The sequence below is a fragment of the Cucurbita pepo genome, chromosome LG17, assembly GCF_002806865.2.
Source record: "Cucurbita pepo subsp. pepo cultivar mu-cu-16 chromosome LG17, ASM280686v2, whole genome shotgun sequence".
NCBI classification, from domain to species: Eukaryota; Viridiplantae; Streptophyta; class Magnoliopsida; order Cucurbitales; family Cucurbitaceae; genus Cucurbita; species Cucurbita pepo.
Genome location: NC_036654.1, coordinates 775798 through 844144, shown reverse-complemented (window position 1 = coordinate 844144; position 68347 = coordinate 775798). Strand labels below are relative to the sequence as shown.

Here is a 68347-nt window from a genome sequence, read left to right as displayed (position 1 = left end):
GCATCACAAAGAGATACTACCCTCTCCCTCTTTAGTGGATCAGATAGAATTGTGGCGACCTTCTCCGGAAGAATCCTAGAAGTTAAAATATTTGACGATTAGTACAGTAGCAAGTACAAGCCCACCACACAATTAGTACAGGAAACTACAACGATCTTCAAATGATTGAACACAGTTATTCTCATGTCAAAGTCAAACAAGACAGAAGCTCAAATTGCAAATGTCGACATACTGTCGATCAAACTCAAATTCCAGAAAACTTTAACAGATACATATACTTCGGTGACTCGTCAATTTTATATCTCCATACAATGCACCCTAGGCATAACCAGTCGGAGAACAATTTAAAAATGGTTCATCACGCTTTCTATCAAATACATTACAAACGTCGTACTGAAGTTTCTGCAAGTTTTTGTGGTATATAAATGCCAAATATCTTCATGTTTCTTTTAGGTTCATTCGGAAAGTAATAATAATAAGCAGAAACACTGAAGTTAAAAACAGATACTAACTCGCTAGCAGATTTGGCAGCCCCTACTCCACTATGCCCATCGCAGATACCAAAGAGTCCAAACTGCCAGATAAACATCCATGCAAAGTAAGCTGTTTTGGCATGCATGATGTTATTAATAAAAAGAAAAATACACAAATTGCCAGGNATCCATGCAAAGTAAGCTGTTTTGGCATGCATGATGTTATTAACAAAAAGAAAAATACACAAATTGCCAGCACCAAAACCTGATCAACCCCAGGAAGAGGCCATTGATAATAGCAAACATCTTCCATGGCAAATTTCTTTCCACCTCGACGTAACGCCATTGGATCTGAAGCCATCCCAACTCCAAAAGGAATATGGCTCTCAATCTCAGATGTAATTTGAACCTGCCAAAGAGGGAAAATATGAAATATATATATATATATATATATATATAAACCCAGGTTCTTAATAAAAAAAAGCTCTAATCCCGAACCTTACTGTAACTTTCAGAAAAAATGGAATGGCTTTTTAAGTTAAGGGTATAGCCACACAAACAAAGATCACTTCTGAATATCCACACAAACATAAAAATGATAATTTATGTTTCAAGTAAATCAAGGTTAAAAGGTCGGAATTAAATCTCCTCACAACTCAAAAGCAATGAACTCAATTTAAGGAATCAATAAGGCAAGCCAAGGAAATTACAAAATCAGTTGGGATCAATCAAGGAAGAATTATCATTACAAAAACAAAATAATAATAAAAATCATATAATTAGAGAGAGCTATAAAGGTAGGCTATTAAGTCTAAGATGTCCAAATCTCGATACATTTCCTAGAAGTATCGTTAAACACCTACAAGAAATAGCTCGTGAGCTGAAAAAATTGTTCTTGGAAAGCACCAAGTCATATTAAAATCTTGCAAGAGAGAAACCCAATGCATACAGAAACACTGAAGCAAATATAACATATGTAGTCTGCTAGAGGAAATGTNACCCAATGCATACAGAAACACTGAAGCAAATATAACATATGTATGTCTGCTAGAGGAAATGCTGTAGAGAGATGCCTTTCTTAGTAATGATGTAATCATAATATATCATAGTGTAGAAGTTCCTGGAAAGGAACTTCATACGATGGATGAAAGCATATTAATCTCTTCAGAGTTGTGGTAGAAACAGATAAGATCATTTCCAGAAATAATCAACCATTTCATACTCGAGGATAAATACTACCATAATGGAATTTTCCTTCTATAACCTGGATTGTGTTCTACCATGTGCAACTCAACTAATGTTATGTAACAACTACACTTGAAAACAATTGGTGTTGTTGAACTTGTAAGATTTTAAATATCTTAATAAGTGGTTCCACAGTTCGAACCCATGACCTCGAAAACATATGCCCTTACAGTTTTCCACTTCTACTACTAAGTCAAACCATGATAGTTCCTACTATAAAAGAAAATTAACACATTAAGTAACAAAAACAGGGGCAAGTCAACTTACATACACAGTGGAGCTTGTACCAAGAGTTATAACATCTCCACTAGCAAGCTCAACTGGGTCACTCAACTGTCTAATTCCAGAATCGGGATTGCTGATTGGTTGAGAATTTAATAAGGTCCCATTTAAGCTACCCAGGTCCACAAGCTCCCATTTCATATTCTGCAGACAAATTAATAGTTTTAGTAATAAGCAGAACACACGTTGGTAGAAAAAACTTAAATGTAGATTGTAATTAGGTGATGAACCCCTATATGAATAATTACATTTAGATTCCATTTTATTGAGGCATGCTTCCCTGAAACTTCTGAATCCTTTAGCTGTATATCACTAGGAGGTGCTCTTCCAAGGGTCAACTGGAGCCTAGATGTGTCCGCAGAATGTATGGAATAGCGCACTCCACGAGAAGGACCGGAGGTAACCTCCAAAGTGAGGTAACTTCCTGCACTTCTAACAGAAAGATATGAAGGTATGTTTTACGTACTCGCATACATTACATGTGATAATAGCCTCACGGAATAAATGAATGAGATGATAAATTACTTCCATGTGAGATAACTTGACTTGCAGACTCGTGGGGTTGATCACTTCCTATGCTTGGTTTCGCATGCTTTCGAACTTCTGGAATCTGGCTTGTGAAATATGAACGTTTAAGTGTTTGACCAACAGAAATATCGTCTAAAGGATCAGCAACTACATCTGGAACCAATCTATCACCTGAGAGAAATGAATAAATAACCCATGAAAAATTGAGCATTAATTAACCTTATACAATGAGAAAGGTGCTTAAGAAACATTGACAAAACAGAAGCAAATACCCTGACATAAATGGGGAGACGCAGCAGGTAGTCTTTGCTTGTGGATCAATCCGTGTAAACTTGGGGACCGAAAATGCCCATCAGTTTGAAGTGCACCCTCCAAATCATAATCTCTCGGAAGTTCATTGATTTGGTTTTGAGTGACAACCGCAGCATCAGAGACAAGGGGTCTCTCAAGGTCATGAACCTGAAAGAAAACATGGGAGGTAGCGATATGTAAAGATACTTAAGAAGACGGTGGCGTCATATATATCATAAAACTACAAATATATGATTCTACCAACCATGATCACAGGACATTCCTTTTATCAATGTTTCCTTTAAGGAGATAAAGAGATCACAGGGCATTCTACATGAAAAAATAGAATAAAATAATCACATAACAAAGGATTTTAATCAATATAATAGAAACTAACATATTTCATCAATTTCTTTTATNCAGGACATTCCTTTTATCAATGTTTCCTTTAAGGAGATAAAGAGATCACAGGGCATTCTACATGAAAAAATAGAATAAAATAATCACATAACAAAGGATTTTAATCAATATAATAGAAACTAACATATTTCATCAATTTCTTTTATAAAAAAAAGTGCAGTGGAATCTAAATCACACCGGATTAATGTCAAACAAAGGAGAAATCAAGTCAATCAAAAAATGTTATCGGTAATCATTATATCATGCAGACAGGCTGGTGAATGATAACTAAAGTTAAAAAGTCATATTTTACAGAGCCGAATCTCGTAAGAGCTTAATCCAGCTATTAGGAAGCGAAGAAAGAAGCTCGTTAAGGGAAGCTGTAAACATAAAGCCATTAGCTACACAACATAAGAATCATAAATTGTTTCACATAATGGATTCCAGTTGTTCGCTCCAACATTTCCATATAAAGATCACCGCTCAAACAGAAAACCAACGCCAACTTCGAGCAAAACTACCAACACCCATCAATTTAAAATTCACCCCCATCATAAGAAGTGAACTGATCGAGCCAAAAACAGATGAACGAGAAGCATCCAACCAACCCCCAACAGCTTGATCGCGAATTTATATGATTGTACAAACTATCCGCAATCAACCGGCGCCAGAAAACGAATAATGCGAGGGGAAAAGGAACAGCAGAAACATAGAAAAACGAAAAGATGAAAAGAAAAAGAAAACCTTGATGGTGCGAGAAAGGGAATAGGAAAAGAAGCGCCATGGTTTGCAGGCAACGAGGAGGATGAATAATAGGAGGAGGAGGAGGAGAAGCAGCATAAGGAGAAGAACAGCGACAATGCGCCCTGGTATCTCCATCGTCATCGCTCTCTCTCCCCTGTGAGGAAACAGATTCGCCTGGGCCTGTGGTTATGGCGAGAAGGTCGCTTTGAAATGGTCGCACTCCCATCGCCCAAAATGGGTCCGTGCCCCTTGGCCGCCCAAGCCCCAACCTAACTCCACCCAAGTTTGGCATATACCAATACGTTCACAAGTAAAAGTAAATAAAACACCTAAATTTAAAAATAAATAAATAATTCAATAAATTTATAACCTTTCGTTAAAAAATTAAAAATATATATAATTTTTTTTAAAATTTATTAAATAATCAATCCGCTTTGACCCATCACGTCCTCGTTAGCGTATGTCTGGCTGGCTCTTAAACCATTTATAACATCCTAAGCCCACCGCTAGCAAAATATTGTTTGTTTTTGTCCGTTATATATCATCGTCAATCTCACAGTTTTAAAAAGCATCTACTAAAAAGAGGTTTCCACACCCTATGNTGTAAGCGTAGGCTCTGATACCAAACTGATAAGGCAACCCTAATCCCCAGCCCAACGATCCAAGCTTTTGTTTAACANAAGAAAAGAAAAAGAAAACCTTGATGGTGCGAGAAAGGGAATAGGAAAAGAAGCGCCATGGTNACCCTTTAATCAAAGTAATTAACACCTCCTTATACGAAATTTGAATCGACCAAGAGATAGACGAGNAGGAGGAGGAGGAGGAGAAGCAGCATAAGGAGAAGAACAGCGACAATGCGCCCTGGTATCTCCATCGTCATCGCTCTCTCTCCCCTGTGAGGAAACAGATTTGCCTGGGCCTGTGGTTATGGCGAGAAGGTCGCTTTGAAATGGTCGCACTCCCATCGCCCAAAATGGGTCCGTGCCCCTTGGCCGCCCAAGCCCCAACCTAACTCCACCCAAGTTTGGCATATACCAATACGTTCACAAGTAAAAGTAAATAAAACACCTAAATTTAAAAATAAATAAATAATTCAATAAATTTATAACCTTTCGTTAAAAAATTAAAAATATATATAATTTTTTTTAAAATTTATTAAATAATCAATCCGCTTTGACCCATCACGTCCTCGTTAGCGTATGTCTGGCTGGCTCTTAAACCATTTATAACATCCTAAGCCCACCGCTAGCAAAATATTGTTTGTTTTTGTCCGTTATATATCATCGTCAATCTCACAGTTTTAAAAAGCATCTACTAAAAAGAGGTTTCCACACCCTATGTATATATATAATAAACACGTGTTTAACACAAATATTTGAAGAATAAATAATTATAATTTTGATTTTATAATTTAATGAAGGAAATGAAACTAAATAATAAATTAGGTTGTTGAAAGGTCGTTTTTATGAAATCTAATCCCATCGTGACACGTGGGCCCCACAAATCATAATATGCCGATTCGTGATTTGCGGATGTTAAAGTGGGCCGCTAAGTCAGGCCAGCGCTTGCATATTGTTTTGGGCCTTTCTTTAATAACTCATGGGCCTTTTAAATTCGGCCCATCTTAAATGACCAAGAATGAATTTTAAGTATTTTAGGCCTGTGCTAGCGAGTACGTTAGGACCCCTATATTACAAATGGTATCATAACCAAACTTCGGGTGGTGTGCCAGCAAGGACGCTGGTCTCTCTCTATTACAAAAGGTAAGGTGGCGTGCTGATAAGGCAACCCTAATCCCCAGCCCAACGATCCAAGCTTTTGTTTAACAAAGAACCCTTTAATCAAAGTAATTAACACCTCCTTATACGAAATTTGAATCGACCAAGAGATAGACGAGAATTAGATTACCTCTTACGATCCGAAGATCTAGAAGTAAGATTTGGAAACCTTGTTCTAAATTGAGTCACTTCACAATCTAACTTGATCAATGTTTGATTGAATGGCTCGAGTGCAATTCTACTACAAGAATTGCTTGAAACTTAGAAATGGCAAATATGATGCTCGAATTTCTAAGAGAAACGTCTCAATTTGAGATTTGAATTTTACATAACATATTGTGGGTATTTATAGTCTCTCGACAAAAGACGTTTGTGGATGGGATTTATTCCCGATCCCCTTTAATCTCCACAAAAGAATAAGTCAAATTGACCATTTCGTGTAGGTTTGAATCGACATTTTTTTTTAATCTTCTTGTCATCGACATTTTTTTAATCTTCTTGGCAATAGGTCCATTTGGAACACCGTGATTCTTATCACGTGCCAGCGAGGACATTAGAACCTCTCAATTACAAATGATATCAGAGCCAGGCATCAGACGATGTGCTAGCGAGGACGTTGGACTCTGTACTACAAATGGTATCATAATCAGAGACCGAGCGGTGTGTCAGTAAAAAACGCTAATCCTAAAGGGAAGGATTGCGAGATCCCGAGGAAAACAAAGTAAAAAGATATAATATTGGCTTTTTGAGTAGTCTTTTTGTTTGGCTATGAATTGGAATCTCTAGTCTTTCCCCATAAAGTCTAGATTTCTATAAATAAATTTGAATGGTCAATAAAAAAAAAATAAAAAAATTTATTCCAAAGTTTAAACTTTATAAACCTTTTATTAAATTTGATAGAGGAACATGACGCATAACCCTTCATTATTATTTTAATTATATTTTTTTTAATTTTAATTTTACGACCCAATCTATTGTAGATATTGTCCTCTTTTTGGGTTTTTCCTTTCGGGTTTCCCCTCAAGGCTTTAAAACGCATCTACTACGGGAAGGTTTCCATACCCTTATAAAGGGTGTTTGGTTCTCCTCCCCGACCAATGTGGGACACAAAAATTGTAATTTAACATTTAAAAAAATTAAAATCAGGGGTGAAATTGTAAAATTATGTAATTTGAAGACCGAATTAGAATTCAATATTATTCTTATCGTTCATAATATTACAATTCATTATATTTGGTTTGAGATATACGAACATTTGGACTACAAACAATGTTCTGCACTGGAGCAGTAATGAAATAACTTATTTCCTAACGAAGCTAGCAAAATCGGGAGAGAATCGGTGAAGAACGATGGAGCATGATCTCACCTTCACATATGAGCATACTCGACAAAAAATGCAATAAATAAATAAAAAAAATCACGATTTTTCCATGAATGACAAATGGGTGGAATGCCTTCTTTCCTAACAAAGCTAGCGGAATCGGGAGATAACTGATGAAGTAACACCGANCCTCATAGAAAAAACGGATACTAATCCTCACCTATTCATTCATCAAAATATTTATAATCAAGCTGTTAAATTTAATCAGAGATGTTCATTTTTCTCATCGGTTGGATAGGGGAACCAAACATTTGGTGTGGAATCCTCTCCTTAACAGACACATTTTAAAACATTTGGGACAAAGTTTAAGCCCAAACACGACAATATCTACTAGCAATGGGTTTCAGCTCTTACACGACCTTGTTCCTCGCCCTCAAGTGTCACATTAATCGACTAAACTATACCGACCAGTTACAGCTCCTCATCCTATTCTCCGACCTTATTCCTTTCCCTCGAGTGTCACACTTATGTACTAAACTATACCGACCAATTACAGCTCCTCGTCTCATTCTCCGACGTTGTTCCTCACCCTCGGGTGTCACAATTATCTACTAAATGATACCGACCACGAAGAAAAATGTTGTAGGTTGGATATTTTTCCATTGGGATAAACTCTCCATTATTTTATTCCATATTTTTGTTTTATAGTGTAAAAAATAAGCAAAACTAATTATTATTTATTTATTTTATTTTCCAAAAACAAAAATGTCACGAAATTCAAGTGGTGGCAAAAAGAAGCACCAAAAAACCCACCCCCCCTGTCTTCTCTTCCTCCTCTCTCACTTTTTGAAGCCCTACAAATTCCCCCCTTCCCCTTCACTCTTCCTCCACACCCTTCTCTCTCTAGTCCCCCCCTTTCTCTCTCCTCCCCTGTTTCAAACAGAGCTTCATTTTAATGGCGACCATGGTCTGCAGAGGCTTACAGTCATGTCTCGACCCTCATCTTTCCGACCAAAGAACCTTCATTTTCCCCCCTTTTGAGCTCCCTTTAAAACACCCTTCTATTTCCTTAATCGATTCCGATCAAACCCACATTCTAAATCCTTCTCCCCCCGCCGGAATTCCCAATTCCGGCGCCGGCGATGGCGGATGGTCTCTACTTCAATCGCTCGCCCCACCGGCGAGTAAACAAGAATCGGTCTATGTTCATCCCCTGACCAAACGCTTCAACCCGACCGGCTTGAGCGAGAAGAGCCTGAACCTCTGTACTGAAAATTTGGGCAATGAAACCGGCAGCGATATAATCGAGAACACTATTTTCTCGCCGGAGATTGACGGCGAGGATTTTCACCGGAAATGGGAAAAGAAACCCCATTTCAATTCGAATTTGCATTCGGGTTCTCATTGGCTTCCGCCGCCGTTGACGACCATTAGAGAAACAGAGTCGTTTAGGGTGACACCTCACCGGGAAGAGGGGAGGCTGATAATTGCGGCGGTGAAAAGTCCGTCGAGGGCGCCGTGTTTTCTGGCGGAGAGAAGCGGCGGGCGGCTGAGGCTCTGTTTTGCAAAAACAGAGGAAAGTGAAGAGGCTGACGGCGGCGATATGGAGGTCGGCGATGAAATGGAGACCGGAAACGACCATGGAAAACTAAACGTGGAGAAAATTTAATTGCTTTTATTGTCTTTTAATATCGACACAGTTATGTGAATAAAATATCTATTATCTTTTTAAATCATTTTTTTTTAAAAAAATTATAACGATTAATAATTATATTAAATTAATTTTTACGAATTTGCCCTCATAAAAAAAAAATTATCATCATCAATAAAAATAACACTAATTTCTATGGTTTTTTTTTAAATTAATTCAAAATAATAACAATATTATTTCTTATTTATTTAATAATAATTATGTAAAATACTTTATATATAATTTATTATGATGTTTTTCTTTTTGTCTATTTTCAGAATGAGTAGATAATGAAAAGGAAATTTAGACCTATTTTTTTTCTACAAGTGGCAATATTATAATAACATATTTTTTGTTTCAAATTTTTCGATATAATAAATTAATATTTTATTTATTGATTTACGCTCGAATTGGCTACAATTTACATATTATATAGTTCGTGATTTTTTATTTGTATTTTTAAGTATGAAAAAGACGGTAAATTTATATTTTTGTTGTAAATGTAATTTTGTTTTTATTTAATTTAAAATAAGAAAATTATAATTTTCCACGTATTTATTTTTATAAAAAATAAAAATAAAAATAAAAAGTCAACCTCACATAAGGTATTGACTATTGAGATGAAAGGAAATCTAATGTCAAATCAAAATTCATTCTTCTTTTGTAATTTTGAATATAAATACAAAAATTCAAACAGTACCTTAAAAAAAACAAAATTTAATTACAATTTCCTCAAATATATGAAATAATAATAAATTCAAACAGTACCTTGGATCATTCGAGAATTCCGAGACTAGGCTAGAGCTCTTATAAGGTGATTCAGATTACCTTGTTGATCAAATATCTCAAGGCAAGAACATTGTTTGAGATTCGAATAACTCCACAAGCAAGATCGATCGTGTCTAGCTTGAATGATTCTTGTTGATCAAATATCTAAAGGCAAAAAACTTGTTTGAGATTCGAATCACTCCACAAGCAAGATTGATCATGTCGAGCTTGAATGATTTTACATACAATCTAAACTACATAGAATTGCAAAGAAATTGCACAAATGCTTCTTTTACTGTATTTTTCAAGTCTACTTACAAATACAACATACATAGCTTTATATAGTCTCAAAATGAAACTGAAACTACTAAAAGCATTCCATGTAACATTCGTACTTTAATGCCTATAATTAACCATTATGTAATTATAAACTAAAGTAAATAAAAAAATCTTAAAATACATTAATGAAATAAACTCTAAATTGTAATCCGCCCAAAATTTATAACATGAAACTTCATTCTTGTTCAATGTGGCAGGAATTGAAATATCTTTTGATAATTTCAACAATATTTTCTTCACATTGAAGCATATTGTATGATTGATGTCTCTTGGTTCATATCATAAGACCAATGAATAAGGTTTGAAAGTCCACCNCTTATACGAACTTTCTTGATTATTTTGCGAACCCAGGTTTTGTTTAACTCATTCAATAACCGTCATCTCTAATCTTACACAATTGTTTCATGTTGGATAATACGTTTAATCAACCATGTTTCGACCAATAATTTAAAAATATATTTTTTATAAAAAAAAAATATCTTAAAGATAATGATTTTTTTTTAATAATTAAAAAATAGGTAAATGGTAGAGAAAATTAGAAGGAAGGTTTAAATCGTGGAATTAGGGCATCCATTCATTCACATTTGTAAGAGATAGGGTGATGCATATCTGCCAGCCAACTCTTTTTTTTAATAATAATAAATAAATAAATAAATAACAAAAAAACAAATATTGGGTTTTAGAGAAAATTCCAAAAATTTATCGTTTTTTTAATATATTACTCGATACCCCTCATCCTTCTCGAGATCACTAAAGATACGACTGGAAGACTTTTTATTCTTTTTTGTAATTATTCATCGAGAACTTGTTGATAACAGAAGTAGCGGAATAAGCTGAAAAATTGATGTTTTTTTTTTTTTTTGCTTCTTCTTGTATTTATTCCCGACCGATATAGAGGAATAAACTGATTAAATGATGATCGTGACATCTTACAAATCTCTTGTACTGTATGTTATTTTCATATATTGATTATATGTCGAGATATGAGCGATGGTAGTACGATTTTTCTCGGGTATTTTGAATTATTGATTTTTTTTTTCAAGTTAACGAAGAATGAACACGTGGGTCGAGAAAGATAGAGGTCGGGACCCATAAAAGTATAGAGAAAATGTTGATGATGTGAAAGTGGAAGACAAAGTTGGTGATGTAATGGAAAAAAAAAAACTTTAGGGGAAAAGGGATTGTTTTATTTTTTGAAATTTTGAAATTTATTATTTTTTTAAAAATCTTTTCAATTATTTGTTTCCATCCATACGCCAACCTCCACGTGTTATTTATTATATTATTTTTTTTTATAATGGCTGCCCATACTATTTGGATATTTTGCTCTCGAGAATAAAAACTAATGATTGAATCGAAATATAATATACTAATATGAATAAGTTAATTTGAACACGTTTTTCTTTTAGTTTAAGAATTGCAGGTGCAGAAGATCGAGTCGTTTGGGGACGGAATAGTAATAGCGAAAATCGGTAACCTAATAATAGATTTTGCCATTGACACGGTTGGAACATCATAAGGGGATGTTCGTTGTGATGGGTTTTTTTTATTTTTTTTTTCAGATATTAGACTCACGTGACTCTCACAAATGATTGATCATTGGGTATAAACTCTATTGAGCAACCCTCAGATCGTTAGAGTTAAGTAGTTCTGTTCCTCGAAGTTTATTCTAGTTATCATGTGAGATCCCACATTGATTTAAGAGTGTAAAAATTTCTCTCTAGCAGACATAGTTTAAAACTATGAGGCTGACGACGATAAGTAACAGGTTAAAACGGACAATATTTGCTAATGGTGAGATTCGGTGGATTTAGACGGTTACCCATCAAACTCGTAATAATTAAGTTTAAAATTCATGTGTTATTTTAATTGTAATAATAATAATAATAATAGAAAGAAACAATTATTTAAAACATTTTTAATAATTTTTTGAATTCTTAATTTTATGTTTAATAAATTTTTAACTTCTTTAAAAAAATTAATTAATTAGTTAGATATAAAATTAAATGATATATTAAAAATAAAATTGAAAGTGTAAAGTTGATAAATATGAAATTTTATGGATTAATTAAATATTTTAAAAAATTTTAAGACCAAATAAACACAAATCTAGAAACTTAACGACTAAGCTTGCAATTAAAAAAAAAACATTTATTAATATAAAATAAATTAAAATTTTGTAGTTATAAAATATTACAATTATTGTTGTTTGCTTGTCCCAAATTGGAAATATATATATTTTGATGAATGGTGAATGTTGACATAAAATAGACCTTTCTAAAGCACAAAAAAGAAGGGTTTGAAAACTTTTAGAATTAAATAGCACCAATATATATATATATATTATATGTTTTTTTTTCTAGCTTTAAAATTTAAAAACATTATCTATTCGGGTCGATACATTTAGACATAATTCAATTGTTTTGATTGTAAATTTTTGACAAGTCAACCAACCCTCGTTAATAATAAACTTAACCCAACTCAATCAAATGTAATTTTTTTGAGTTAGTAATTGGTTTGGTTGTTTGAATAGTGACGTGTGAGACCAAAATTCAAAAGGTGGGTCGTGAGGATCTTGTTAAAGGGATTAGATGGCCCTATAAACGGTCCATTTTGCCGTCTAACACAAAACACAACAAGAATTTTTTAAATATTCGACTTTAGATTCAATTATAATTCCATGTCTAATCAAAATCATTCAACTTTGGATTCCAATGGACCATTCAAAGGGAAATTTTAAAGCATTGTTTTTTAGTTTTCTTCACAATGAAGTGAGAATATGGGTGTGCCCTCACAGTCATACCAACCATAGTTACCTTTTCTATCATCCAATCCGACCCTCGTATAGGGCCCATGGACTAGAGGTCGGTCAAAGCTTAGCTCAAAAGTTGAAGTTTGATCAACTTGGTTTAGTTCACCCTTTCATTCATCGGATATAATGGATAATCTTTTCAGAGATTGAGCTAGCTCACAAACCAACTTGTTTAAAACATGTATCGACTCGTCAAACTCAGCTTGAAGTCAAAGTTTGATCGACTTGGCTTGACCCAACCCTCTCATTTATTTCATTCATTTTTTGAGATTGGACTATCCCATAGATGAACTCAATTGAAACATACTTGAATAGTCAAGTCCATCCCAAGCTCAAAGTTTGATCGGTTTGGCTCGACTCAACTTCTTTACTTATTTTGTTCATTAGATAGGATATGGATCACCCTTTTCAGAGACTGGGTGCAAGATGCGTCCAAGATGCGATAGAATATTTTCCATCGAATTTCTCAAATCACGGGATTGTGGTCAGCTATAGAGTCTCAACTAATCCGATCGAGTTCCCTAGAACATTTTGTCTCTCCTTAAAAGAAGTGTTAGAGATGAGGGGATCCCAAAGTTCTTTCTATTTTCATAAATGAGCAGAAAAATTAGTTCAAACGTATAAAATATAGAAAGAAAGATCAAATGATTTGAAGTATAGATCCAAGCAAGACAAGACAAGAAAATCCTCTCATGGTCTACAGCAATAAGACAAAAGACAGCATCAAGAACAGCAACTGAGAGAACATACCAATCTTAGAGACCAGAGTGGCTGTGTTTTTTGATGCTGGCACAAAACTTCCATCTGCTGTGCTCGTGGTAAGAACAACGACAACCCAGTCATCTTCGGTACCAATGCCGATTCCTGTGTACTTGGTATCGTTAAGTTTTCCCGAGTACTGAGATTTCGTAAAGTTAGTGAGAACAAGATCGGGAACACGGTTTGGAACACAAGCAGGCATTATGGTTCCATCCCTTGTGTTGGAGATATTCAAATTGCACTTGGCTAGCAGGTTTGGATAGTCATCGAACTGAGGTTCGGTTCCAGATATCGTGTTGGAACCTGTGGTGTTTGTACAAGGTTGATTCTTGAATTTGTCAGCAATTTTTTCAGCAAGGCACTCTGCATTGTCGTTCTCGACCAGCGCTGTCAAGTTCAACGATGCACGATAACTGTTGATGCCTCTATGAAGATCATCATCTGTAGGAATTTCATGGCATCAAAATATGTCCGAAGTAAGATTGAAAATTAAACTTATTGCAGTTCATGGAGCAACCCTCTCTTCTATTTTATGAACACTTCCAGAGAGAGCCACTCCCACAATTCTATCTAAGAAAGCAACCAAATCATGAACAAGCTGAGCTCTTTACAGTTCTAAGCAAGGAGAAACATGAATAGACTACCAGCTTCCTTCAAGGGTGCACTAATAGCAAAAATTGAAAACTAAGGCTATGTTCGACAACCATTTGAATTTTGAAAATAGAGCCAATAAATACCACTTCCACCTATGGGTTTCTGTGCTTTTTATCTACTTTTTACATATATTTTCAAAAATCAAGCAATAATTTGTTTTATTTTTTAAATTTGGGTTAGAAGTCAAATGTTTTCTCGACGAAGAACAAACCTATTATAGATAAAAGATGAGAAAACAAGTAAAATTTTCAAAAACAAAAACTATGTAACAGCTCAAGCCCAAGCCCACCGCTAGTAGATATTGTCCTCTTTGGGTATTCCCTTTCGGGCTTCCCCTCAAGGTCTTTAAAACGTGTTCGATAGGGAGAGGTTTCCACACCCTTATAAAGAATGCTTTGTTCCCCTTTCCAACGATGTGGGATCTTACAGTACACCCCCCTTCAGGGCCCAGCGTTCTCACTAACACTCATTCCTCTCTTCAATCGATGTGATATCTCACAATCCACCCCCCTTCGGGGCTCAGCCTCCTCGCTGGCACACCACGCAGACGGGCAAGCTTGTTCAAGACAAAAGGGGATGGGCAAGCTTGGTGTCTCTAAAGCTAGAATTGGGACGGGCAAGCTTGTTCAAGACTAAAGGGGATGGGCCACGAGCATAATGCTAGGATACTAGGAGTAGCCCCATGTAAAAGAACCTGCTGTTCCAGGGATACACAATGAAGCAGGTTGTTTTGCCAACAATCCCAACCTAATGCTAAACTGGATAAATGAAAAGCTAACACAGATCAATAGCTTGGCACCATGGGATCCTTACTGATTTCGTATACAAGATTAACAATCCTAAAGAAGCCATCTAAACCCGAGGTGATCTCCAACAGAAAAGAAAACCTCTTCCATTACCATTTCAGCTCTTCAGCTCAAATTGTAAAGAGTTTGTTCTGTAATTTAGCTAATCAGTCTGTTTAGTTTATGGTGATTAGGTAATTCAATTGTTCAGATCTCCGATGAAGGCTTATATCTGTCAATCTCTCTACCATTAGGTCATAAGAAGAACAAATCTAAAAGATTACTTATCACATACGAATCATCTAATCCAAGAAGAAGTGAACAGAGAAAGAAAACTAATAAAACGACTGATGCCGAATTCAAAACACAACTTGACCAAACAAAATCCACCAAAGAACACTCAATCGCAGCATCTACAGAAGATTGCACGAACCCAGATCTCAAATGACAGTGCATGAAAAATCAAGATCTACATTCAAATAAACAATTAAAGAATGTATTAGAGAGAGCGAGAGAGAAAGAGAGCATTACCGTCGCATTTGACAGGGTGATTGAACAGGAGGATGCAAGCAAGAAGCAAAGGGAGAAGAAAACAGAGATGGGTGTTCGCCATTGTTGCAAGAAGAGGAAGAAAAGGGATCGAAATGGGTCCTGGGAAAGGCACAAGGAGCTGGTAATAAAGATTAAGATGGAAGTTTGTAGCTCTCAGTAAGTTGTTGGATGGGCCTTCTGGGTAGAGTGGATGGGAAGCTTCTTAAATGGCTACTGGGACCGACTGAAATCTACGCTCGCTGTACAGCGCCTGAACTCTAGATTGGTTTAAATTATATTATTTTATTTCTTTTGAGTTTTATTTTTTTCTATTCTTAAATGATGTTAACTTGAAATAAATAAATTATATTCTTTAAATGAATATTAAAATTTGTTGACAATATATTTTTCAATTTTCATAAAAGTAATATCATATATAGAACATTAAGTGCACTAAGATTTAAGTGCCGCCAAAAACTAAACGCAAAAAAAACTCCCGCATAACATATCTCAATACATTTTATAAGATTTTATTCGGTTAGGTTTTGTTTAAATCTATTCGGGTTCTCACAGATTTACCCAATGCTAATCTAACCCAACCCAACCCAACTCCTATAATTTGGGTTAGGTCGGTTCGGGTTGTTGAATTCATTATACGACCCTAATTACAGCTATCACTCCCGACCTCAGAATGGAGAATGGAGAATTAAAGGTGTCTGCCATTTGCAAATAGATAGAAAACTAAGGAAGGGAGAATTCTCATTTCCATATTCGCCAGTTTCTGAATCCAAGTCAAAAACATTTTATATACGAAGAACAATTACTGAAATCCAAGCGTCCAAGCTATCATCACCTGGGATTAACTTAAGAAAACCAACCAAAAAAAGAAAGCCTCTGGGATACATTACTCATGTACAGGCATGATCTTATTTGGAATCCAAGAGATTGTGCTGGTTCCATGAAACTGACTCTAAATTTGATCCAAAATGACCTCTGCCCCGGTAACCTTAAAGTCAGATGGAGCTTCCTCTATGTTAAGAGCCTTAACCGTCCCATCTACAACATAGGCTGACCATCTACAAAGAAGAAGAACATCAAAGAGTGTAGAATTGTCTACCTACTTGGACTCCATCTAAAACTAGAACAGCCCTACACAATCCAAACACTTTTGGCATGTCGAGAACAAGATTGATCGATCGTACCTTTGAGAACGAGGGCCGAGCAAAGCAACAGAAAGATCTTTATCCAGTTCCAGGCTCTTGTGAAAGCTCCCATCGAAGTCACCGTAAAATTGTATCTATATAGAAGCAAGAGGATTATGTCAGGATTGTATTATCATGAAAATTATGCAGCTTTCTATGTTAGAAGTCTGGACAAGGAAGCTTACAGCATCTTTCGCTTCAAGTTTCTCAGCCCAGCCATTGAGAGTATATGGGTCATTTACAGACACGCAAATAACAGAATCAATTCCCTTAGCCTTGAACTCATCCATTTTATTCTTGTAGCTAGGAACGTGCTGCTGGGAACAAACTCCTGTATATGCACCCTGGAAATTGGAAATGCAACTTTGAAATGTGCATCATAGTATAAACGAATTTAACACTGGAAAACACAGAGAAAGAGCAATTTTATATCTACTCCACATTCATCAACGATTGAATATTTATGACTTACAATGTACAAGCAAGCTTCAACAAAATGCCATGATTACCCACTTAAACAGGACAAAAACATTGAATAGTATGTTAAATGCTAAATGTTGTTTGATGATAAGTAGCAGCTTCTTTTCATTTTTTAATTTTCAAGATCGAAAGAAGAGGTTGTACTTGATTTTCTCAATTATTCACTCCTTGCCAAGGGAAGAAATAAAAGCAGTGTTGTTCTCGATCTTATATAATCTAATATCTATCACACCAAGTCCCATGGAGTTGATCTGTAATAGTCCAAGCCCACCGCTAGCAAATATTGTCCTTTTTTAACTTTCCCTTTTGAGCCTCCCATCAAGGTTTTAATACGTGTCTACTATGGAGAGGGTCTAGCCCTACTCTGGCCAGTGTCTCGCACTGTCTAGTGACTGGCTCTGATACCACTCAAGGTTTTAATATGTGTCTACTATGGAGAGGGTCTAGCCCTACTCCGATCAGTGCCTCACACTATCCAGTGACTGGCTTTGATACCATTTGTAACAACTCAAATCCACTACTAGCAGAGATATTAGTCCTATTTGGGCTTTCCCTTCCAGGTTTCCCCTCAAAGTTTTAAAACGCGTCTACTAGGGAGAGGTTTCCACAACCGTATAAGGATTGTTTCGTTTTCCACTCCAACCCCTGTGGGATCTCACATGATCAAACCGATAAAAACTAGTTTGGAATAAATNTTTTCATTTTTTAATTTTCAAGATCGAAAGAAGAGGTTGTACTTGATTTTCTCAATTATTCACTCCTTGCCAAGGGAAGAAATAAAAGCAGTGTTGTTCTCGATCTTATATAATCTAATATCTATCACACCAAGTCCCATGGAGTTGATCTGTAATAGTCCAAGCCCACCGCTAGCAAATATTGTCCTTTTTGAACTTTCCCTTTTGAGCCTCCCATCAAGGTTTTAATACGTGTCTACTATGGAGAGGGTCTAGCCCTACTCTGGCCAGTGTCTCACACTGTCTAGTGACTAGCTCTGATATCACTCAAGGTTTTAATATGTGTCTACTATGGAGAGGGTCTAGCCCTACTCCGATCAGTGCCTCACACATCAAGTGACTGGCTTTGATACCATTTGTAACAACTCAAATCCACTACTAGCAGAGATATTAGTCCTATTTGGGCTTTCCCTTCCAGGTTTCCCCTCAAAGTTTTAAAACGCGTCTACTAGGGAGAGGTTTCCACAATCTTATAAGGATTGTTTCGTTTTCCACTCCAACCCCTGTGGGATCTCACATGATCAAACTGATAAAAACTAGTTTGGAATAAAGAACTCACCAGCTAACAATTCATTGAATCATAAGGTTTTATATATCAAATATTTATCAGCTACGAGTACAAAATAAAGTTCATATATTCTCAGTACAAATCTAACAATTTTTTTCACAATATCCAATCAATCCTTTAGAGGTCAGAAATGAATGATGAACCACGAAGCATGTTTCTGATCCCTAAAATAAATCTTCATTTTACCAATGGATGAAAGCATCGATCATGAAAGTGAGCATATAAAAGTTCTTGTCCCAATCAAAGAGGCACACCGCGTTGAAAAGGAGATGAAGACTTATACGTAGGCAACTATTTCGGACAGAATTCATCATTTACATAGCATGTATACAACTGTAAAATACTGAATAGATTGACTTACAGGAAGCCCAAAGATGACGACCTTCTTGCCCTGAAATACCACGACCAATGGATTAATAAGATAAAGACTGAATACACTCAAATTATCATTCCATATAAAGCGTCAAACATAAACATTAAGCTCAAATCTGACCTTGAAAGCCCACAATTTCATAAACAATCAACATTTTTGTCTTATCTAAAATGCACAAGGATACTTCAAAAACTAAAACAATTAACCTCAAAACAAAATGCGAGTTAGNACGAACAATCTAAGAACGGACCTTGAAAATGTCTTTAAGCGGAGTCGTTGAGAACTTGGAGGAGACACCTTCGTCCCAGCTCCGAGCCTTCTGGAGAGCAGCATCCGGTGCGGCGGATACGATATCAGTCCCGACCGCCACCGCCGCAAAGGCTCGTGATGAAGCTCGGATTCGCATAGATTCAACCAGCGAGCTCATTGCGGAGGCGTTGACACGCTTCAGAATTGCGGAAGCCATGGATAACCCTAGCTGATACAAGATCCTCGACTATCAAATTGAAGAATACCACTTGGTGGCCGTGAATTAGTTGATGATAGACAGATTTCGCCGGAAAATTGGAAGGAAATGGGCGATTAGGCACAGTGGCTTATGAAGAAGAAGCTCTCATCGAACTCTAAATTTACACCTGGGCTTGAAGAACACGCGATTTTGGGTATGGGCTTTATTGACCTACATATTAGGCCCAAAACTAATTGGGCCATGTGGAAGCCCAAATAGATGTAGTGGGCTTAGGAGGTAAGTTTTGCAAATTTATAATTAAATCAATTAAACTCCTAATTCTTTTATAAGTGAAGTTATTTATTTATTTATTTATTTATTTATAATTATATATTAAAACATAATAAAAATCCTGCATAACTTTATTTCATAAGGGACATAACCAGCATATCACTATCTCACATGAACTAATATAATAAATAATTAAATGTTAATACACAAATAAAACTTAGAAATATTTAGAAACGATAAAGAAAATGTCTAAGCTCAACTCTTTTTGGGCTTAAAATAATAGGTCGAGGACGGTTGAGAATTGAGTCTCTTATTTTCCGACTTGATTCTGTAGCCCACGACATTTCTATGCTTCCTCTTTGGTGATGGCAACCGTGTCGGGATGAAAACTCCAGTACCTTTGCTCTCCCTTGCAAAGCCATTCTCGTAATCCACCATTAATGGCAATTGCCCAGGTCGGACTCGGTGAATTGTCCGACTCAAATCCTGCAAAAACGTTAATAATTAATATGTTTAATGACATGTTTAGTCCCTAAATTTTTTTAAGGTATTTGAGCTTTGTACTTTATATCCCGACTAAACACCGGAGATCGAGCCTATAGATACCATACCCATTTAAAAATACTTCAAAGTAACAAGTCGATCAATTACCATATTAACCAACCCTGGAAGCATTTTAAACATTAAACAAATATAAGACTAATTGTTCGTGAAGGGAGATGAAACGAACCGTATGAACGCTCGGAAACTCGTCGTCGTCCATAATGAGAAGCGAAATCCGCCTCGTGAGCTCGGCAAACAACAAATCATCATCGTCGACTTCGGTTTCCATCTCGAATCCTCGAAAACAAAGCAAAAAGTGAAAAGGGAAGGAAGAAAAAGAGTGGTTGGTTTGCTTGATTTGAAGTTTGAAGTAAGGTTTAAATAGGTTGAAAGTGAAATTTAATATATTATATAATATATTATCCATTTGGAAAAGACAGAAGAAAAAGACATAATTTTAACTGCAAATTATCTAATCCAAAGCCCTATCTCTGCTTCCCAATTGGCTGGGAGAGATCCACATGTTCTTGAGGAGAATCTTTTTTTTTTTTTTTTTTTTAATTTTCAAAAAAATTCTCTCCACAAATAATATATTTTTTAGTTTATTCGTACGACGGACCTAACAAGAATTAAGAACGTTATCAAAGATGCAAGACTCGGGTATGATCTCTCTTAGAAAATGCTCAAGGAATAGCAACATAGATGCTTATTGTCTTATGCTCGGCTATTGATTAGGGGCCAGCGTCCTCGTCGATACACCACCCAGTCGTTTTGGGCTTTCCCTTCTGGACTTATCTAGTGTTTCGTTTTTCTCTCCAACCAATGTGGGATCTCACATCTTTACTCGTTCACCTCTAATGTGATATGTTCCCTTTAAGTCATACGATCAACGGGAGTCCCCTCTACAGATCGAACTCCCTTTCACCAATTCCCGACCATCACGGGTCACCTAGGAAAGTTTGAATAGAAGCCATTAAATTACCTTGGAAAGACCTTTTACATTGTAATGTTACAAATTTAGCACTAAATATGTACAAAAATGGAAAAACTATGCTGTTTATTCCAAGTATGCCCCTGGCTGTCCAAAAATTTTGGCTGCTTCCAAAACTAATGAAGAATGTTGATTTGGCTTCTGGTTGCATTTCTGTAAGCTGATTCAATCACTTCTCGGTAAAGCTTCAGTAATCATCGACGTTCTTCGTAAATTCAAAACGGTTCTTGCAGGAAGACGCCCGACCGACCGACCGACTCGATATGTCCATAAGTTACAGATACCTGTTTGGCATCAAGAGTTCCATTCATGCTTCAAGAACAGTGCATAAAGAAGTTCATTCCACACATCAGGGACCCCAGGCAAACACCAATGACTACAATCCTGTCGATGAAGAGGCGCAGGACCGACGTCACGACTGAGGTAGTAAAGTGACGAATGCCCATCCTTTCTCCGAGCAGTCATTCGAGTTACATTTAGTATCTCTAATTTCGTTGTGTTTTGCATGGTCTGATAACTTGAAAGGATAGCATTAGCTAGCCTGAAATGTGACCATGTTTCAGGAGGAACGAGCGAAGAACCGAGCTCAGGTAGAGCTTCCAAGTGACAATTCCCACCATTCCTCCAATTTCCACCTCTGCAGGATTCGCAAATCTAATTATACACACAAAACTCCGAAAAAACTCCGAAAAACGAAACATAAATCTCCGAAAACTTACCTAAAATGAACCGGGGCGAACATTCGAAAGAAAACCTTCGTTTTTTTCGAGTCTAGTTCGTTGTTGATCCAGTTCATCACGGTCTTGAGCGACCGCTGATATGCATCATCGATCTTCATTCCAATCTTTACCTCATTTCCTTCTTGGAAGTAACAGCCTCTGTTCATATCATACAAGAACACAAATCATTGATTGAGAGAAGCTTGGAAATGGAACTCATAAAAGGTTTAAAACGTTACCCTCTTATGGTCTTCTCATAGTTCCACCAATGCCCTGTGTTAAACACCAAAACATCAGCATTTTTCCACTTGGCTGAGGACCAATCCATTTGATCTAGCTTAAGGGTAGTCTTGATGGCTTGAGAGGCCCCAGAAGGAGGCCGGCTCTGCAGGATGAGAAAGGGAGCTCTGTAATACTCAACAGTGCAGTTGAAATCCTTGAATTTGAACACTAAGGATCCCTTGTGCTTTGTAATGGGGCTGCCATTCACTTCATATATGGACTCTTTGTTTGGAACTACAGATGATAGCATACATAGAAGAGATTCCCATTGGTTTCGTCCGATCGAGTCGCCGACGAACACCACACGTTTGTTTCGTAGTTTCTCTAGCATGAGCGTCGCGTTGAATCTGATGAACGTTAATCCAAATATGTTTAAGAGATGATTCGAAAAACACCCATCAAAAGTTGATCATTCAATGTCAAACTTATGAACACTAAGTAGTAGCTTCAGAGTTACACAAACTAGAAGAATAATTACAGTTCAACCCCAAAAGACTGGTGTCACAAATTCGTAAAGTTTAGAAGTGGTTTTGCAAAATTTCTATGACTAATAGTGTGAGATCCCACGTCGGTTGGAGAGGAGAAAGAAGCATTCTTTATAAGGGCGTGGAAACCTCTCTCCCTAGCAGACCGTTATAAAAACCTTGAGGAGAAGTCCGAAAGGGAAAGCCCAAAGAGAACAATATATGATGTGGGCTTGGGCGGTTACTAATGATATTAAAGCTAGATACAGGTGGTGTGCTAGCGAGAACGGTGACTCCGAAAGGGGGTGGATTGTGAGATCCCACGTCAATTGGAGAGAGAAACGAGTGCTAACGAGGACGCTGGTCCCCGGAGGGAGAGATGGATTGTGAGACCCCACATCGATTGGAGACCAACGATAAAGCAAGTGACAGCGAGGACACTAAGCCCTAAAGAGGGTGGATTTGTGAGATCCCACATCGATATAGGAACCCGTGCTAACGAGGACGCTGGACCCCGGAGGTGGGGTGGATTGTGAGATCCCACATCAATTGGAGACTAATGAGGAAGCAAGTGAAAGCGAGGACGCTAAGCCCTAAAGAGGGCGGATTGTGAGATCCCACATTGGTTAGAGAGAGAACGAGTGCTAACGAGGAAGCTGGACCTAGGAGGGGGTGGATTGTGAGATCCCACATCGATCGAAGAGGGGAACAAGTGACAGCAAGCACGCTGGACCTAAAGGGGGTGGATTGTGAGATTTCACATCGATTAGAGAGGGGAACGACATCGATTGGAGAGGGAAACCAGTGCTAGAAAGGACACTCGGTCCCCAAAGGGGTGGATTGTGAGATCCCACATCGGTTGTAGAGGAGAACGAAGCATTCTCATTCTTTACAAGAGTGTGGAAACCTCTTCCAGCACAAACACGACAAAACATTGTTTTCACAAGCAAACTAACTAGAACAATAATTAACTAACAAAATTCCATTGATAATTACAAGAAACGCAACAATTTCAATGATTACTACATAAACAGAAGCTCATCTATACTACACAGAGAGGTCCCTATCTCACAACCATCCAACGATTCACGGGTGAAATCAATCAATGAACAGAAAGAACAAAATGACAAATATCACAAACGAGTGAAGAACATAAAACAAGAAATTCAAACTAAGCAGAATCCAGACCTCGTAATAATCATCAACACAATTCAAACTAAGAAATCCGCCACAATCAGATTAATCTAACAAAGAACATGAAGAACAGAGAAGAAAATGAACCTGGGCAAGTTACAAAGCTTAGGTTGCCATCTCCATTTAGTGTATAACAAATCAGGGCGGCCATTTTCAGAGCAGCGAAAGCCTTGATCCACAAATGGGCAGTTCATAGACTCATACAAAGGATAAGAATCATCCCAAACCCAATCTCCATCAAACACATCACATCCATTTCCCTCTTCAGAAAGAAACTCAACCTTACGAATCTGACTCAAATTTTCATTTCTCAACCAATTAAATCTCTCTGATCGAAGCGCAAACACAAACCCTTTCGAAGCAGTTCTAAAATCCAAGTAAAAGAATCCACAAATCAAACAAACCGATACAAAAAAGAAGCCCAAAACCGCAATCGACGGCTCAAACAGCCTCAATCGCTTCAGTTTATTGCAGACTTCAGTGAACGCCATGGCTTCAAGAAGAATCAGAGAAGGGTTATTAGACATTGAAGGGTAAACAGAGAGGGAATAATCATGAAATCGAAGTTGTTTTGCTTGGTAGGTCAGTTTAGAGAAGTAATGAATGGAGGGATTTGAAAAGAAAAAAAGAGGGGAAAGAGAGATATGGGTGTTAAGGAAGCAAGGAAGCATTCATGGCGGAAGAATAAACAACAAAAATCTTCTTCCCCACTTTACTTCTTTTTGGATTTCACTTCATGAACAGATTATAATCAAATGAAGAAGATGATTAAGAACAACAACTTCAAAATGGAGAAGAAAGTGGGTTGGGATTAGAAAGTGGTGCGGTTGCTTACTGTAATTTGTTAAATGGGAAGAGAGAGAAACAGAGGAAGAGAGAGAAACAGAGGAAGAGAGAGAAAAGGGTTTGATTGGCAAACTCGTGGGTAACGGATAGCCGGAGGTGGAACACTAAGTCCACCATCACTTCCAATTCCGGTGCGTGAAATTACTATTTAGTCCTTAAACTTATTATTAAATAAATATATTTTAAATTTTATAAACTTATTAAATTAGATTAAAAAATAAGTATTTTAATTCTTATAAACTTGTAATTATATTTAATTTTATGTTAATTTTTTAAAAAATAAATTAACTAAATTTTAGAGTAATAAATATTTTACCTATTAAAACAAATTACCTAATCCGAAATAATGTGGATGGTAGGTAGATAAAAAAATCAATTGACATTAATTTAGGTTTGTGTAGTGCACGATTTGAAAGGCGCGTGGGGGATGTTCTTGCCGTAAACGGGATTTCGGACACTGCTTTGGCTGTAAAGCCGTTCCCTTGTTTTGCTTTTCTTTTTGTTGTTGATCAAAACCAGATGCATCGACGCGCGTGAACAACCAACGGCGACGAATCTAAGCCCATATTTATTTTAATCATGGAAAAAATGTATTATATTTGGTAAATTCATTTATTTTTATTGGAAAATATTTTAAATTGTACATTTCTAAATTTATTTATATTAAAAATATTGGTAAAAATACTTTTTAATAATTTAAATTTCATATCGGTAATAAATACCTTTCTTTTTATTGTTGTAATAAAAAGTAGAAAATGGAAAAAGAATATTTAAATAAATAGAAAACAAATATTGTCCACTTTATAAAATGTATCCAAACTTATTTTTCAAGTCATTATTTAATAATTATTCTGAAAAATAAAAAAGTCATAACTCAATGACTTTTTTAATGTTTTTTTTTTTTGGGCTTAAATTAAAAAAAAAAGTGAAATTCAACTAGTTTTTTTATTTTAAAATTAAAATATAAATTGGGAATATTTTTTAATATAGAAAAACGCATGAATAAATAATTGCCGTCACTCTATATAATAATTTAAAATAAAAATAAAAAGTCAAAATTTGTCATAAAAAATTTATGATATTAATTAAACCATTAATTAATTAACAAATTTGAAAATACGTACATTCATTTGGTACATATAATTATATCAAAATATTTATTTTTCGATATATTAAAAATGTTTAATTAAATTAATAATTTAATGAGTAAATAAATGTGAATTCTTTTTTAAAAGTGAGAATTAAAAAATGAGAAAAATAAAATTAAAAAATAATAATAACAATTCGCCCAAGGTGTCATATTCTTGACGTAACAACAAGGCATTGATTAATTAAAATTATAATATATAAATATATATTTCATAAGATCTATGGTAATCAAAATTATTAATTAAATCTTCGACACATCACAATCTGTCTAACAGACCTTTTAATCAAACATATTATTTAAATTAAAATATTATTCTGATATTTGTAGTAGGACAATTCTATAATAATTATTAGACATAAATTAAAAAAATATATTTCATAATTATTGTCTTAAATATTCAAGAATAATAAATGGTTAAGATATATATAATTTAAATAAGCAATAAATGTACATCAATATGAAAATGAAAGAAGAAGAATTAAATTGTAATTAAAATCATACACGTAAATCAACGCCAAACTTTAGGCTTTCTTTTTATACATATTATTATTTAATTTAATGCACATTGCCAAATAATCACGCCAGATCATCGTTTCCAATTATCCAATAGAATTCCACAATTCTGACACGTACCCAAATGGTGTCCCACAAACCATTTATTTCGGATCTCTGTTTCGCGTGTTTCTTCCCAACTTTATAACAAATTAAATTTATTTATTTATTTATTTGCGTCTATTTTATTAATCTTTAAAAAATATTTAATCGATTATTTAACTATTATGGAAGATGCATGAACTTATTAGATATCCCAAAATCAAATCTATAATATTGACATATATATATATTAAAATGATTAAATAATAATAATATTTTGAAAATATAAAACAATGAAGGGTAATAAATATTAATATTTAAAAAGATAATTATTATAAATAAATGAGATGTAAGAATATTTTGGATTCGGCGTGTGAAAACTGCATGGCGTACACATCGCGTCTCGCATCAATGGCGGAATCCATGCCTTATTTGAATTTAAAGCTAAGGCGGGTCCCACATATTTAATAATTACATTAAAAATCTGAGTTATTTAATGTTTTAGGCCCACATGTTGTTGGGCTGGACCAAGATGAGGAAGCCCATATGAGGCCCACTGAAATGAGATCAGAGAGGTTTCTCTGTTCAGAATTGAAATAATGGGACCAAATTTCATGAGTCCTAATGATTTGAGGACTCATATTGAAGACACCACTTTGATTAAACAAAAGCAGAGGCAGAACAGTTGGTGGCTGTATGTACATTGAAGACTCATATTTACATTGCGCTTAAAACCAGACCATTCACTACAACAATTAAGAACCCTCACCTTCCTCCAACATGATTCATGAAATCTCCATTGGGAAATTGAGGTAACCCAACCCAGTGCCCGCTGCAGCCTTTGGCCCCTCCACCTGAAAGCTCAAACATCAAAGATACGCCATAAGGATTCCTTTATGAGCAAATATTAACTTAAATGCTTTCGGTTTACATCCTATTTTAACCCTTTTTCAACTCTCCCGGCTTCTTTTTCTAACGCTGGTTGGGCTCACCGGACAACGAACCATTCCTTATAAGGGTGTGGAAACCTCTCTTTAATAAACGCGAGATCCCACATCCGTTGGAGAGGAGATCGAAGCATTTCTCATAAGGGTGTGGAAACCTCTCCTTTATAAACGCGAGATCCCACATCCATTGGAGAGGAGATCGAAGCATTTCTCATAAGGGTGTGGAAACCTCTCCCTAATAAACGCGTTTTAAAATCGTGAGGCTGATGGTGATATGTTACAAGCTAAAGCGGACAATATCTGCTAGCGGTGTACTTGGGCTGTTGCAACTACCTAACCTCGTTACATTTGGTGAGTACCCACACGGTACAATGGTTTGAACCCCATTTCCTCTAAACCCTTTACTTCTCTTATTACCCGTCATTAATTTCTTGTAGAATGATTAATGAAGACCCAAATAGATTTGAATACACAACATTTAACCTACTATGTTCAAGCAAGCCTTTATTGTTGATTGGGTAAATGAACATAATATGTGACTATGAGGTTTCCCATATGACCTAGTACTAAACTTGTTCCAGCTTCCATTGATATATCAAATTTTTTCATCCAAAGTTCAGAAGAACATCATATTGATCCAGATAGAACAGGGAAGAAAGCTTTAAACTATGTTTAGATATAGTTTTGTCATTACCAAATCCAAGCTGAAGGAAGGATTGTTCAATGGGTGGGGACACAGAAAGTGAATGTCTCATTGAAAAGTATATCCTTGAAATTCTTTTTATAGTCGTTGAAAAGGAAGGGAGGGGCTCACCAGTCACCACTACCTTATGAATATGATATCCAGTCTAAAAGAAAGTGAATTCTTTGTTTTGTGGCGAAACTACTTTCCAGTTCCATTGAGATAAGATCATAATCTTTGACTCTTCAACAGTGACCATCACTCACAGAAAAATGTTGAAATTCAGTGAACCAATGATGATTTCAGACTTTCAGTGAATTCCAATCCTAATTTTGTATCCATTCTCCTAAATCCAGATTTGAAAAAAGAGCTTGATAATCACATACCTTGAATTTCGCACCCCAGATCTCTTCCTCAGGAGCAGGCTCAGCAGTAATCTTGTTCTTCGGATTCTCATAGCATCTCAATTCACCCTCCGCCGTGGAGAAGAAACAGCCTGAAATCGAAATAAACAATCCAACATAACTCCATTTGCCCTAATTTTAAAATCTAACAAAATCGAGCCCTAAATTTTCAAAATACCTTGAGGAAACGAAGCGAGGGATTTTCCACAAGCACTTTTGAGGAGACCTGCATCATCGGCGAACGCAATGTATCCATCGGCAGTGATTCCCCAAAACAAAGGCACTTTCCCGAACTGATCCTGCAAAATCCAAAATCAATCGAAAGCGAAATCAGAAATGGATGCTCTGTTCATCGATTTTGAAGACTAGAAGTTGAAATTTGAGTTACAGAGGCGACAAAGAGAGTGGAGGAGGAATTGTCGAAGAGGACGAAAGCGAAACTGCCGCTAAGATGGCTGACGACATGGTTGGCCGGATATGGAGCTCGATCACGAAGAGCTTTGTAAGCTTCGATGATTAAGAGACCTTCATTGGTGGATTTAGGAAGACCGTATTGGTTCCTTAAGCTTCCCAAATTGTCTAGGGCTCCTTCGAACAAGCAGAAGATCTCCTCCTTCACTGCAAACGATCTGCCATGGCCTCAGTACTCAAATTTTCATTTAAATAATAATAATAATAAATAAATAAATAAATATATATATATATATATATATATATATATATATATATATATATATAACGAAAATTAAAAAATAATATTAAAAAGCCTTTTTATTTAGTTTTTCAATTTTGTTGAATAGGTATCTCAATTTTAATTTAAAATTAAAAAATATTCCTATTAAATATTAAATGTAGTATAAATTCTAATAAATTAGAAGCAGGCATTTAGAAATTTTATTATTTTCAAAATTTAAAAATAAAAACTCAACAACTTTTGTTTTTAGATACTACTAGAATTCTCGAGATGACGGTTTGCTACAAAGTGTGAAATGACAACAGTACCCCTATAATATCATTAGTCTCGACATTTTATAAACATTTCAAAAATATTTTATAATAAAAATTTAGGGTAATAAAATTTTAAGTAATTTTAAAAGATTTAAAAGAGGGTAAAACGTTATTATAACATCTATATTATTTAGACACAAAATTAATTAATTAATTAATTAAAAAGGAAAAAAAACTTAAAAACTTATAATTTACGTTTTTCTTGGTTCATATTCGTATTGCTTAGTAAAAAGGGTTTAATTCCGAGCGCCACCGTACGACGGCGTTTTAACGGAGAATCTCCGGTACCTGGGGCGCAGAGGAGATTCGTTGTGGTGAGTGAAGGCGAGATGAACATGGTCGCCGATCTGAACAGAGATGGCGGCGGCGTTGGTATCCACGAACCGCTTCGCCAGCGCCGTCGAAGAAATCTTCGGCGATGGAGTCCGGCAGCCGGCGGCCACCAGCTCGTCCGGCGGCGACATGATCGAACTGCTGAATATTCCCAACATAATTTTGGAGTGAAAAAATAAAATAAAATAAAAACAGAAAAATAAATCGAAGCAACGAAGAATGAACGGTTAGTGCAGTGAGAGAGTTAAAGATCCGGCTATCTATTTATAGGGCTGTTTCGGGAGTGGAGGGTATTTTAGTAATTTTGCTTGGATTACAATTATCTTCTATGATGTCTTCACTACTGGGTCCACGTCAGAATATTTTCTTCATGATCACCGAAAATTGCTATTTTACATTTGTCGTTTTTCTTTTTAAAAGGATATTAACGTCCTTTTAATATATATTTATATATATATTCACGCTTCATAAATTATCTCTAAATTTTTTAATGTAAATAATATTTTAAAAATTAAAATATATTTTTAAAAAAATTAAAAATATTAATAAAACTTTTTAAAATTCAAATATAATTTTGAAAACATTTTAATATATTTTAAGATAATTATTGAATTAATTTTAAATTAAAAATGAAGTAGGTAGATTTATGGGATGAATTTAAAATATATTATAAAGGTGGAAGCAGCCTAGAAGAATGAAATGTATGCAGCAAATGGAATATATGCTTTTTATTGTCAATTTACTGAAAAGACCCCACCAGCTTGACGTAGATGAGGTTGTGCGGCCCACGAGTAAAATAATAATAAATAATAATTAAAATTGTGAGGCTAACGACAATCCGTATTGAATAACGATGGGCAATATCTACTAGCGGTGGGCTTGAGATGTTACAAATGGTATCAAAGTTAGATACTGGGCGGTGTGTCAACGAAGACCTTGGGCTTCCGAGGGAGTGGATTGTAAGATACCACATCAATTGGAGAGGAGAACGAAACATTATTTAATAAAGGTGTGGAAATATCTCTCTAATAGACACATTTCAAAATCGTGAGGCAGACGGTGATAGATAGTGGGCCAAAACGAACAGTATATGTTAGCTTATGATTGAATAATATATGCTCGAGTGAGTGAGTTAACATGTGATTAACTTTTAGGTTTTGAGAGTGAAATTAAAGTTTGATTTACGTTGACGTTTACGTAATCTATTAATATATCGATTTCAATCGGGTGTTTAGCAATTCTTTGGCCCTTTATCTAAGTTTTGCCATTTTGCTAAAAGGTCCTTTAAGTTTTGAAATTTTCATTTAAGAAAAAAAAGGGGGTTAAAGTAGGAAGATTAGAAAAAGGTGGGGTTTCTTTTAATAAAGGAAAAAAGAGTAATTCTAGTAAACTATGAGCGCCCATAGTTTTTTTTTTTGCTCTAAACTTATGGTTTCTAACTCCAAATTTAATTTTAATAAAAAAAAACAATTTAATTTTTAACTCTATTTTAAATATTAAATCTAGGAAAGTATTATCTATTTTATTATTATTTTGGTGAAAATTTTCATTTATTTTTGTAAGATGAATCTATAATATCTAAAATAAAATAAAATAAAATTATTAATATTAATATTACAACATAATATTTAGTTAAATTTTACGATTAGTTTTAATATGTGTTGAATATATTTTTATTAAGTGGGCACAAAATTATGCAGGGAATATAATTTCATCTCGAGCGGAAAAAATGTTATGCACTCTCTCTCCGTTTGACACTGGTCCCCATAGCACCTAACATCGTGAATAAAATGAAACAAGAGAAAAATGAGAAATAATTAGGAGCGTTTTACAAGTAAGTTTAAATTTTATTATTATTATTATTATTTTGGTTAAATAACACTTTATTTCAAGTATTCTATTTTAATTTCAATTAAAAATAGAGACGAGATAGACAAATATTTAATTTAGTACAACATTTCAAAAATAACATTAAAAATCCATAAATGATTTTTGTTTATATATTAATAATAATAATAAATAATATTTTTTTTTATATAAAAAATATATTAAAAATTCAAAGATATTGGTTCCAACCCAAGCGATTGAGAGAGTGGCAATGGACTCGGAATATAAAATGGGCTTTAGCTTTAGGCCCATGGGCTTTCCACTTGGACTTAACGGCCCACAAGATTTATAAAATAATTTGGGAAATAAATGATATATAATTCAACTAAAAATAAAATGTTTTTTTATAATAAAAGAAAAAATAATTTAAATTTTTTTAAGAAAGGAGTATCAATAATTGGAGAGAGGGTTTAAGAAGAGATGTGACGCTAGGACTTGGCCGGGCTTTTAATATCGATAAGCGCTGAGTCACTTATATCACTACACTTTCCTGGTGCCACGTCCATTCTTATCCTTTCAACTTATTTTTGTAAATTCCCAAACTTACCCTTCCCAATTTATAATTCCGTGGATGGAGGAAGGGTGTCGCCTTGTCATTTTCAACTTTTCTCTCACCAACCAATAAATAAAAGCATCTAAATATTCTAATCAACCACAAAAATTCCACTTCCCACCCTCCACTTAACCATGGTTACTATTTTCCATGCCTCTACCTACCTATGGTTACAATTACTCTAAACCATCTCCCGTCTATTACCTATTCAAAACGTCACCGAATATAGAATTACTCTAAACAAAACACGCTTAATTTTGAAGTTTTAATGATCGAGCTACTGTAACGGCCCAAGTTTAGCAGATAATTTCCTCTTTCGATTTTCTCTTAAGGCTTTAAAACGCGTCTGCCAGTGAAAGGTTTNACTCTAAACAAAACACGCTTAATTTTGAAGTTTTAATGATCGAACTACTGTAACGGCCCAAGTTTAGCAAATATTTTCCTCTTTCGGTTCTCTCTTAAGGCTTTAAAACGCGTCTGCCAGTGAAAGGTTTCTACACTATTATAAAGGGCGTTTCGTTCTCCTCTCGAACCAAATGTGGGATATCACAGTTACCGAAAATGAAGGTGCATCTTGTTGGTATAGACAATAATAACTTTCAATTGCTTTAAATCNATGTGGGATATCACAGTTACCGAAAATGAAGGTGCATATTGTTGGTATAGATAGTGATAACTTTCAATCGCTTTAAATTTTTCTTAACCATCCTATCCTCATGATCGTTCTTATTCATGTACCCCTTATTTACTTAGGTTTTACGAGACCATCGACCTTATTTTCCGCAAATTGATTGATTTTGTAGGTCAATTTTTTATGCTTAGAAGTCAAGGGACCGAGCACCAATTATATTTGATAATAATGTCAACTTGTACGGATTTAAATCCAATAACAGACGACTAAAGTGAACATAACTCCATCTTCTCTCGAAGATCAAAATCAAGACATTTCAAGTTTTTANATGCTTAGAAGTCAAGGGACCGAGCACCAATTATATTTGATAACAATGTCAACTTGTACGGATTTAAATTCAATAACAGATGACTAAAGTGAACATAACTTCGCCTTCTCTCGAAGATCAAAATCGAGACATTTCACGTTTTTAATTTAAAATAAATACAATAATACCCAAATTTATAAACCATTGATATTCATGATTGAAGAACAACAAAAATTAGATCTCAATTACAAACATTTGGAGTTAATTGTCACAAGTCATAACCCAAAAAACATTATCTCAAAATTTTTTAAAGAAAAAAAAAAAAAGTATCATCAACAAAGCACAACAAAATCCTAATTTCCCCCTCAAAATTATTCCNTTGTCACAAGTCATAACCCAAAAAACATTATCTCAAAATTTTTGAAAGAAAAAAAAAGTATCATCAACAAAGCACAACAAAATCCTAATTTCCCCCTCAAAATTATTCTGTTGATTTCAGTAAATTTTCCGGCGAGAATTCCGAGCAAGATCTCTTCCTCTGCAGCAAAGAGGAACTAAATCCAAGCATAGAAGAACCCATGTCGAAATCAAGCACGATATCCTCCATTTGATAGCCTCCCAATACGACGGCGTTTTTCGGCTTCAATCCGCCGTCGACGATCGCTAAACAGAACGTTTCATCGTTAACTTTCACCATCGAATTTCTCCCATCGATTTTCCATCTAACCATCTCGCTCTGCAGAATCAGTTCAATCATCGGAACTTTCGGCCCTGCCGCCGTCATCTCCATGTTTTCCGATGCAAAACACGCCTCANACTTTCACCATCGAATTTCTCCCATCGATTTTCCATCTAACCAACTCGCTCTGCAGAATCAGTTCAATCATCGGAACTTTCGGCCCTGCCGCCGTCATCTCCATGTTTTCCGATGCAAAACACGCCTCAAACGATGCCACCGGAGCCACTTCTTTCATGTTCATTGCTCTGGCCGCCTCTCTGAATGCCGCCGTCAGAGATTTGAAAATCGAGCTCTCCAGTGCGGTGTATGGAACCACCGTGCTCAATCTCGTCCCTCCGCCGTCCTCGCCGTCCAAATCGAGTTGCGATTTGTTCAGATCGAGGCGGTTTCCGTCGACTTTGATGGCCTTCACATTAATGAAATACTCCGCTGACTGAGAGCCGTCGATTATCTTAGTCAAAATCGGCGTATAAGTCAAAGAATTCGAAATCTCTGATCCATAAACAGAGTCTTGACTTCCACTATCGGGAAAAACGACGCCGTTCGTCGACGAAAGACAAACGGAAAATCGCCGGTGAAAACCGAGCTCCGTTGCAATCTGAGCAGGAAGCGAGATCTGATTCCGGCCAAGCCCCAAAATACCTTTAGCAGATTTCGCCAAACCTTGCAAAAGAAACCTCGGAGCACAAGAATGAACAGCGACAATCACCGCCGCCGTCGACCGTTCCAAAGCCCTCACCGCCACCGTATCCTCAACCAGCAACGCCTTCCCTACCAAAGCCCCAAACGAATTCCCCGCAACTACCTCACACGCGCCGCCTCCAGACCCAGATCTACTACCACCGCCTGTCGCCGCAACGCACTGAATCGACCGGCTCTGAATCGTGCGACTGGAGGTAGAACTTCCACAGGCCATCCAGAGAGAAGGACCGCCAAGATCGACGGCGAGACGGATCGGCTTAATCGGAGAGCCATGGTAGACGGAGGCCAAATACTGATTCGTTACGGAATCTTTAGTAACTGGAATGACGAGAGAGAAAGTTCGGCCATGAAAGAAGGAAAAGAAACAGATAAGAAGAAGAAGAGAGTGAGATTGGGGAACAGCCATGGAAATTTTTGGTACAGTCGGCGGCGATTCGCCGCGAATTGGTAATAAGGTTAGAGACAGAGAGAGAAAATGGAACGTGTCAAACCGCGCGTGGTAATTGGATAAGGCCCAAGTAGAGCAGTTCGTTTGAGGGAATATATTTATACAAATTTGATATAAATTTTAAAAATAAATGTGAAAAATGATGGGAGGCTGACGTGGAAATGATTGTGTCTATCTTCTTTTGCCAAATAATTTTATCCTTATAATTTTAGAAATTAAATATTTCCTATTTATGACAATTTTACACGTCCATAAAAACTACGTTNTTTTTTTTTTTTTTTTTTTTTTTTTTTTTTTTTTTTTTTTTTTTTTTTTTTTTTTTTGTAAATTTAAGGATATTTTTGAAACAAAGTATTAACCGTTTTCATGAAAATAAAAAAAAATGGTAGTTTATTTGTATATTATTTGAATTTTTTAATTAAAAAAAATGGATGATATGCAAATCAAAGCTAAAGAATTTTATCACGTAATTCCAAATAGACTTTATAAGCCAATCATAATATAAAACCTAAATTGTATCATTTTTTAAAATTAAAAATAAAATTCATTAAAAAAAATAAAAGAATATATATTTATTTAATCAAGAAAATACAAAAAAATTATTTTCTACGTTTTCGAACTTTGCCGCTGATTCGGTGACTGAGGTTCGCGGTTTATACAAGTATTTTGTTCGTAAAAGAAGCAGAATCAATGAAGGCTGAGTCCATATAAACGGTTTAAGAAATTTTTGAGCGGGGATTTCCAATCGATCCATTTCCGCTGGTCACTCGAGAATTTCCTGGTGAGTATTTTGATTCTTCTTTTCTTCGATTATTTTTCTATTAGGTATTTGATTCTAGCTCAAATCCCCTAATTGAAAAATCGTGGTGTTTATCGAAGCTACCGACAGTTACTACGCTGGTTAATTAATTCGTTATTTCAAATTGATACTGCAAATTTCATGAGTTATGATCGATTCGTTTGATTGAGTGCTCTGATTAGAAACTTCTTTTCAGCAGTCGAATCCATAGAGAAGGAAAAAAACGTCATTCGCTATTCATTGATAAGAGGAGAATCTGAAAAATCTTGTATGAATGGCTGGACATCCGTTTTTTTTTTTCCTTCTTTTAATTAGAACCTGTTTCTGCGGGTCAGCGAAGGGGTAGATTTGGGGATGTGATATTGACATGAATTGGCGTTTCGAAATTGTTTGTTTAAAACAGTCGGCGTTTGGCTCCTCGGCCTTTGGTTGAGGCACTACCTCTGTGCAATTAATTCAGTTCATCGATCCTCCAATTTTCTTTGAATCTAATACAATCTTCATCACCTTGTATTATTGAGTACTGTTGAATTTCAGGTCATGGACTTATGATATCATGTATATAATTTGAATCCGCGATAATCTCCATTTGTTTGTCTGGATCCGCGTGCATTTCAATTTCCAACTTCAAATGATGTTTAAACCATGTAAATTGGGATGTTTATAAGAATTTGCCGTGCATTTTTTGAAGGGGAAGGAAAAGAAAGAACATATAGGAGTTGGTTTTGGTTTTCAACTATGGAAATGGATCAAGCTGATTTGAGTGTTCGATTATCTGCGCTTTGGAATATCATTGGTGCAAGAAGAAGCCTAAAAGACGACGGAATTCCTTGCCAAATTGAAGAGGTAATCCTAATTAGAATGAGTCTAGAATGACTTTTGAGAGTAGTGCTTTTACGTGAAATACTCTTTAAAAACACTACATAATCTTTGTCTCTCGAATTCACTTAATTACTTTGTCTATGTAACTAAACACCTCGAAAATTTTGAAAAATACTTTGGCTAATAGCAATTTTCATCCTTTCAAAAGTCATCCTAATTCACCCTTTTAAACTTTTTGGCTGGTTGATTGTGTTTACTATTGTAGTAAGTGATTCAGACTTCTGCTTAAACTGCATTCTGAAGCTGCTGTTCTTTGTTGTTTCTCAGGGTGTGTTCTTAGGTTCTATTGGAGCTGCCCATAACAAGGATGAACTGAAGAAATTGAATATCACTCACATTTTAACCATTGCTTGTTCCATGCCACCTGCTAATCCAAATGATTTTGTATATAAAGTAGTTGGAGGTATGTATAAAGTTCCAACTTCAATTTGGTGCAACAATTTTTTTGTACATGTCCCATAACTTAATACTTTTACCCAATGTTTATTAGAAATCTAGCTACTTCCCTTCCTATCCCATCGTATATTGGTTGGAGAGGGAAGCTTCTCTTTAACACATGCTTTTTAAAACCGTGAGACTGATGGCAATGCGTAATGGGTCAAAGCGGACAATATCTGTTAGCAGTAGGTTTTGGTTGTTACAAATGGTATCAGAGCCAGACATTGGGTGGTGTGCTAGCGAGGACGTTGGGCCCCAATGGGGGTGGATTGTGAGATCCCACGTCAGTTGGAAAGGGGAAAAAAGCATTCCATTTTAAAACTGTGAGATTGACGGTGATACGTAACGGGCCAAAGCGGACAATATTTGCTAGCGGTGAGCTTGGGTTGTTACACCTACGGGGAATGATTCAGTCTACATTTCTCAACCAACGAGGATTTTACTTGATTATTTCATTTCTAGTTGCATCTTCTTAAAGACAAATTTTTTCCCCACATCCTACTATTCATGTGGGATATTCATTATGCATCTTAATAATTCCGTGAACGATTTACAGTATCATTGCTGTTTAGGCTTCATGTTCTGAATTTAAGTTATCAGTGCTTATCATAGTTTTTCTATCAAATGTATATCCTACTGCTGACATCAAATGTCATTTCCTGTTGTGTGCAAATCGAGGTAGTCGTGGACACTAGAGACGCCGATATTAAACAGCACTTCGATGATTGTTTCAACTTTATTGAAGAAGGAAGACAATCTGGAGGGGTCTTGATTCATTGCTTTGCTGGAGTATCCAGAAGGTGATTTTGCATTCTGATTCAGTCGTTGGCTTTGGCACCAATTCTGCAAAGACTTTCCTCTCTCTTTTTAATCTCAATATATATTGTTTTCCTCCTTCCCAACTCATAGAATTTGTCGAGCATTCTGATTCATTCAACTGTTTAATCTTCTGCATATTGACATAATTCTTCTGTGTTAGATGTAAACTTCTCTTCATTTACCTTGCAGTGTAACCATTACACTTGCCTATCTGATGAAAAAACGTGGTATGAATCTAACTGAAGCATTGGAACATGTCAAGAGCAGACGACCACAGGCTTCTCCGAACGTCGGTTTCATGTTTCAACTCAAGGACTTCGAAACAACCCTTCAAGGTTGGTTTTGTTCTGCTTAAACTGCCCCTTTTTGTTTTTCATTTTCAACTTTCCTCAACTGAATCTGGGTTTGATTTCACCGNAACTCAAGGACTTCGAAACAACCCTTCAAGGTTGGTTTTGTTCAGCTTAAACTGCCCCTTTTTGTTTTTCATTTTCAACTTTCCTCAACTGAATCTGGGTTTGATTTCACCGTATGTAGCTAGCAAAGAGGATGGGATGAAATTGTCAAATGTTTGAGCTCTCCACAGCTGCAGATAACTTCCATTTACAACCGAATCAGGTAAGCTCTCGAAACACTACGAGTATAGCTCAACAATAATTGGATTGTACTTCTGTTTTCAAGGTCTGCTAAATTAGACGTTCACAATTTCCACCTCGAATTGGACAACAAATGATAACAACAGGCTGGGAGTAGGGCCGTAGTGTAAACAAGTAGGCCCATAACCAAATGGGCTTTGTTCTGAGCCCCATAGTAATCCACCCGTGAGCCAAAATCCACTTTTGTCGGCCCATTAACACACATAAGAGAGATATTCTGGCCTTTTAATTGGAATAATGGATTTGCTTCGGAATAATTCACGTAATTATTGGATAAGATGATGCTAACCATACCATTAAAGTTGATTTCCCCAACAGCCGCCAAAAATAAACACAATTGTTCAAATAGCTCACACTATATCTAGGTTGAGTAAATTAATTTACTTATGTCAGAGGTAGAGTTTTATTTATTTTGGTTTTTTTTTTTTTTGGGGGGAATAAATATTAAAAGTATGATTTAAAATTTTGAAGTGAGAATTATATAGGTAGAAATAAAATAATAGTGGAAAAAGGAGAGGAACCCACAAGCAAAGGAATGTCTCTATCAAACCAAGTGTGGGAAATTTCAAAAAATTAAATAAATAAAAAAAGGAAGCGCGTTAATGATGGGAGTGTAATAATGAGGCGTGGTTGGTTGTATTTGCTAGTTTGTTCACTTCCATGGGCCCCATCTCTTCCCTTATTGGGCCTTTCTCTCGGCCCAATTTCCCAAAAACTCACTACCGACATGGAAATTTAAAACCATGGATTTTAGGAAAAAGAATAAATATCTAAATTATTTTCGTGGCATTTAAAAAAAAAAAAAAAAAAGAAATAATCTCCCTCCCCGAAAAAAAAAGAAAAAACAAAAAGATTCCGCGTCTTCAGAGGGCAGGAGAGAGAGAGAAACAGAAAGAGTGGGGCCCACCAGAGTCAGGCTAACTGACAACTTTCGCCGTTACTAAAGCTTCCGTCAGCGTTTCTCCACTCCCTTCTCTTCTTCTGAGTTTTTTTTCCCTTTTTGCCCCTTTTGGACTTTTCTCTCTTTCTTCCTCCCCGTCTTTCCGCTCCACCGTCCAAACTCCCGCTCNTTTTTTTTTTTTTTTTTTTTTTTTTTTTTTTTTTTTTAACTTATAAATATTTGTTTTAATTTAATTTCTTTGTTAGTAATTTCATTTTTAGTTTTTACATGGTTTGCATAAATTTTACCTGTTTCATATAGATTAGGGTAAATTTATCCATTTTTTTCCAGAGTTTAACGCGTCATAATTACGCATAAAGTTACAAAAATAGAATTTTACGTTATGATAGTTCGCTAGATTTCCACAAAATCTAAGGACTTCTTTCTATTCGTGCTTACCGAATCAAACTCGGCTTCCAATTGGTCTATATAGCCTTCTATATATATCCATATCAACATGCTAGTTAGTTAATAACGGAAAAGGCTATAATCGTCATGCCAAAACATAACTTTAAAAAGTTAGTCTCAGTTTCATAAATATTAATTCTATCCATGAATTTCTTTCTTTTGAAATCGATAAGTAATGAACATTTTTTTTTTCAAAATCTAAGCTAAGATTTGACAACAAAGAAAATGTTAAATAATTATCTAACGAGTTTGTAAATTTCAATGTTCATACTATTAGATGAACATACTCTCCACAATGGTACTATAACGATATTGTCTACTTTAAGTATAAACTCTCGTGGCAATCCCAAATGCCTCAAGTTGGGCTTCAAACCAATCCTCCAGAGAGAAAAATAAGGAGAAATGGCAGAAAAAAAGAAATGACAAAAAGATTTAAATTTATTATTGGGGGAAGAGAGCAGGCTAATAAATCCAATAACCTCTTCCACGTCACAACCTTTCCTTCTCTACTCTACTTTCCCCCTTTTCTTTCATTTTCCTTTTTATTTTTTTTAATTTTAAAATTAAAAAAATTAAAAAATCTCACTTCCCATTCCAGTAACCAATCANGGTTTAGCTCGACCGTTATGTTTAGTAAGATGAGCTTTTATGAAATCAGCTCGAGCTCAGTAACGGTCATGTTTTCATCCAATTTTGCTAGCACGAGTCTAATCATCGTAATTGCTTCGAAAAGAGAAATAGAATCTTTTTAGAATTCAGGATTACACTAATANAAAAAAAAAAAAAAAAAAAATTGCATTGTCAAAATGACACAAATACCCCTCTGGATAATCCAATATAGGTGCCTTTTGAAGACCCCACAAGGGTATTATGGTAATTTCCATAACCTATTTGAAAAAAATAAACCCATAAATAAAATTCCTTTTATAGGTCCCAACAATATTAAATAAATTTCGAGTTTGACATTTTTACAGGTGTTTGATGCATGAAAAAAGGTATTGACTCATAAATTGGATTTTTGTTACATTTGAGTTGTTTGGTTCTTTGAATTTGTTTATTTACCCTGCATATATTACACGTGTTAAAATTACGTTCAACTTACGAGCCATGAAATGCACGAATTTTAAAACACGTTAAACTCCAAGGACTTATTCGACATTTTTTTAAAAATTATAAGAACGTTGACAAAAAAAAATTGAAAACCCGAGATGTAATTTTACCTTTTATCTTTCTTGTACGAACGCTCGGAATTTCATAAACTCGAACTTATTAAATATTTCATTAATTATATAAGATTTTTGGAGATTTCAAAAGGGTGGGGATTCCTTGAAACAAAATCAGATTCTCTGTGCATATAAATTAAAATTGGTATTTATTGTTTTAAATGAACCAAAAAAAATGTGGGTTTTTATTACATTCAATCCTATCTTTTGCAATATTGCAGTTAGGTCCCCCAACTTCATCACATGTCATGAATTAATAGTTTGATAGAGATAGCTATCTAAAATTTCCAAATATTCAAATTTTCTTCATACCCTTCAAGTTTAATGTAATTGTGTTTGTGGGAGTTTGGGCAATAAATTGAAATTTGATAAATGAAGAACACCCATGTGGGAAAAGCCGAATCGAGTAGCTTTCTAGAACATTGTTTCTCTTTTTGGNAAATTGAAATTTGATAAATGAAGAACACCCATGTGGTTTACGCCGAATCGAGTAGCTTTCTAGAACATTGTTTCTCTTTTTGGATAAAGTTCGGCTAAGATTACAGCGAGAGATGTAAGTATATACCGACATGTTTAATTCCTTGAAAAGAGGAATAGAATCATACTAATTAACTGGTTTAGCTCGACCGTTATGTTTAGTAAGATGAGCTTTTATGAGATCAGCTCGAGCTCATTAACGGTCATGTTTTCATCCAATGTTGCTAGCACGAGTCTAATCATCTTAATTACTTCGAAAAGAGAAATAGAATCTTTTTAGACTTTAGGGTTAATAAATGCAAACTTTTATAACGGGTTTAGCTCGACCGTTATGTTTATTGAGACGAGCTCCTATAAGATCAGCTTGAGCTCAATAACCATCATGTTTTCATCCAATGTTGCTAGCACAATCATCGTAGTTACTTTGGAAAGAGAAATAGAATCTTTTTAGAATTTAGGGTTACACTAATTAATGTAAACTTTTATAACGGGTTTAGCTCAACCGTTATGTTTATTGAGACGAGCTCCTATAAGATCAGCTCGAGCTCAATAAGGGTCATGTTTTCATCCAACATTGATAGCACGAGTCTAATCATCGTAATTACTTTGGAAAGAGAACTCGAATCTTTTTAGAATTTAGGGTTACATTAATAAATGTAAACTTTTATAACGGTTTAGCTCGACCGTTATGTTTATTGAGACGAGCTCCTATAAGATCAGCTCGAGCTCAATAACGGTCATGTTTTCATCCAATGTTGCTAGCACGAGTCTAATCATCGTAATTACTTTGGAAAGAGAAATAGAATGTTTTTAGAATTTAGGGTTACACTAATTAATGTAAACTTTTATAACGGTTTATTGAGACGAGCTCCTATAACACATTCATTGAGACGAGCTCCTATAAGATCAGCTCGAACTCAAAGTTCTTTATCTCAATAACGGTTATACTTTCATGATATCATCAAACGTTACTAGAGATATCACAAATAATCATCGTAATTACTTTGGAAGAAGGAATAGAATCTTTTTAGAATTTAGGGTTACGACAGTTAAATGTAAGATTCTATATCTGGTTTAGTGAGACGAGACTATATAAGATCAACCCGAGCTCAAAATTCAACAGTCATACTTCTAGCCAAGAGCTGTCTCGAGATAATTGTGGGACAGATGAGTATAATCATCGTAGAACCCGAACGAAAAGGGAAAGAAAATCGGAGTTGAAGATATCTCGGGAAATCGAGAGCAAGGAAACAAAACATGGGAATAGAGGGAATTGATACCAAACTTGGAGAAGGAGAGAATTAAGGGTTTGGTTTATAGGGTATAGTAAAGGTCTTAGAACATGGCCTCCATGTGACCTCACTGCCCTTCATATTCCTTGATTTTTGAGCTTTCGGTCCCTTCAAATTCTTTATTTTGACTTCGACCCCTCTTCTTCAATTTTATTCTTTTTTTTACTATTATTTTCATTTAATTAAAAAACATTAGGGATTTTTGAGAAACTAAAAACCCATTTTTTAATTTTTAAAAAAGGGTTTATTCTTATTGCATATTTTGCAGACAAATTGGTCTGAACTTTTATGGTTTCCATGAGCCGACCGACATGTCGGAAATGGGAGAGAGAGAAAAAGCATCCTTCTCTCTCTTGTTTCAATGGATATCCATTGGTTGACCACAAAATATTCCAAATCAAAATTATCATTCCGAAATAATAATTTAATGATAATATTATTCATTTTAGTTCGTTACGTATCGATATCAGCCTCACGATTTTAAAACACGTTTACGAGGTAGCGATTTTCACACTCATATAAGGAATAAAAACTATTCTCACAAATCAACACGAGTGTTTCTAACATGTTTTATTCTCACTCATCATATCCTCGAGATCGCTCTCATTTAAATGTGGTCCCGATTCATTCACGTATATTTCTTTTTACTCGAGTATTATAGAATTTATCAGTATCACGTATTTAGTAATACAAGATTTGATTTCAACATAACTAAAAATAATAATAATATTAATAATAAAAAAAACAAGAAAAACACATGTGCATGGAAATGAATGTGTTACAAGCATGTGACTCTCTCACTTTATCAATAATAATAATAAATAATAATATAAACACAAAATTACACGACTTTGAATATTATTTCTGTTATGTCGATGTCGAGAGCATAATTCAACTGGTTACAAGGAGTAGCACAATATCGATGTTAGCGGAAATCGGGGTTGTATTGGACAAAAGAGATATTTGAGTTTTTGGGTCTGCGAACAAAGGTGAGAATCGAACAAACGAACCCTAATCCAGGTCGAACTAACAAAAAAAACATAACTCACGAGCTAAGCTGAAATTTTAATTCTTTAAAACTACAACCTAACCGTAACCGAGAAAAAAAAGTTAACCTACTTCAGTTGGATAAATAGTCGAAAATTTATGATTATCAAATGATTCGAGCGTAAAAAAAATGTAAAAGAAAGTCAAATGTGTGTTAAGTGATTGACATTGAAAGGAGGTATCCTTAAGCATTAATATTATAGCACCAAGTTGTTGAAATAGTGGCCACCATTTTCTACTTCAATTGCTACCCTTCTTTATATATTAATACACCTAACAATCTCCACTTTAATGTGATTCATATTCGCCTAACTTTTCACTAAAAAAAACGTACCTAACTATAACATAAAAGAGCTCAAGCCCACTACTAGTAGATATTGTCCGCTTTGGCTCGTTATGTATCGTCATCAACCTCATGATTTTTAAAAGTGAAAAGATATTGTCCGCTTTGGGTCGTTACGTATCACTGTCAGCCTCACGATTTTTGAAACGCGTCTATTTGGGAGAGGTTTTCACACGTTTATAAGAAACGTTACGTTCCCTTCTCCAATCATCGTGGGATCTCACAGTGCACTCCCTTGGGAGCCCACGCATCCTCAAGGGCACACTGTCCAGTGTTTGGCTCTGATACCGTTTGTAACAATTCAAGCCCATCACTAGAAAATATTGTCCGCTTTTACTCGTCATGTATCGCCGTCAACCTCACGATTTTTAAAACGCATTTGTTAGGGAGAGGTTTTCACACCCTAATAAAAATGGTTTCATTCCCTTCTCCAACCATCGTGGGATCTCACAGTCCACCCCCTCGGAAGTCCACGCATCCTCAAGGGCACACGGCACAGTGTTTGCCTCTGATACCATTTGTAACAACTCAAGCCCATAGCTAGAAAATATTGTCCGCTTTTACTCGTCATGTACCGCCGTCAACCTCACATTTTTTAAAACGCATTTGTTAGGTAGAGGTTTTCACACCCTTATAAGAAATGTTTCGTTCCCTTATCCTACCATCATGGGATATCACAGTCCACCCCCTCGGGAGCCCACGCATCCTCAAGTGCACACCACCCAGTGTCTGGCTCTGATACCATTTGTAACAATCCAAGCCCATCGCTAGAAGATATCGTCCGCTTTTGCTCGTCATGTACCGCTGTCAACCTCACGATTTTTAAAACGCATATGTTACGGAGAGGTTTTCACACCCTTATAAGAAATGTTTCGTTCCCTTCTCCAACTATCGTGGGATCTCACAGTCCACCCCCTTGGAAGTCCACGCATCCTCAAGGGCACACGGCACAGTGTTTGCCTCTGATACCATTTGTAACAACTCAAGCCCATCGCTAGAAAATATTGTCCGCTTTTACTCGTCATGCACTGCCATCAACCTCACAGTTTTTAAAACCCATCAGTTCAGGAGAGGTTTCCACACCCTTATAAGAAATGCTTTGTTCGAGATCTCACATAAATAGAGTTACGGGACAATGTGAAATGTCCAAACGACCCTTTACTCGATGGTTTGAGATTTTTTTTATTTTTTAAGAAAAAGGGAAATGTGTGTTAAAGTAATGGAATAAAGGGGTGTTATGATCTCTCTCATGTTTAAAAGTTTTGTTGGGATCTTAATCTTAGCTTTCTTTAATTGTCAAAGTTAGGAACATAATCATTTGTCCCATTCTTTCTATATCTTTGCAAATCCTTTGACATGTGAAAAAACATAAAAGAAAACAAATTAATTAGTAAAAAAATATTCAAGTTCGTGTTAGTCAAACTTCGATTCGATATTCAAACAGGTCTATCCTTGATCGAGGAAAAAGACGACCCCTAGAAATCTTTAAACCCTTAAAAAAATCAAAAGAGACTATATGTTTCCTACTTTTCAAGTTCTCGACCACTGTTCCGACAGCTATAAGGTATAGTAGTGAGTAATGACAACTAAAGTACAACCCAACCCGACACTCTAGTGACCTCGGGAATCAATTGCTGCTTACATGCTATAAATAATCAACATTAAATCACTGTTAAAATATTCAAACGTTTCTTCTATCAACCCTAAGATATTTATCGAAATTATATTAAAAAAAAAAACTTTAGAGATCAATGTAAGAGTTGAAAGTTTTTGAAACAATCATTTCAATCTGCACAAAAGAGTTAGCACATTGAAAAGTCAAACGTTTGACCAATCCTCCACTTTACAAAGTAAAAACCACTATCTATCTTGACCCATCAAGAACATCAAGAACGTCAAGAACGTCAAGAACGTCGGGAACATCGAGAACATGAACAATTCAAGTCAGATTTCATCGATAAACGAGAAAACACAAAAACTTCCCCTTTTTCTATTAAAAATTTAGACTTCTATTCATTTTCCCTTAATTCGAGCCAACAAATTTGATGTCGAGAACGGTGGAATTGTACTACGCTAATCGTGTAGCAAACAAAATGGTTGGGGACGAGGCATTGTCTTGTAGTGGTGGATAGAATTAGAGTTTAGGGAAATTAGGGTTTTCTTCCTTCCTCATAGTGGAAGATAGTGGAACTTCCACTTTTACTAGCAATACCAAAAATTAGGTATACTTCAACGTCCCGAACAACCGGGATCTAATCTTTTAGTTTCAGCCGAACGAGCAAGTATTTAAGTATTGAATTATGCCCATGTTGGTAAGATATTATTTAATAGCTCGTTTCAAATACAGTTAATATCTCAATCATCTTTAATTTCAGTCACGAACAAGTATTTAGCTATTGAGTTATGCTCATGTTGAAGAGATATTATTCAATAGTCTGGATAATATCTCAAAATACAGAAATACCCTTCTCGTAATTTTAAAATAATATATTACAGTCCGTTCAAATATATTTTAGTGAATAGGACATCTATAACCATTTCAAAGTACGACAGTTCAATTTTTTTTTTCTTTCTATTATTAAAGTCAATTATTGTTGATTTTTGTCGAGGAATGCATGATAACGATAGTATGGAATATAATATTTTTTTTAAATTCTCGACCTAATAAAATAAACGATTGAAAAAGTGATAAATAAAATTTGATATTAAAAATATAAATTGGGTCTTTATTAATAAAGATTTGATTAAAAAAGTTATGCATAAAGATAAAGAATTTAAATTAATAAAAAAGAAATAATAAAGTATTGATTTATAAAATGAAAGGGAAGTTCAAGGATAAAAGCGCGTGTGGCGCGTGTAAACACCTTCTCGGGGTTCGATGGAATGGGTAGTTTCTGTAATTATTGAATTCTTGGGGGGTCTTGTTTCCATTCTTCTATGGTACGAACTTGCCATTTCATGTTTTCCTTTTCCCAACTCGTAATTATTAACTTTGAATTTCTAAGCCTTAAAATAAAATTTAAAAAAAAAAAAAAAAAGCAAAAAGAAAAATCGTAATTATTAATCGCATTTGACGGCGTTTGGTACCCGTCAACTTTTGTCCCAAATGTGGGACCCACCGAGTGGAGGCCGAATAGATAATATTGTCCAAAGTGGGGTTAATATATAATAATACCTTTGATTTCCCACTTATTTACAATCTTATAGAAATGACCCATTATTTTCATTATTTCTATTTTTGACCCATTTCTTTTTTCTCACATTTAACGTTTAATGCGTGGGAGTTTAGCTTGATCGGGTCTCGGCCACTCTTCAAGATGAAACAGATCGAGGTAGAGATTCTTAAACGAAGAAAATGATCCAATAATTTTGAAAGAATTGTGAGCTGAAAATTTCAGGTACGGTTTTATCGAGTTGCAATCATGGTAACTTATCTCTGTCAACTTTTTCATTATCACCTCTGAAAAAACCAAACGTTTATGAAATTAGTGTAGTAATTATGAAGATAAGAGTTTTAATCTTAATTAGTAATTATAATCGATTAATCGTTACACTAATTTGTTTCATTAGTGGTGGAATTTCGTCTCGTAAATTATCCAACAATATATTACATCAAATTGTCAACATGGGTGTCGTTTTATAATTATTATAGGTGGGCCTTATTACATTATGATTTGATAACACTCGTTTTATAATGTAATAAGAGTCTTATGATGATTTCACGTCACGTTCATGCTTATCCAAGATGTGTTGTGTGTAGCTGTGTGTCAAATGTCTCATTTGTGCTTCTTTAGTATGTGTTGTTTTATTGTTCAATCGTGCTTGTTCAGTAGGATAACGGATAGCGGACAGTTAATGCCTTCTACTTATTGAACAGGGTTCTATGGTCGGTCTACGACCCCTGGATACCGAAAGCGTCCTTGGGGTGATCTTGTAGTTCGTACGAGGTGCAGACGATGGGGTCAGTCCATGGATTTTCCTTCCTTTTGCCGCATTTCGCTCAAAGAGTCAAGGGAGATTGTGCCTATTTCAAACCTCATTTACTTACTTTCAATATTTTTTAAAATTAAAATGTCTTAAAATATTTTCCACGTATATATTTACCATTAAATGTTTTAGAAACTAATATATAAATAATTGAAATGAAAAAAAATAGATATTGAAACGACGAGGAAAAGAAAAAGGGAAAGAATCGGCGGCGAGTAGAGTATAGAGCAATAGTGGATTAGATGACGTGGCAAAGATGGAGTGGATATTCGAAAAGTGACACATTTCATTACAGCCAATAGGGAAACACTGGGCCCCACCTCAACCTTCATTTTAAAATGCCCCTCAAATAAATATCCTTTTTTTTTTTTTTTTTAATAATAATAATAATTATTATTATTATTATAAATTTAATCTTTTTCAACTTCGATTTTGACGTAGTAGTGCTTTACTTAATTTACAAACTACGTTCTTTACTTTTGACTAATAACCCCTTCTCAATTAATCTTTCCATGCGTATTATATAATGGATGATCCATTATGATTCGGGATATTAATTCAACGATACATGAGTATTGTGGATCGGAAGAGACGTGTTCAGTATCACGATCATACTTTTCAAATCGCACAACGTCATGACTCCGACACGATCATGACCTACTCTCTCACTTGAACTAGTCATTATTCTCGATAAATTTCTCGAGAGAACAATTGTACAGTAGTGATTAAATTGGCTTGACACTAATGATCGAATAGTGTGCCCGAATGGTTCATCAAAATTAAGCAAACAGTAATTTAATATTACAAAAATCACGAGAAAATGGATAGTAAAAAGAAAATGGAATGGTGTAAAAGAAGAAACCTACGTAACAAGTAACCTAGATGAAAAAACGAAAAGCGAAAGGAAAAAATATTCGAAATAGTATATTTTGAATCTCTCTTTTTACTTTTATTGTGCGGAACTTGCAATCCTTTGTTCCTATTTTCGCAATTTGGTTTCGAATTTTTTTTTTCCGACTCGTTTTAAGATTAAGATTGACCTAATTTATATATTTTTTTGTTTATGAAATTTAAAAATATTTATAATTTTATGTTAATAGAATCATAAATTTTGTATTTTTGCATATATGAATAATTTATTAGAATGGATTTGAAATTTTAAATATTTACTAAATATAAAATTCAAACTTACCATATAAAAATAAAAAATAGATAAATATTAAAAAAAAAATGAAGAGGATTTAAATAATTTATTTATTGGAAATGAAATATTTTAATTAAATTAATAGTTGTTTTTTTGTGTGAGATTCATTTCATTCAAGTTGACACCCGTGCAAACCATGCAGCATGACCTGAAACTCATCTATCTGACACCTTTGACCTTCTCGAAATATTCTATCAATCCAACGGATCAGAACATAAGTCTACATTAGATCTGGTCGACCCGGCGCAGAGAATCAAATCTCTGAGCGACGATCAGGTGTTGGCGACCTCACATAGGGCTCCACATCAGTAACCCTCTGATTGGACAGATGGGATAAAGGTTCAATCTTGATGTTGATGATCAACAGATGGAAGGCTTCTGATTGGTGGGCTCCTTTGACAAGACTAGACTCCTTGCATCAATGAAATCTCAGCCGTTGGATCTTCCAAAATTTTGATTCAAAGTATTAAGATAGTTTAGTTAGGTGGTCAATGTCAAAGGTGTACTAAGGTTTGTTTTTTTTAGAACTTGTGACTGAACAAGATAGATAGGTTTCTAGCATCTATACTACACTACCATTTCGTTGAATCCCCCGAATCCCGGCTCGAGATCGGAGGTTTTGCCGACCTCCTCTCCTAATCATAAATCGAGTTGTCACTCTTATAATTGTCTAATGTATTATTAAAGATTCTTATCTTTTTTTTCTCTACTGTACGTAGATTTAGTGAATTTCTCGTCAATTATCTGTACCCAACTCTTAAAACGACATTTGTATCATAAGAGTCTCGATTCTTAGCAAAACAGGTAAACTCATCGTAAGGGTCTCAATTTTTTGTTACTCAAAAGTCAAGGGAGAGTTTAACGTATATACCCTTTTAATTAGATTGAACTGATGTGAACGTTACCTAACTCAAAACATTACAAAAAAGAAAAAAGGTAATTAAATTTAGCATTAGTCAAATTAAACTTTTATGAGATAAATCTCGAGCGTTTGTTTAACTAAATAAAACTTTTACGGATTCATTCGTGACGTCACAAAATTTATCGATAAAAGACAAAAATCTTAAATTTTTTTACTTTTTTTTTCTACTTTTATAAAAATAGAATATTGAAGTAAGAGAATATATTCTTCACACTTAAAAGAGTTTGAAAATGAAGGTAAGATAAAAGGTTGTTCCACTTAGAAAATCCTTTTTGAGAAATTTAGGTCATCAATTTATTAATTTCAATGAAAATAATTACACTAAATAATTCAAAATGAAAATTGACAACCATTATATTCCATTATAAATCAACTCAAATCACTCTATAGTTTAATTACTTTTTCCGCTTCATAATAATAAATTCGAACTATTTCTACTATAGAATCTAATTCAAATCACAAGAATTCAATCTTATTCTCATTAATATTCATTCTCTTCACCAATATTTTTAAATAAAGTGAAATTACAAATTTAACCTTTCAAATTTTAAAATCATGTCAAATACGTCTTTGAAAGGGATAAAACTAAAAGATCCATTAAACAGTTTTTAACGTTTCTTAACGTATTTGAAGCAATTCTAGACATTAAAGAATTAGATGTTTAGTTCCAGTCTCGAGTCTCTAATCTTTGCATCCGTCTACAGGAAAGAGGGCATAACTCGAGCAACTAAAGTAATATTTCTCCAACCAAAAAAGTCAAAAGTTCGAACCTTACCGTCTCCTTTGTTAAACTAAAAAAAAAAAAAACGACCCAAACAAAAAAGAGAAGGAGACAAACTGAAAGGGACCCCAGCTCATAGGGTGAGGTCCACTTCACAAACATTCATGTCATACCATAGCCATGGAAGGGAAGCAAACCACATGAGGCTTCTCAAATAATAAATAAATTAATAATAATAATAATAATCATTGTAAATCCCAATTTGGAACACATCAAGCAATTGGAATTGGGGAAAGATGTAGGGGCAAAGTTGTAATTTTACAATGAACTGATTTATTTTTTTATTAAATGAAAAGAATTCTTATTATATTTCATTATTTATATAGCAAAGACCACAACCCCATAATAATTAAGAGAAACTCCCACTAAACTATAATTTAGAACCTAATTAGGATAAGAACAGTTAAATGGAGAGAGATTACTGACAATTAAAAACCATTAATTCCCAAAGTATAAGATAAGAGCATAATCGAAATTCCAAGTTTCTTTTTTTTTTTTTTTTTGGTGTGGATTTCTTGAGCTTCTGAAGAAAAAACAACTATAAACTGAACATTTTTATCTGTCATGAACACCAGAATTTCATCGGCATAATTGAGAGCTGGAACCATGGTGGCAAGGCTCTGCAAATTCTGGGTTTCTTGTTTCTTTTGATTTTTTTCACATTACATGGCAGCTTGAGGTGTTTTCGTCGCTGAAATAGTGGCTGTAATTGTCGCCGCCTGGCGGTGGTGGCGGATATGGGTACGGCGGAAGGTAGTTCACCGCTGGCGGTTGCCGTGCGTACATCATTGGTTGGTTGGCCATGGCGGCGCGTTGTTGGTTCATCATGGCTGCCATGTATTGTTGCTGTTGGTATGGATTTCCACCCATTGCTTCCGATGCTCCGCCTGGTCCTTGGAAATACCCACCGCCGTGTCCGACGCCGTTCATGGCAGTCGCTGGTAGTCCTTGGACTGCCGGGATCGAGCCCATTTGGCTCATTTGCATGTTGCCCATTTGTGCCATTGGCATGTTCATGTTTCCCATCGGGCGGACGGCCCCGCCTGCAGCAGCGGCGGACATTCCTCCTGCCGGTAGTCCGTGAGGACCACCCATGGTTGGAAACCCACGAGGACCACCACCGTTCATTACATGACCCATTTCACCACCGACCCTATTCCCGCCGTTGCCAGTATTAATTGGGCCGCCACCGCCACCGCCGCCGCTATTGTTGCCGTTCTTGTGAGCCCCACCATTATTATTCCCATTCTTAGCTTCGCCGCTTTTGCCTCCATTTTTGCCACCACCGCCGCCGCCATGACTCTGGTTCCCGCCGCCGGAAGCACCACCTTTCTTTCCTCCATTTCCACCTCCACCGCCCATTCCATTCATTGGCATTGGCATTGGCATAGCTCCGCCACCGCCGGGCATTTTATCAGCTCCCATAGCAGCCTTCTGAGCGTTCATTAGTTGCTGCATATTCATCATATTCGCATTCATCATCATCATGTTCGGCATCTGACCAACACCGCCACCAACAGCGCCGGCGCCGGCGCCTATACCGCCACCGACACCGCCCATCGGAGGCTTCATTTTATTCGGAGGAAGAGGAATATCATCCAAATCATCTTCAAAATCATCATCAAAATCATCTTCAAGATCATCATCTTCAAAATCATCATCATCATCAGTCAGATCATCCTCCTCCTCCGGCAAATCGAACTTCACCGCCTTCTGATTCGCCGACATCGGATCATTAAACGGCGGCATTCTCAAACCCTTCAGCTGCGTTGGCATCATCTTCGGATCTTGTAGCTGAAACCCATTCATCTGCTGCTGTAATTGCTGCAGCTGTTGAAGCTGCTGCGGCGAAAACTGCGGCAGGCCACCACCGCCACCGCCGCCGCTCGGTTTCGGCTGATTATTTGCCCCCTTTTGAGCCCCCTGTTTATTATTGTCCCCACCTTTTCCATTGTCAACCTGCAAATTCTTCATCATAGTTTCAAGTTGGCTCTGCTGGCCGCCATTGTTATTGCTGGGATTTTCCTTCGGAGCTCCCCAAATCTCTGCATATTTCTTCGATTTCGCAAGCTTATTGATTAAAGTGGCTGGGTCTACATTTCCAGAGACTGTCACCTTCCCTACCTCTGCATCTATATCTATAGTGAAAACCCCTAAAAATTTCGAACACAAACAAAAGAAAACCATTACAAAAGAAAGAAAGAAAAACAGAGAACAAGAAGATAAAACTTCAAAAGCAAAAATCGAAGAGAAACAGAAAGGGACAACAAGAACCCACCATCAATTTTCTGCAAGATTTTCTTCACTTTCTGCTTACATCCATCACAGTGGATATTCACTTTAAGAACACATTTCTGAAACAGAGCAACAAAACAGAACATAAACCCACAAACAAAAAAACATCATATTACGCCACAAATCTCCAAAACAAAACAAATGGGGTTGCAAACCTTGATCTTCAGAAACTCCTCTTTACTCATTGCTTCGTCTCAGAGGAAATAAACCAAGAGAATGGAGGAGAAACAGAGGAATGAATAGTCGCAGATCTAACAGAACAAAAACGAGGTGAAGAAGAAGAAGGAGAAGGCTAATTAGAGAAGGATTTGTAAAGGGCATCCCATATTTCTTCCTTCTTTGAGGACTTGGGTTCCAAACAAGGTAACCAAGAGAGGAGAGAGAGAGAGAGAGAGAGAGAGAGAGGTTGTCCAAAGCCTTACTCTATCACTCTATCTTCCATTGGAGCTTTATTTAATAATATTGTTTTTTACAACACATTTCTACTTCCTTCCTTCGCTTCTCTAGTTGTTTGAACCAGTGGAGTGTTTGGACGGAAAGAAAGTTCACAAAAACAGAGAGAAAAAGAAAAGGAAAGAAACAGAGTTTGGCTCAGCTCGGCTTGACGAGATAAGCCTCCAATTCAGAACTGTTATGATTCTTTGGATTTTATTAACAGTGGGCTGTAAAAGAATTAGCTTTTTGGGCGGAATTTCCTCTTCACAACCTTGGATTTATGTGCATTAATGACCTTCGCCAATGAATGCCCTTTTTCTGCTAATACTCTCATTCTTTTTCGCACTCTTAATCTGGGCCTTCCTAATTATCATATGAAACCGTGTTAAAAAACACGGCGTTTCAATGTCTTCGCTGTTAAGCTATGTTTATGCTATAGTTTCTAGGTTATCTACCCGTTTTTTACTAAATTGTATGAAATTCTTTCGATCCATCAATCTTATTTCAATAATACATCTTAACTTCAAAAAGTTTCAAAAATTGTCCTCCCTAATGTTAAAATATTATTCTTTTTCTTTCTTAATGTAAAATTTTGCTTATAAAAACAAACATCCACTCTGGTAACATCGTAGAGAAGAAAAGGAATATGCTTACAAATTTGTCAGAGTATAAACATTTGTATTTATAATGTAGGCCGTATGCATACATTAAACTATACAATATTTCATGCAATATATATTTGAATTTCCCTTCAACAAACATACTTTTATTTCCTAAGCAAATCGGTTTTTGTCCTCCTTAAAAGTCTAAAAAGCCTCTCCCCCTTCCTCCTCTCCCTCTCCTTCTTTGTTTCCATTGAAGGGGTTGCTTTACCTGAAAAGGCTAATTCTTCAAAGGAGACAAAACACCTAAACAAAATGCCTTTCTTCCCTTAATTTAAGCTAAAAGACAATCATCACTTAATCACCAACAATACCCTTGTTTGCAAAATCAACTTTTCAATCACATTTACTAGAAACTACCTATAGTCTTCTCTATCCCTACATCCAAATAAGTTGTTGATCTACCAGACGCTGTCGAGTCTACTCTAGTTTAAGTATACCCTAAACAATAATGAGAAGGATTTATGTTAGATAAACCTATCATATAATCGAGGCCGGGGTGGGGGTGGGGATTTACAAAGCCTAGATTCGGGATCTGATTCAACGTGCTCTTTTGTTCGTGTGACACTAAAAGAGGGGGTTTTCAAAACAACTGTGCAATGGCATTTCCATATGTGTAGAGGGTGCCAAATGAGGCACTACATGCTGTTTTGAAACTTGAAGGATGTTGGATAAGAGAAGGAAATAACAATAATAATGAGGGCAAAAAATCTCTGACCTACAAAAGCATTCCCATTTCACATGGTTTCTGACCTTTGCTTGTGCAGCTGCTCATAAACTTGGCACACAAGGGTGTAAATAGTAAATGAATGCATAAGAATGAACTTTGAAATTTAGACTGGAAGGAAAAAGAGACTTAATTTCTGAGTGGTCCTCATATGCAGTTCTATCCACCATCTACCATCGCAGCTATCTGAAGAATAATATCCTATGATAAGATTATCAATCAACAAACAACAATGAGACAATACATTTTGGATTATAAGTCTCTGACAGATGGGAGTTTTTCCATTTACTGATTGCTTCTCTGCCTAGTAATAAGGCAGATGTCAAAAGTATTTACTGCGGGGTACCTAAAAGTTAAGAACTCAAGTGAACCAATAACAATCATTCATTCCAATCAGTTAAGTGATTCATTCAAAGGTGATTATCCTGAAAAATGAAGAAGTCAAGTTCAGAATTATATTCTAGTGAACCAATAATAATTATTCCAATCAATCAACAACTTTGATGGCTTAACAATTACCTTTCATCATAGCATACAAAAACATTTAACTGAGCCATGCTTAGGACAAGCTAACCTATTGCGAGCTGTGAGGCGCTTTGCTAGATGATGATCAGCAATGCGAGCAGCAGCACCACAATGGCTACCCAACCGATGCCGGCTGCAGGCAACTAAATTAGAACCAGAATATTGCAGCATGATTCTTAACGTCCTCTAATGCTATATAAAGAGACTAATGGTAGAGAAGAGGCACAAGGAGGTCTTGGAGTAGGGAATCAAAAGTAATCTTGTTTTGAGGAGAAGATGATGATAGAGAAAGAGAATAGGGTTCAGTACAGTTGGAAGTTCTTTTTCTTTTTCTAATCAAGGACAGGAAAAGTTACAAACAACATGCCTACCATTTGAGAAACAAATCAGACTCGGTGCAAGAAATCACTGTAGATCATGGAGATAACTCACTAAACGAACACTTAAATCTATAGAAATGTCACATTTATTGTGATGTAATGGTAAAAGAAACAATCAGCTACTTTAATACATGCTTGATTTATAAACTGGTCGTTCTATATCAAGAACCTAGATTCTATGTTATGGAATATCGATTGTACATATAACAAAAATAAAACCTTTTTGTTTAGGGAAGCCTGGCCTATTGAAAGAGGAGAATGAAGAATTTACATGTCAAAATAGTTATCTTTTCATTTGCAGTCATCTGGAGGAGAGTCAATCTTGATTATGAGGGGCTGATTAAGATCGACAGGCTCTGATTCAGCTACGATGGGTAGCTGCGAGGAGATACCCAAATAGTCAACAGCATCTCCGTTCTCGGCCAAAGCTTTTTCCAAAGCAGCCTTGGCAACTCTGGTAACGCAGTACGCCAGAACCACTGCATGCAAATCAATGTCAGAAAAGGGGCTTGGGGTACGTTCCATCTTCTTTCTTTCTTTTTTCCTTTTATCTTTAATTGAGTCAAGTTCAACGTCTCAGTTTACTATAAATTAAAGCCGGATATCAAATACTATTTTAATTATTAAGCACCCTTCTTCCACCTGAAGCATTCATTTAATTATTTTAATTGACGTATCACATTACGATGACAAAGATGCTCAAAGATTTTTCCTGCTGAGTAGCAGATGGCATACAAGAAACAAATCTTTTTTAAATAAGACTAAACAACCTTTTTCCTTTTTTTTTTTTTTTNTTTTTTTTTTTTTTTTTTTTTTTTTTTTTTTTTTTTTTTTTTGTCTGGCACCCTTCGCACTGTTCTTGAGAATTATTGCCCACCTTTTTTCTTCATAGAAATGTACCCAGCCAAACAAAAAACAAACAAGAAAAGAAAACCCAGAAAAAGGGTACAAGTTTCTGCAAAGAATACTTACCAGATACCACAAGACCTAACATTATGAATGCCTGCATCCACAAATAAAGGAAAGAAGATGCATCAGACGAGAAAGAACACAAGATATATTTAGTGTGGAAGCTCTTCAAAAATCAGTGGTACTTCGGTAACATATTTTTGATAAATGAATATTCTTAGTTCATGAGGTTAAGTGTTACTTTGGGCTGTCAAGGAACATGCCATAAAAGAGATGTGTTACATTCCCTCCCCAACATTGAAGATAAAAAGCACTTACCCAACGAGTCTTTGAAAATTCTCCCCAACCATGTGTAACATCAGAAAGATCTTTGAGTGTGGTTCCAACATATACTAATGCAAAAGTGATGGGCTACAATAGAGACGGTGATGGATCAAAATCTTAAAATTAGTACCTGAAGTTGATAAATCTAGACATTTACAAAGCATGTCATGATTCCTCAGCATAGAGATGTGAATCATGCTCACATGCAAAAGAAAAGAAATAAAACAAAGAATCACTAATTTGTATAATTACCATCTTTCACCTCGATGTAGAACAATGCATGCCTAGATATCATATCATTCAACAATAACCAACCAATATGCTAGGACCCTCTACATATTAAAAATTATCTAACAATCATGGGTTGGCCAAGTGGGAATGATATATGGCCATGAGGTAATAAGGGCCATGGGAATAATATAGGGCTTAAAGGGACGGTTTAAGTTATGTTATAAAATATGTGTTATTGTGCATAGTTGTCCTTTTTATAATCATACATTCTAAGTTATGTTCTAATATTGAAGTGGATTTCCATTTCATTCTTGAGAAAATACAAGGGTTGGTGTCCACAAGATATGTGAAAACTAGAGAACAATTAAGAGGTATTCTTACCCAAGCCTTAAAATAGAGCAGGAATAAATTATTTTCGTAACAAGCGAGAATGGTAATCACCCGGAGGGGGTATTTGTGCCAAAATTATGGCCAAGGTGAGGTAAGCTAAGAGTGAGCTAGATTTGGGTAGGGGAGAGATAATCCACCCAAAATGTTTCTAAATGGTACACGGCACCTTGCCATTTCTCTTTCAGCCTCTAGAACTATCTCCATAATCATATATAATATTAGCCTTCATAATCAATGAAGTTATCATCATGGATGAACAAAAGCCAAAAGGGCTGAAAACTACAATATTCATAGATTGAACTGTATCATGACATCATAATCAATAAAGTTATCACTCCTTCCAATATAAAAAAGCCTATCCATGCACTACAGATATACAGAAAACTAAAATTTGGAGAGACAAATTTAATACATTTTACATTGAGAAATGACCAAACAAATTAAATAAAAGCCACCAACAGTTTGTGCTCCTGCATAGGAGCACTTTAATGAACATACAAGTTACGCCAAAATTGTGATCTGAAATCCGTTAGGTTACTTTAGATGTTATAAGAAGAATGTTCAGAAATTACCATCATTCCCAACAATGAAGCCAGCATGTATTCCCCTAATGAAACGGGAGTCACCGATAATAGGTAATTCAACATGTTAAATGGAAGTAAGGGTACAAGCCGGAGAAGTAAGACTATCTGCAAAAGTGAAGATTTTGGGTCACTAACAATATTATGTGTAACTTAGTCCTCACTGTTCCCGGGTGACATATGGACACATTGGGTGAAGTATGAACAAGTACAGTCGGTCATTTCAAATACAAATACCAGAGAAGCCAATCTAATTAAAACAAAATAATAACTTATTTCATATCAGCAGCTTGCTTCATAGGTACTACGATGCAAATTAGCTTTTCTTCCAGGCACCAAGAAACAGTTTATATAGCCAAATATTCTACATCAACTTCCACTCATTCACAATCGCTCAGCTGCCAGCCTACAATTTTTCTTTTTCTTTTTTCTTTGAAAAAGAAACGAAAAGCCAACCCACAATTTATTTTAATCATATATCATAGTTTAGCAAAATAAATGCATTTGAATCATCTCTTACCTCTCGGATTGCATTTCAAAATTTACTATATGGTTTCATTTACAACTCAGTATGCTTCATATCGTGCAATGTAAGGGAAGAAACATTTTTCCATAGATACATGACATTCACGGGGAAGGGGAAAAGCTAACCATTCATTTCATCCAATGTTTCATGAGCAGACTAAACATATTATGTATTTTAGTTCAATACAAAGTATGACCATAAACAAGAATTGGTATTAAAGAGACACACGACGCTGCTTATCCACATTAAACAAAAAAAAGCAAATAAACTGGAAGCCACACAAACAAGGTGTTATTTCTTTTCCATTGAACTAGAAGAAACAGGTGATTTTATAGATTAATGAAGAGTCATGAAAGGAACATGAATTTCCAGATGACAGCCTTCCTCCATATGCTACTCAAAGACCGTAAACAAACAAGGAGATTGTAAACAAATTAGACAAACCTTAAATCCAGACCGATTAATAGCAATGGCAACTGAATGAAACTGTGGATAATCCTTCAGCTTGGAAACAACAAATGACTTCCCAATCTGTAAAGAATGCAAGAAAAGAATGGTCATCCAACTAGCAGTGATACATATTTGATCCAATAATGGCAATTATGAATTGCAAACAAAAAATGATCTTTCCTAATAATAATTCTATATTTAAATACTAAAATTCACAGAATATCTATGGATTACAGACAACCATAAGGTTTTGAATATTACAGTTCGTCCAAGAAGGAAGGCTGCCCCAGCTCCAACAGTTGCACCAATGGAATCAGCAACAAAGCCCACAGGTAACCCAAATAGATAGCCACCACCAAGCTGAAAGACAAATAATGCAAACCATCTGAGTTCATAAAAGTAAGTTCATTCTAGAGGCATTCTTCCCTACACATTATACCTTTTACCAGGTATACGAAGGATTAATTGATGCTTACAGTGAGTATTGAGGCAGGAACTGCCAACACTGTCAAAGGAATGTATGCAACAGACCTGCAAATATATATACAATAATGAGGGGAAAGGAAAGCGATGGTGGAAATACAAAATCTAAAAGCAACTTGAAATGTTCTACAAGAGACTGGCTACATTAACTTACAGCACAAGTGGACCCCAAGCACCAAGATCTTGATCAACCCATAGTAAAAAGTCCTTCAGAATCTGAAATATGATGTCAAATTTCAAATATGAGATCGATACAAATTGTATGACATTACACTAAAACTTAGAAATGAGCAATTCGTCATGAATCTTTCAGCCTCGAAAGCTAGCACATAGACTTCAAGCATATAGCTCATCAGTTGAAACAACTAAACACCCTATAAATTGAAACACAAACACATTAATTAATACTTTCCCGTGGAAGGAAGATAAAATTTGAACAAAAGCTTACATAGAGACCAGTAATTTGACCGAATAGTTTAGAGCCCAAATTTAAAACTCAAACACAATTCAAGAACAGATGAAAATGGAAATGGAAATGGAAATGGATATGGATATGGATATGCCATCTCAAATAACTTCCAGAACCGTGGCAAATTAAGAAAAATCCACGAGCAATAGCCATCAACCAAATAGAGAACGAGAAACAAAAATGCAGGAGAAATAATTAATGAAAACGACAATTTGATACCTTCTCGATTGGGAGGGTGAAACAAGCAGTTACTACAGCAGCAAGAAGTAGAAGTGCGGCGGTAATCTTGAGGGCGGAGCGCCATGTAAAAGCCATAAAAAGCCTGCGACGCCAAGGCCTGCACACTTCCTCGTCGTCGTTGTGATCGGAAACGGAATGCTTCAACGACAAGCGAGCCCTCAATCCCCCAAGGTTTGCCAGATTTCTTGGCTAGGTTTTACCACTAAAAAAATAGCAAACTGACCTAAATCTCAATCTCAATCCGCCCATCAATGGCAAAAACACCAACAATTAACTACCCGCACTATCGCTTGCTCTCTGTCTCTGTAAAGTTCCTCTGACATCACAACGAAGATTACAGGGAAAAAAGCTCAATTTTGGGATCTTAATCTCCTTTCCTCTTTTCTAATTTGGATTGGATCCAAACTTTTTTCTTCTTCTCGGGCCAATGTTTGGATCATAAAGGCCACAAACCAAAGCCCATTCTAAATTCATCAAATGATTAAATAATAATAGTCAAATAAATAAAGAAATTCAAATGATTAAAAGAATAATATAAAGCCTTCTGCTCTTAAAATATTAATAAATAAAATGCCTTGATTTCAAAGCATAAGCATGCAAATTGGGCACAAACTTTACATGGAAAATGGTGTACTCATTATAATAATAATAATAATAACAATAAAAGGGTTGAAAATGCTATTTTATATATCTAAATAATATAAATACCATTCCAAACGAGTATTTTTATTTTTAAAAAAATATTACAAAATATTTAATCGTCTTAGTAATATTTAACTATTTTTTAAAAATGTATATAATGTCAATTTGAGCATAGTTTAACTGATTAAAATATATACATGTAGTAGAAATATTAAAGGCTCGAGTTTTTAGTTATTTGATCAAAATACAAAAGCGTGTGTTTGAGAAAACCTTAGACACTTAATTTTTATTATTGTTATTTGAAAAGAAAGAAGGAAAAAGAAAATCATGATTGACTTATATTGGAAGTTGGTGCATAGTGTTGTTATATTTGGCCAACAAAAGAACATGAACAATCATGGCCACAATTGATCCAAAATAAAGTTTACTTTATTTGAATTCAAATTGTGGGTATCTTATGTCTTATTTTGCACCATACTAATGGAGCAACCTCCATTTTGTTGGTGCGCAACTTATTATCAAACTTCTAGATTCGATATCATTTCGTTAGGATCGCTCACTTCCGTTATATCTCTAATTTTTAGGTGTAAAGAGAACCCAAATGAAACTGTACGAATGGTTGTCTATTAAAAGCTCAAAAAATATCTAATTTTTAGGTATAAGAAAAACTCGAATGGAGCTAGAAGGAAGGTCGTCAGTCGAAAGCTAAAAAAACGACCTTAAGAAAAACCCGAATGGCGTTGGACGGACGGCCATCGATCAAAAGCTAAAAAATGATCTAATTTTTAGGTATAAGGAGAACCTTAATAGAGCTGGATACGAATTTCCAAACATGATAGAAGCACCTCTAATCTTTTGAAAATGACATAAAAAAAAAAAAACTCTCCATAAAGTATGCAATATAGTCTCGAGCTACCTCTATATATGATCGAGTATCACTCATTTGTATGATTGGACCCGACTAACCTGATCCATATATAATATATGGTTGTTATCTGAAGTAAATTTCAAATAAGATTGAAAACAAAAAAGTTTTCGAAAGAATCTCTACTTTTATTTATTTATTTTAAAAATAATGATATAGATTTGAAGAGACGGATTTCGAGATTGAAGGTCAAGTGGCACACCGTGTAGATAATGCCACTATAGGATCAATAAATAATAGTAAGATCTAGTCGTACATTATTTTAGCAAAATGAGAATAAAATTTTTAGAATAAGATAATATATCACGAAGATATTAATTTTATTTTACGATCCATCTTATATTAATGATTATTACAGATATTTAATTTTTGCACTATGATAATTAAAAAATGAATTTTTATTCTAAGTTTACTAAAAATAAGCTGCCATTTAAATAGTAAAATTGACTATTTATTAGGTTGTCTTTTTCCTCAAATATTTATAATAAATAAATAAAATTTAGGTATCAAAAAGAAAGTTCTTTTTGCCCCCACTACCAGCCCACTACGCTTGTACGCAGTGGGTGCTGTTTTTATTTATTTATTTAAATTTAAAATTTATTATTAATAATATTAATTAAATCATGGACCAAACGACATGGCTAAAGAAATATTCCATTTATTTTTGTATTAATATCTTCGGAATATTTTTTATACGTGAGTTGACTCATGTACGGACTTATAGCTAAGATTGAAATATTAATTTATTAAATATGATTTAATTAACATATTATTAAATACTATTCTACATATAAAATAAAATAATTACAAAAAAACTTAGGTAATGAATGATAATTTAAAAAAATTAGAAACTAAATTGATGAATTCTTTAGCGTAATTATTATTTTCCATTATTTTTTAAAAAGCCATTTTAAATTTCATTTAATTTTAAAGTTAAATATAAAAAACATTAATAAATGTAATTATATCTATTCATAAATTGAAATAAAATGTATATTTATTTAAGCTTTAGTCTAGTTTACACATAGTAGAGATTCTCCTTTCCACTAAAAGGCAGGGTTGCTATCTTACTCAGAAACCATGGAATTCAATTAATTTTCTCTCGCCAAATTTAAAAGAAAAAAAAAATAATATTTTTAAATAATAATAATAAACCAAATAAATTATTTTAAAAACTCCACTGCCATTCTCCCTTTGACCGGGTCCCACTAACTTCACATTATTTTTTTTTCTATGGCAATTAATTTTGAGATTTGTTTTAAAAATATTTTTATTCTTAGTTTTGAATGGAATAAAAATTAAAAATATATTTAAACTTTTAAAAGGTTTAAAATATATGGTTAAATTTTTAAAAGACCTTTTAAAAGTTAATTAATACTCTAAAAACACATTTTTTTAACATAAAAAAAACATATTTAAAAGTCTAAAAACACTTTCATGGTTTATATCATAAAAGTTTGAAGATAATCTATGAGGTGTCGATCAACTATTTCCATTCCTGACGATAAGATTTTTTTTTTTAAATAAAGATTAAATATGTCAACGTTACTTTAAAAAAATTTATGAATAATTTTAAATATAATATTCTACAGTTTAAAAAACTTAAATGATATTAATAGAACTTTTTTAATTTGAATATAATAAGTCGTTAGATGTATTTTCTTCAGTTAAACAACACGTGAAATTGGAAGGAAATAATTTGTAGGTCTGATTTCATAATTTTTATCATTTGAGACATATTTAAATTCACAAATATTCGATAGTTCCGATTATTGTTGAATTAAAAAGGACGAACAAATATTAAAATATATAAATATTTTAAATTATATGTAAGTCAAGTGAAAAAAAAAAAAAATGTGTGTAAAGTAGTGAAGCTTAGCCATTCCTGATCAGCATATATAAATACCCCAAGCTAATCTTATCATTGCTGTGTGGAGAGATATTAGATGATCATCATTTGTTAGTGATTGATCATAAACTTGGAGAAAAAAGCAACAAAAATAAATATATATCATAAATTATATCTTTTTATTTTATATACTCGTATTCATTTTCTCTTATTATCTTCTAGTTCATCTCAACGTCTCACGAGGAGCCTTCGTATACCGACACTTCTCTTCCATCTATTACTCGACGTAAGTTTTGCTCGTGTAAAAGTATATTTTTATTTTTTGTAACTAATGAATGTACGTGCTCCATTATTATTTCATGTCTAAATTTTTAATTTAATAAGATTAAAAATATTTAATAATTTAATTATATTCCTAATAGAAAAATATATATAGAATTAATATTTATTTATTGCTTTGGCGTTTAATTTTTTCAGGAAATAATGAAAATTTCCTTGTCGGCGAGCTGCAAGAAAGCTGCGGCGGAGCCGCCGCTAATAGACTTCCAAGGAACAAACAGCATCAATTTGAAGCCATTTTTCCGGCGGAAAGACAAGTTAGTGTTTGTAATGGGTGCAACCGGAACTGGAAAGTCCCGGTTGGCCGTCGATTTAGCCACCCGTTTCCCAGCTGAAATCGTAAACTCCGACAAAATCCAAATCTACAAAGGACTCGAAGTCGTGACCAATAAGGTAACCGAAAAAGAATGCCGTGGTGTCCCACATCACCTCCTCGGAATCGCTGATCCAAACTCCAACTTCACCGCCGCGGACTTCCGCCGCCACGCCACGTCAACGATAAACTCCATCGTTGGAAAACACCGGCTTCCCATCGTGGCCGGCGGCTCCAACTCCTTCATCGAATCTCTTGTCGACGGCGACGCCGAGTTCCGATACCAGTACGAATGTTGCTTCCTATGGGTCGACGTGTCGTTACCAGTCCTACACTCCTTCGTGTCGGAACGCGTCGATCGGATGTTGGACAACGGCTTCATTAACGAGGTACGGAATTTATTCGATCGTAATGAAAACGATTACACGCGTGGGATCCGACGCGCCATTGGCGTTCCTGAACTCGACGCGTTTCTACGCGCCGAGATGGATTCCGCCACCGATTACAGAGCCCGATCTAGAATTCTCGAAGCGGCCATTTTGAAGATAAAGGAAAACACCAGAAAATTGGCATTCCGACAATGGCAGAACATCCGCCGCCTTCGGAGCAAACGAGGATGGAATCTCCACCGCATTGACGCCACTGAAGTCTTCCAACACCGTGACAACAAACAACATTCCGACCATGTTTGGGAGGCGCTCGTCACCGAGCCGGCCTCCAAAATCCTTCACCAATTCCTATGTCAAAATACTTACACCGTCAATATTCCGACCACCACCATTAAATCAAATTTAACTGTCTTTTAAATATGCAATTATTATAATTAAATTACCAAAATATAATAATTTTAGGTAGTGTGTGGATGCATGCTTTGTTAGCTAAACGAGGGAATTATTGTGTAATTAGTATAATAAATCAATAAATAATTTTATTTATTTAACTTAATCATCCACTAAACTATACTTAGATTAACACATTTATTTACAATTGGACATTAATTTAAAAATGTTTTTTTAGTGATATATAATAATGTGTTAATCATAGTCTTTTCAATTATATATTAAAATATTAAAAATGTAACAACTTTCGATTTCGATGTGATTGATATTGATCGATAGCCCATTAATTTTCTAATGAAATATAACATAAAGATTCTTAATTTTAAACAAATGTGTAAGGTTGTTAGTGGAGCACAACTTGAAGATTCCATATTAGAATATAATAGTTAGTCACACTATAACTAACATATAATATAATAATATATGATATGATGTGACATTATACTATAAATTCTGAATCAACCAATCAAATTTCTTCAAAATCTTAACTCATTTTTTTTTTTTTGTTAGTTATAGTTACGAGTATAATTTATTTCATCTTATCTAGATAAGAAAATTCTGTCACGTTTCAAAAATAAAAATATATACCCACTACCTCTTTTCATTTCTAGATATTTTTTTAATTTTTATTTTAGTCGATATCCCTCCCTTGAAAAGACGGATTAATTTATTTATATTCTGTTTTTTTATTTAAAAACAGAATAAATTTTAAAAATAAAAAATAATGTTTTAACAGCACTACGTTAATAATAATATAGTAATATCATGAACTACAAAAGGGATTAACGAAAATAAATTCTGAAGCAATAAAAGTCAACCAAATTTGGGTCATGGAATTGGGCCGTCAAAGCCATGGGGCGAGTTTTATATGGGCCGTAGCGTTGGGTTGTTGTACTGTGGCCCATAACGAAATTTCGATTTCGGCCCATATGGATTAGCCCATCTACAATATTTAAAAGACATTTTGTTAAATAAATAAATTTGTAATTTAATTTTTTTAAAATATATTTTATTTACAATATTTATAAACAGAAAATCAAGAAGTAATATTTGTTAATTTATTTAGACTAAAAGAGATTTAAAAACAAAAAAACAGTCTGCCGGGAAATCAACAAACCCGAAACGCTTCCGCCGCGAACCGCTGAGGGAGAGAGAGAGAGAGAGAGAGAGAGAGAGAGAGAGAGAGAGATTCTGCGGCGCTGATACAGAAAGAAGAAAGGAGGAAAAAGGTGAATCAGAACACGATTAACGATGCATTTGATAAATGCAGTAATGTTGACTCGAATGGCGACTCGGAATTCGGGTCTGGAACCGGAAGCCGGTGAAATTCCATTTGGATCGTTATTATGGTTTACCTACGCCGGGATCTCTTGCGTTCTTGTTCTATTTGCTGGAATCATGTCCGGTTTGACGCTTGGTCTCATGTCCCTTGGTCTCGTCGACCTCGAAATTCTTCAACGGAGTGGCACCGCTGAGGAGAAGAAACAAGCAGGTTTGTTTTCAAATTATGATTATTATTCTGATTCTTCAGCTGTCAATTCACCTGGGATTCGATTCGGTTCTTAATAAAAAGAAAATTGGGACGTGTATTTGTGTGTTTGAATTCTTGCGGGTGGTTGGCTCTCCAATTTCAGCGTTGGCTTCTAGCTTGCATCATTTATGCGCCTTACGATTAAGATTGTGTGTCATTCTGATTTGTATTGAATTGGACGATTTTTTTCTTTCAGCGGCTATACTTCCCGTGGTTCAGAAACAGCACCAGCTTCTTGTTACGTTGCTTTTATGCAATGCCATTGCGATGGAGGTAATTGACTTGGTTGGACCCGGAATCGTTTTCTGAGTGCGTAAAAAACAGGGGCGTTCTTCATTTCTTTTGAAATGGGGCTGACATTTAGGTGGAGAAATTTGGATTATAAATTTTGGGATTTATCATGAGAGTCAAATGTTACTCCTCAATATTCGTTCTTGTGTTGATGGTTTCCATATTGAATTTGGCACATTTTTTTAAACTGTTTTGGTATTTGCTATCTGCAGGCACTTCCGATATACTTGGATAAACTTTTTAATCAGTATCTTGCTATAATTCTTTCTGTGACATTTGTATTGTCATTTGGAGAGGTATGTTGACATTTGTTTTTCCTTAACCTTGATTCCTTTATATGAATGATTTATCCTTTTTTTGTGGAATGTCTTCTGTTTTTGTTAGGTTATACCACAAGCAATATGCACCCGGTATGGACTTGCTGTAGGTGCCAATTTTGTGTGTCTTGTACGAATTTTGATGGTGATTTGCTATCCAATTGCTTATCCCATTGGGAAGGTAATTTTCTCTAAATATGTTGTTTCGTTCGACTATTTAAGCATGTAAGTTGCATAAATTGAACGAAATTTTCTTGATTTCGAAAAAGTAAGAGAATGACCGTTATGAAGTCTTTGTCAATGCAAGGATTTTATCGAGCTAGAAAAATTGCTATCGATAAATATTATATTCAAATCAATTGTATAATTCTCATAAAAGAATTGGGTGCATGCTCAAGAAGTTCATAGCACCTTTAAGAACCTAATTGAGGAGACTTGGCTGATATCTTTTGCACCTTTGTTTGTTTTGTACAATATCGATGCCAGTCCTCAAGGGCCTTTTTAAGTTTAGCTGTAGTTGCTGAAAATGGGATCACA

The 68347-nt window shown here is 35.1% G+C and overlaps 13 protein-coding genes across 17 annotated transcripts in view; 4 read left to right on the top strand and 9 right to left on the bottom strand.

Annotated features, from left to right (window-relative positions):
- Positions 1-4957, bottom strand: part of LOC111779225 (protein phosphatase 2C 70-like) — a 6578-nt gene extending 1621 nt beyond the window's left edge. Inside the window, exons 1-9 of one of the 3 annotated variants that reach the window (XM_023659323.1) lie at positions 4773-4957; positions 3963-4030; positions 2801-2987; positions 2526-2699; positions 2249-2424; positions 1986-2144; positions 739-882; positions 513-574; positions 1-75 (exon numbers count right to left, since the gene is read on the bottom strand). The exon at positions 1-75 is cut by the window's left edge and continues 61 nt beyond it. In XM_023659323.1, the coding sequence (XP_023515091.1) occupies positions 1-75; positions 513-574; positions 739-882; positions 1986-2144; positions 2249-2424; positions 2526-2699; positions 2801-2987; positions 3963-4030; positions 4773-4842 (1115 nt within the window). In that variant the 5' untranslated portion in view covers positions 4843-4957. Of the gene's footprint in view, positions 76-512; positions 575-738; positions 883-1985; positions 2145-2248; positions 2425-2525; positions 2700-2800; positions 2988-3084; positions 3205-3962; positions 4226-4772 lie in introns of those variants that run through there. The other 2 variants (XM_023659322.1, XM_023659324.1) reach the window with 2 other exon arrangements.
- A 2980-nt stretch (positions 4958-7937) lies between these two features.
- Positions 7938-8800, top strand: LOC111778950 (protein FANTASTIC FOUR 3-like). The gene has a single exon (XM_023658963.1). It carries the CDS (start codon positions 8017-8019, stop codon positions 8728-8730), a length of 714 nt encoding a protein of 237 aa, XP_023514731.1. The 5' UTR covers positions 7938-8016; the 3' UTR covers positions 8731-8800.
- A 4465-nt stretch (positions 8801-13265) lies between these two features.
- Positions 13266-15698, bottom strand: LOC111779006 (uncharacterized GPI-anchored protein At5g19250-like). The gene is made up of 2 exons (XM_023659033.1): positions 15400-15698; positions 13266-13870 (listed from the first exon to the last, which is right to left on the bottom strand). The coding sequence occupies exons 1-2, from the start codon at positions 15479-15481 to the stop codon at positions 13368-13370; spliced, it is 585 nt and encodes a 194-aa protein (XP_023514801.1). The 5' UTR covers positions 15482-15698; the 3' UTR covers positions 13266-13367.
- Positions 15699-16133: 435 nt separating this feature from the next.
- On the bottom strand, positions 16134-19392 carry LOC111779005 (peroxiredoxin-2F, mitochondrial-like). Its single transcript, XM_023659032.1, has 5 exons — positions 19007-19392; positions 18745-18774; positions 16787-16945; positions 16602-16696; positions 16134-16475 (listed from the first exon to the last, which is right to left on the bottom strand). The coding sequence occupies exons 1-5, from the start codon at positions 19220-19222 to the stop codon at positions 16370-16372; spliced, it is 606 nt and encodes a 201-aa protein (XP_023514800.1). The 5' UTR covers positions 19223-19392; the 3' UTR covers positions 16134-16369.
- Positions 19393-19605: 213 nt separating this feature from the next.
- On the bottom strand, positions 19606-20404 carry LOC111779237. Its single transcript, XM_023659343.1, has 2 exons — positions 20226-20404; positions 19606-19981 (listed from the first exon to the last, which is right to left on the bottom strand). The coding sequence occupies exons 1-2, from the start codon at positions 20325-20327 to the stop codon at positions 19751-19753; spliced, it is 333 nt and encodes a 110-aa protein (XP_023515111.1). The 5' UTR covers positions 20328-20404; the 3' UTR covers positions 19606-19750.
- A 588-nt stretch (positions 20405-20992) lies between these two features.
- LOC111779206 (protein trichome birefringence-like 11) lies at positions 20993-24611 on the bottom strand. The gene is made up of 4 exons (XM_023659302.1): positions 23776-24611; positions 21988-22377; positions 21749-21907; positions 20993-21666 (listed from the first exon to the last, which is right to left on the bottom strand). The coding sequence occupies exons 1-4, from the start codon at positions 24357-24359 to the stop codon at positions 21324-21326; spliced, it is 1476 nt and encodes a 491-aa protein (XP_023515070.1). The 5' UTR covers positions 24360-24611; the 3' UTR covers positions 20993-21323.
- A 2267-nt stretch (positions 24612-26878) lies between these two features.
- On the bottom strand, positions 26879-29890 carry LOC111778556 (stem-specific protein TSJT1-like). The gene is made up of 5 exons (XM_023658458.1): positions 29608-29890; positions 28700-28940; positions 28490-28610; positions 28294-28403; positions 26879-27132 (listed from the first exon to the last, which is right to left on the bottom strand). Exons 1-5 carry the CDS (start codon positions 29808-29810, stop codon positions 27064-27066), a joined length of 744 nt encoding a protein of 247 aa, XP_023514226.1. The 5' UTR covers positions 29811-29890; the 3' UTR covers positions 26879-27063.
- Positions 29891-33409: 3519 nt separating this feature from the next.
- On the bottom strand, positions 33410-35005 carry LOC111779169 (basic 7S globulin-like). Of its 2 annotated transcripts, none has more exons than XM_023659247.1 (2): positions 33847-35005; positions 33410-33716 (listed from the first exon to the last, which is right to left on the bottom strand). In XM_023659247.1, exons 1-2 carry the CDS (start codon positions 34875-34877, stop codon positions 33512-33514), a joined length of 1236 nt encoding a protein of 411 aa, XP_023515015.1. In that variant the 5' UTR covers positions 34878-35005; the 3' UTR covers positions 33410-33511. The 2 variants fall into 2 exon arrangements, with proteins under 2 accessions (XP_023515015.1, XP_023515016.1); XM_023659248.1 differs by having other exon boundaries at positions 33410-33841; positions 33972-35004.
- Positions 35006-35535: 530 nt separating this feature from the next.
- LOC111779378 (dual specificity protein phosphatase 1-like) lies at positions 35536-38779 on the top strand. Its single transcript, XM_023659540.1, has 6 exons — positions 35536-35700; positions 36410-36564; positions 36868-37003; positions 37721-37838; positions 38047-38192; positions 38395-38779. The coding sequence occupies exons 2-6, from the start codon at positions 36457-36459 to the stop codon at positions 38430-38432; spliced, it is 546 nt and encodes a 181-aa protein (XP_023515308.1). The 5' UTR covers positions 35536-35700; positions 36410-36456; the 3' UTR covers positions 38433-38779.
- Positions 38780-51505: 12726 nt separating this feature from the next.
- Positions 51506-53957, bottom strand: LOC111778374 (heavy metal-associated isoprenylated plant protein 33-like). Its single transcript, XM_023658157.1, has 3 exons — positions 53588-53957; positions 53416-53491; positions 51506-53290 (listed from the first exon to the last, which is right to left on the bottom strand). The coding sequence occupies exons 1-3, from the start codon at positions 53615-53617 to the stop codon at positions 51795-51797; spliced, it is 1602 nt and encodes a 533-aa protein (XP_023513925.1). The 5' UTR covers positions 53618-53957; the 3' UTR covers positions 51506-51794.
- A 2256-nt stretch (positions 53958-56213) lies between these two features.
- Positions 56214-61123, bottom strand: LOC111778377 (TVP38/TMEM64 family membrane protein slr0305-like). The gene is made up of 9 exons (XM_023658162.1): positions 60744-61123; positions 60210-60271; positions 60049-60103; positions 59834-59932; positions 59567-59653; positions 58588-58704; positions 57389-57481; positions 57134-57164; positions 56214-56640 (listed from the first exon to the last, which is right to left on the bottom strand). The coding sequence occupies exons 1-9, from the start codon at positions 60837-60839 to the stop codon at positions 56453-56455; spliced, it is 828 nt and encodes a 275-aa protein (XP_023513930.1). The 5' UTR covers positions 60840-61123; the 3' UTR covers positions 56214-56452.
- Positions 61124-64429: 3306 nt separating this feature from the next.
- On the top strand, positions 64430-65715 carry LOC111778376 (adenylate isopentenyltransferase 5, chloroplastic-like). Its single transcript, XM_023658161.1, has 2 exons — positions 64430-64466; positions 64658-65715. The coding sequence occupies exon 2, from the start codon at positions 64664-64666 to the stop codon at positions 65636-65638; it is 975 nt and encodes a 324-aa protein (XP_023513929.1). The 5' UTR covers positions 64430-64466; positions 64658-64663; the 3' UTR covers positions 65639-65715.
- A 1133-nt stretch (positions 65716-66848) lies between these two features.
- Positions 66849-68347, top strand: part of LOC111778375 (DUF21 domain-containing protein At4g14240-like) — a 5399-nt gene continuing 3900 nt past the window's right edge. For both annotated transcript variants that reach the window (XM_023658159.1, XM_023658160.1), the window contains exons 1-4: positions 66849-67163; positions 67399-67475; positions 67706-67789; positions 67878-67991. In XM_023658159.1, the coding sequence (XP_023513927.1) occupies positions 66923-67163; positions 67399-67475; positions 67706-67789; positions 67878-67991 (516 nt within the window). In that variant the 5' untranslated portion in view covers positions 66849-66922. The remainder of the gene's footprint in view (positions 67164-67398; positions 67476-67705; positions 67790-67877; positions 67992-68347) is intronic.

Coding starts and splice junctions, on each gene's coding strand:
- LOC111778377 (XM_023658162.1), bottom strand. CDS start 60,839: ATGGCTTTTACATGGCGCTCCGCCCTCAAGATTACCGCCGCACTTCTA. Junction 59,933..60,048: donor TTCCTGCCTCAATACTCACT/GTAAGCATCAAT, acceptor TTTGTCTTTCAG/CTTGGTGGTGGCTATCTATT. Junction 56,641..57,133: donor GTTAGGTCTTGTGGTATCTG/GTAAGTATTCTT, acceptor ATTTGCATGCAG/TGGTTCTGGCGTACTGCGTT.
- LOC111779005 (XM_023659032.1), bottom strand. CDS start 19,222: ATGGCTTCCGCAATTCTGAAGCGTGTCAACGCCTCCGCAATGAGCTCG. Junction 16,946..18,744: donor TCGTCATCTTTGGGCTTCCT/GTAAGTCAATCT, acceptor TCCAATTTCCAG/GGTGCATATACAGGAGTTTG. Junction 16,476..16,601: donor CTCGGCCCTCGTTCTCAAAG/GTACGATCGATC, acceptor TCTTCTTTGTAG/ATGGTCAGCCTATGTTGTAG.
- LOC111779169 (XM_023659247.1), bottom strand. CDS start 34,877: ATGGCTGTTCCCCAATCTCACTCTCTTCTTCTTCTTATCTGTTTCTTT.
- LOC111779006 (XM_023659033.1), bottom strand. CDS start 15,481: ATGGCGAACACCCATCTCTGTTTTCTTCTCCCTTTGCTTCTTGCTTGC. Junction 13,871..15,399: donor TCACCCTGTCAAATGCGACG/GTAATGCTCTCT, acceptor AAATTCCTACAG/ATGATGATCTTCATAGAGGC.
- LOC111778376 (XM_023658161.1), top strand. CDS start 64,664: ATGAAAATTTCCTTGTCGGCGAGCTGCAAGAAAGCTGCGGCGGAGCCG.
- LOC111779378 (XM_023659540.1), top strand. CDS start 36,457: ATGGAAATGGATCAAGCTGATTTGAGTGTTCGATTATCTGCGCTTTGG. Junction 37,004..37,720: donor TGTATATAAAGTAGTTGGAG/GTATGTATAAAG, acceptor AAATCGAGGTAG/TCGTGGACACTAGAGACGCC. Junction 37,839..38,046: donor TTTGCTGGAGTATCCAGAAG/GTGATTTTGCAT, acceptor TTTACCTTGCAG/TGTAACCATTACACTTGCCT.
- LOC111778374 (XM_023658157.1), bottom strand. CDS start 53,617: ATGAGTAAAGAGGAGTTTCTGAAGATCAAG. Junction 53,492..53,587: donor AGGAGTTTCTGAAGATCAAG/GTTTGCAACCCC, acceptor GCTCTGTTTCAG/AAATGTGTTCTTAAAGTGAA. Junction 53,291..53,415: donor AATCTTGCAGAAAATTGATG/GTGGGTTCTTGT, acceptor CGAAATTTTTAG/GGGTTTTCACTATAGATATA.
- LOC111778556 (XM_023658458.1), bottom strand. CDS start 29,810: ATGTTGGGAATATTCAGCAGTTCGATCATGTCGCCGCCGGACGAGCTG. Junction 28,941..29,607: donor GAATCTCCTCTGCGCCCCAG/GTACCGGAGATT, acceptor AGGCCATGGCAG/ATCGTTTGCAGTGAAGGAGG. Junction 28,611..28,699: donor CCACTCTCTTTGTCGCCTCT/GTAACTCAAATT, acceptor TGGATTTTGCAG/GATCAGTTCGGGAAAGTGCC.
- LOC111779206 (XM_023659302.1), bottom strand. CDS start 24,359: ATGCTTCCTTGCTTCCTTAACACCCATATCTCTCTTTCCCCTCTTTTT. Junction 22,378..23,775: donor AAGCTTTGTAACTTGCCCAG/GTTCATTTTCTT, acceptor AACGTTCATCAG/ATTCAACGCGACGCTCATGC. Junction 21,908..21,987: donor TATGAGAAGACCATAAGAGG/GTAACGTTTTAA, acceptor TGATATGAACAG/AGGCTGTTACTTCCAAGAAG.
- LOC111779237 (XM_023659343.1), bottom strand. CDS start 20,327: ATGGAAACCGAAGTCGACGATGATGATTTGTTGTTTGCCGAGCTCACG. Junction 19,982..20,225: donor AGTTTCCGAGCGTTCATACG/GTTCGTTTCATC, acceptor ACGTTTTTGCAG/GATTTGAGTCGGACAATTCA.
- LOC111778950 (XM_023658963.1), top strand. CDS start 8,017: ATGGCGACCATGGTCTGCAGAGGCTTACAGTCATGTCTCGACCCTCAT.